This window comes from Papio anubis, chromosome 8 (genome assembly GCF_008728515.1).
Source record: "Papio anubis isolate 15944 chromosome 8, Panubis1.0, whole genome shotgun sequence".
Lineage (NCBI taxonomy): Eukaryota > Metazoa > Chordata > Mammalia > Primates > Cercopithecidae > Papio > Papio anubis.
Window position 1 is genome coordinate 32,587,925 of NC_044983.1, and position 72,089 is coordinate 32,660,013.

At 37.2% G+C, this 72,089-nt stretch overlaps 1 pseudogene; it reads right to left on the reverse strand.

Moving 5' to 3' along the window:
* Positions 1 to 42,456: 42,456 nt before the first annotated feature.
* On the reverse strand, positions 42,457 to 49,717 carry LOC110743928 (annotated as a pseudogene).
* Between the last annotated feature and the right edge of the window lie 22,372 nt (positions 49,718 to 72,089).

A 72,089-nucleotide genomic window follows, 5' to 3' on the forward strand; every position in this document is an offset into this window, starting at 1 on the left:
TATTGAGGACCTCAATCTCCAACTCCTGATTCTTACTTCATCTCTTTGCAGGTCGTCTTGACTCTTACATAATCAAGGTCAAAGTTTCTTGATATGCATTCCTTCAACTTTCTTCTCTGTATCAAAATCTTCTACTATCTTCACAGAATCTTTCTTGTTTTCCCTTGTTCCCTCTCCTCAAAGCTAAATACCTTTCCCTAAGTCTTTATTTCATTATTTCTAGCTAGCTCTCCTGCTGTCCTTAATGCATCAGTTATCCACTCTCTTTAATACTTCCTCCTTCCTCTTTGTCTTCAAAAACTAATAATAAGGGCCGGGCCCGGTGGCTTGTGCCTATAATCCCATCTCTTTTGGAGGCTGAGGCGGGCAGATCACCTGAGGTCAGGAATTCAAGACCAGCCTGGCCAATATGACGAAACCTGGTCTCTACGAAAAATACAAAATTTATCCGAGTGTGATGGTGCGTGCCTATAATCCCAGCTACTCAGGAGGTTGAGGCAGGAGAATCGTTTGAACCCAGGAGGCGGAGGTTGTAGTGAGCCAAGATGGCACCACTGCACTCCAGCCTGGGTGACAGAGTGAGACTCTGTCTCAAAAACAAACAAATAAAAACTAATACGGAAATTCCAGCCTCAAACAACAACAAAACAAAGACAAACAAACAACAGCAGAACATGACACTTAATTCATCACACCATTGAACTACTCAGAAAAGAAAATCTGTGGTTGGGCCATCAAAGCTATTCATCAGGGAACCAAAATTTGGAGGGGACAAAGATTTAAAAATAGAGTTTAAAATAAAATGCAAATAGTAAGTATCTCTTCTCTAGATAAAGTTCTCCACTTCTTCTCTAACTTCCATCTGACCCTAGGATCAGCCCCTTTTCAGTGGCAGCGTCAGGACCAGGTCATTACCAGATGGCCTTTCTGCATGGCTGCTTTTCTTCTACTAATATCCAATGGTATGAAAGCAAGTCTGGTATTTCTGTTTTGCTGAATGTATTAAGAAAGATACTCAGTAAGTGCAGTTCAGGGCAATTTTTCTGTCAGTCCTTTATTGCACTGAAGAGCAGCTGGTTTTTCTTTTAACCACCACTGCCTCTTTAATCCTTTGCAATTGGGTTCCCATGTGTTCTACTAAAACTACCTTCCTAAAAGTCATTCATGATTCCGTACTCACTAAATTAAACTACTTTTAAACCCAAATCCTATGTATCTGACCTCTCCATAATATTTTAAAACTTTTAGCTCACTTGGATTTTTTTTTAGAAAACACTAAACTTTCTTGGTTTTTATTCCTATCACCATCTATTCTTGTTTTGGTTTCTGTTCTCATCTTGTTCTCTCTGCAAGATCTCCCTTAATGATATCATTCCACATTTATTCCTTTAACTGTGATACTCAAATAGAGTTCTGCACTCTTAACTCCCTCCTAAACTGTACATCCACATTTCCAAATGTCCCATGGAAATCCCTGAGTGAAAGTCTTGCCTCTAACTCAACACTATCCTGAAGTAAACCCTTCCATTGTCTTCATCGTATCTGTCCTTTTCTGAGATTCAATTTTCTCCACCCCTCAGAGTTTCTAGCTTTTATATGATCTCACTACACTCACAGATGGTTTCAAATACTTTTGCTTTTTCCTACACAGTCTCAAACCTATTTCCTTATTTCAATACCCACTTCTATTTGATTGGTGCAAAAGTCATTGCTGTTTTTGCCATTAAAAGTAATGGCATTTGCACCAACCTAATACCGCTTTACCTCTTTCTCAGCCCTCCTTGAGTCTTCTGAGCTGTGTGATCAAACACTGGTGCCTAGGCCACCAATCCTTGATCTGTGCTACCTTTTTCACATATTGTGACCAGGTTCAAATGAGATCACTTGGACACAGGAAGGGGAGCGTCACATACTGGGTCCTATTGTGGGGAGGGGGTAGGGGGGAGGAATAGCATTAGGAGATATACCTAATGTAAATGATGAGTTAATGGGTGCAGCACATCAACAAGGCACATGTATACATATGTAACAAACCTGCACGCTGTGCACATGTACCCTAGAACTAATGATTCTCTTGTTCAAAAGCCTTCAACATTTCCAGACAGATTTAGCAGAGCTTTTCCCTATGCTGTTAATTGCAACTTCTGTTCATGTTCATTATGAGAATTTGCCAGAGAAGTACTATAGATATTTCTATATATGTCTCTCCACCATTTTGTTAGCATCTTCATAGCAAAGATCAAGGTTTTTTTTTTTTTTTTTTTTTTTTTTTTCCCTCTGTGTCTTTACTGCCTAAAATAATTTCTAAAGTATAGTAGGTTTTCCAACAAACATTAGCTTTGTGTATTTGTGGACTGAATAGTTCTCCTTTGATCACCAAATTAAGTTAAATGTACACTTGTGATTTGGTTGTGATCTATCATTCCAGGCTCCTTCAAATTCTATAAATTGTCCACATGTTAGAAATCACTGTGTCTTTGATAATTCAGTTTCTTCTATCAGAAGTAGCCTGATTACTTTCTGGTTCCTTTCCCACATTTTCATTTTTCTAAAAGGCCACTGTGGTTTAATGGAAAGAATGGGTTCTGGAGTTCAACTTTGGATTTGAATCTAACCTCTGTGTGTTTTTGTTTGTTTGTTTGTTTGTTTTGTTTTGTTCTTTTGTTTTTCTGTTTTTCCCTATGAGTTCGGTAACAACTCTCCTTATTTAACAGGTAAATTTAAAAAATACTACCATCCTCAAACTGGGCATGTTGGCTCACACCTATAATCTCAGCACTTTGGGAGGCCAAGGCAAGAGGATCCATTAAGGCCAGGAGTTCACGACCAACCTGGGCAACATAGCAAGACTGTGTCTCTACAATTTTTTTTTTAAATTAGCCTGGCATGATGGCACATACATGTAGTCCCATCTCTTGGGGAAGATTGCTTGAGCCCAAGAGTTCGAGGCTGCAGTGAGCTATGGTCATCGCGACTGCACTCCTGCCTGGGTGACAGAACAAGATCAAGTCTCAAAAAAAAAAAAAAACTAATAATACCACCCTATTTATCTTGCAAGGTTAAAGTGAAAATAAATTTGAGATAATGATGTGGAACTATTTCATAAAGCATATTCTAGAATGCAAATATCTGGCCCAACTTTCTAAAGTTTCCGTCTAATGTTTCTGAAGCTTCTTCTTGAATTTCTCTTGTTAACCACTCTCCTTCCTAAACTTTTGTATTGTAAATAAGATGAGAGGCACAAGGTATTATCTTAAAGTACAGGAACTTAGTTGTGTACCATTGTTATTTGTTGCTATATGAGTTCCTTTAGGACCAAGATAAGATAAGGTACTATTCATCTTTGAGCCCACAGCACTTATAAAAATAGTTTGCATAAAAATTTGTGATGATTGGTGATATATGAGGGTAAAATCATTATTGTCAGTGTAGCTCTTACTTTATGATACACTGTCTCCTTCCAAATAGCAGAATAAAAGGGAGAAAAAGACTCTTCTGCTGTTATAAGTTTCACAAGTAAGTGTTAATTATTTTGGAGGAATAATTTAAAAAGTAACAGAACAGTCTTCTACTTCTTATGGAAAAATTGAATGGCTATTCTGTAGTGATTACATACCACTGTTTTGCTGCTATATATATTTTTTCTTTACCAGGAAAGGAGCTCAATTATTTAAGAGTCTAATCCTTAAGTTTTGTTTGTGTTTGAAGAAAATATTTCTTTATTTGAGTTTCTGGAAATTCTGGGATTGTAGAGAATTTCTATCGATTTATATAAAAGTAAGGACTGTTTCTGCTAGGGGTTTAACTTTGACTACTGCCTCTTGGATGTCATCCTGAAAGTTGGCAGGTCATAGCTTCTCACTTATTTGCTAGTCACTCCCAGAATCATGTCATGTGCCTTGTCAACAATCATTTCCATAAAAGAATAGCTTCCACATCTCAGGTAAATGGACAGATATTTATTGTTCTTGTCTTCCTGAGGCCTACTTGAGGTCTTTCCAATACTTCAATTTATCTCTGAAATGAATAACCTTACTACCATGTAATATATAGTCACATGAATATAACTGTGAAATATGCAAATTCAAAGTTGTGCAATTAAAATATGAATGGATTCTGATTTTTATGAACATAGTACAAAGTTATGCAAATGCCTGAATTTAATTTTTTTTCAAGAATCACAGAATCTAAAAGTTGGCAGGCGAAATGAGCTGTGTTGACATTGTTACTGCCACATGGCAGTGCCACTTTAGCTGGTAAACAGAGATATCTCTCATCATTTGACAGGATTCATTTTACAAATGCATACTTCAAATTGAATGGCCTTCAGGATCCCAGTCCTCAAATAAAATGCAACCATTTCACATGTAAATGATAAAACAAATTGTTACCCAGAAGTTCTGCATAACTGGTAATCTGTACTAAGCAAGAAATTTGTATGTGTGGATAAGAAGAGTGGAAGAAAAGTCAGAATCCATGAATAAATGGTAGTGGGAGGGATGAAAGAAGCCAGGATGAGAGCATTCAGAACAGAACAAGCAGAGGATGGACAAGGGAACTCAGAGCATGGGTGAGTGCAGAGGGAGGGAGGTGGGGGCATGGTAGAGCTCTACATGGCCCAAAAGGAACTAAATGAAGCCAAAGAAGAACCGAAAAACTAAGAACAGACTCTGCTCCGAGCTTCAGCTCAGCTTTGTCCCCCTCATCACCTAGCAGCATAACTTTGGAATCAAGATATCCCACTGGCTTTTGTTCATGCTACAGTTGCTATTGCATTAACTGAGGCTCTTCCCTGGCTCTGGTCTTGGCTTCTGTTTCCTCCTTTGTTATGTACCAGCTCTCTTTTGTTTCCACTTGGAAAGACCTGTAGATGTATTAATTCTACAAACACAGTGCTGCTAGCTACCATGAGTGAGTACTTTATACCAGCCATTGCCTCAAGCACTTTATCCAACAGTACAAGACGCCTATCTCCTCCCACAAAGGAATACCATCCTCATAAGTTTCACTTTTTGTACAGCATGGAACATGTACACCCACTTTTGCTATGTGAATACATTTTTTTGTCTGTGAGGGGAGCACCTATTAATTATGACTACTATCAAGCACTTCAAAAAACTTCCACTGTGCTTTTACACTGAATATTGGTGTGGTGTATAGCTCTCGAATTGCTATGTTCTTATAACCTAAGGGCTTGCATGGACATTTAGTATTTAATCTAAAAATATACCATGATTTTATGCAAAAATAGCATCCTGACACTTTGTGTTACTCCTTTTACACGTTAATTTGCACAGCCTGTGAACAACTGGGAAATGGCAAGTGCTGATGTTGCAGCTGCCCCGAGTTCCTGGCAGGTTAAGGAGTTCCATACATTTTATTAGTGTAATAATAGATTTTATGGTTAACTGAAATACGTAATTATAAATGCATATTATCACTGTTAGCAGCTTGATGCTTGGGCTTAGTTTTGAATTGATTGAAAACTGAAGTTTTAAAATTAACTAGGAAGAGAGTTAATGGTCACTTAAGTTTTCCCACATGAGAGAAAGCATTGGACAAAAGTACGCTTGGGTAGTGAATGATAATATATGATACATCCTTTATTAGCGGTTGATGGAGACAAGGCTTATTAACATGAGAGTGATCCCTTAAGGATTTGTCTGCAGTAGAAAAATATACAAACACCAGAAAATCTACAAGATAAAATATGGGTGAAATTAAAATGTGATGGACAAAGAGAGGGAACGAGTCATGTGGTCTGAGTGTTGGGGTTTTATTTTTCTTTTTAGTTGAGGAATTGAGCAAGTGGCCCTGCCACTGCTTTGGGGAATGAGAGGCTAAGTTTGTCCAGCATAGAGACTTTGGAGAATTGTGGATTATTAACTGTATCTGCGTTTGTGTTCTTCACAAGTCACAAGTAAAAAATAGAGTTTGTTTTTAATTACTTTTGGTTGCTGGGTTGTGTGTGTGTGTGTGTGTGTGTGCGTGTGTTTTATGATCCTCCTTGTAGAGACTGGATCACATAATCACATGGGCCTCTGGGAAGTTGTTCAGGTTACATATACAATGTGATCAGAGAACACATATAAGGGGTACAAAAATCAGACTGAAGGCAGAGGGAAGAGAGACAGGAAATTTGAAATGAGAGGAAACATTTTTCTTTTCTTTTCTTTCTTTCTTTCTTTTTTTTTTTTTTTTTTTTTTGAGACAGGGTCTCACTCTGTCACCCAGGCTGGAATGCGGTGACCTGATGGTAGCTCCTTACAGCCTCAAACTGCTGGGCTCAAGCAATCTTTCTGCCTCAGCCTCCTGAGTAGCTGGGGCTATAGGCATGTACCTCCACGCCCGACTAATTTTTAAAATTTCTTAGACAGGGTTTCACTGTGTTGCCCAGGCTGGTCTCAAACTCCTGGTCTCAAGTAATCCTACTGCTTTAGCTTCCAAAAGTGCTGGTATCACAGGTGTGAGCCACTTTGGCAAGGAAATGTTTTTCGAAAGAGCTTACTAAACTGAATTTTAAAGAATGAGCAGTATTTTTCTTTTGATTGCCTCTTCACCAATCTGCCTGAAAGATCATATAACATAGTTTTAAGAGCAAGACCTCTGGCTCCAGGCTGTCTGGGTCCTCTCCTACCTCTGCTGTGTACTACCCATGGGGCAATTTGCTTAATTTCTCTGGTCTTAATTTCCTTCTATGCAACTTGGGAGTAAATGAAATTACCTACCTCATAGTGTTATAAAAATTAATGTATTATCCATGTGCCTGATACATAGCAGTGTGATATAAACATCAGCTATCATTATTATGACATGCAATAAAGCAAGAGTGAACACAATGTATGCAAGGCAGCAGTAAGCAGTTGTGTAAAATTGGAATTCAGATACTAGAGAAAGAGAAAGGGCCACATCATAAAATGCCATGTATTCCAGCTTTGTATTTTATCCTAAACACAATGGGAGCCATTGAAGGATTTTGACTGGGAAAAAATATTGAATTGTGTACACCAAACAAAAATGTGTTGAATTTCTAACTCCTAGTAAGTCAGAATGTGACCTTATTTGGATATAGGGTTGTTGCAGATGTGCTTTGTTTTGATGAGGTCATACTGGAGTAGGGTGAGTCCTACTCCAGCATGATGTGATGTCCTGATAAGAGGACAGCCATGTGAAGATATGGGGGAAAACCCAAGTGAAGATGGAGGGAGATTGAAGTGATGCATCCACAAGCCAAGGAATGCAAAGCATGTCTGTAGTCATCAGAAGTTGGGAAAAAGGCATGGAATGGATTGTTCACCACAGACCTCAGAAGGAACCAATCCTGTTGACATCTTGATTTCAGACTTCTACTCTTCAAAACTGTGAGAGAATAAATTACTGTTATTTTGAGCCATCAAGCTTGTGGTGCTTTGTTAGGGCAGCTCTAGCAACTTAATATGGGGCTGGGAAGTGGGGAAATGGAATTCTGTTAAAAGCTAACTCTGGTTTTTATGAGGAATATGGAGTAGAGGGCAACAAGATTGAAAGGAGGGAAGTCAGTCAGGAGGAAATTAAAGCTTCGTGTGTAGTTGGGACCCTGTCTCTTTGCTTCTAGGTGTTTCCAGTTTCCTGTTTTCCAGTTGGGTTTCATGAATGTGTCAGGTGTAGCTCTCCCGGGGCTGCTGCTCCACTGCTTCTCTTAGTTCCCAGGGTCATGTTACCATCTTCAGCAATAAAATGCTGCTGGATTTTAGTCTCTGCAGCCAGAACTTCCTCAGTACAGAGAAATTCCTCAGTATAGGAAAACTTCTCAGTATAGCAAAACTATTAAAGAAAAACCTCAACCTCGTGACTGGGAGGCTATATAAAAAGAAAAGGGCTCTATTGTGTTAGGATCTGTTAAACTTTAGGAAGCAAATAGCTCAAGCTGGTCTATGAAGTAATTGAAGCAAATTAACAAAATTAAGACATAAAAAAGATCTATTTTTCTGTAGGGCTGTTTTCAAGGAATTGCAGGGATAAGCATTGCTAAGAGTCTAGTCTTGTTTTCCTTAGTGTTGGATACCTATACTGGACACCTGTGTGATCAAGTGAAAAATCCCTGGGTGAATATGTTTAAGAACTGACTTACGCTTCATTTCTTTTTAAATTTAATTTTTAATTTATAATTGATGCATAAGAATGGTACATATTTATGGGGTGTAATCCAATGTCTCAATGCATGTATATGTAGTATAATGATTCAAATTGGGGTAATTACCCTATCCATCAGCTTAAACATTTATCATTTCCTTGTGATGACAACATTCAAATCTTATCTTCTGGTGATCTTGAAACATACACTACCTTGTTGTTTGCTCTAGTTACCCTATTGGGTGAACAGGAAAGGTTGGTAAATGGGTACAAAGTTACAGCTAGACAAGAATAAGAAGTTGTGGACTTATACTTTACTTCTAAATGAGGCTGTGGTACTAGGCAAGAAAAGATGCTGGAGGAGGCTAATCCTGCCAGGAAACCAGGCTGTTGGAGACTGTGATCATTGAACTCAGACTAGGAATGAAGTTACTTGTTGGGTTGGATGAGCAGGCAGTTATTATTTAGAATACTTAAGATTTGGGATTTTTAGTTCCCCTTGTTGTGGACAATGAAAATAATTCCCCAGCCAGAGAGTGCATAAAACTATGCCCCAAACTACAGATTAAATCAAAATTATACAAACTGTGCAATAATAAAGATGGGGGTGTGCTTTTTCTTGTAAATTTCATTGGGTTAGATATCATTAATTTTCAAAGATAGAGTAAAAAGACATAACTTTTTAAAAGTTACTTGCTTAGGAAGAATACCTACTAGCATTTCCAAATACTCTGTTGAGTATAGGTTGGGATACATTGTCTTAAATCATTAGTAATAGTCTTAGAAGGTAATTCTAAGTCATTCCTCTGCCTCTTGAATAAAATAATTTTAGAATTAGAGAAATGTTTAATTATCGAAATTGTCTTTAGAGGAGGCAATTCCTTATAAACCATCTTTATACTTTGAGTTCTTTTTAGATTGTTTTCTGTCACAGAGGACTCCATGAAAAGGCAGCTCTTTCCCTAATGCATGTAATTAACAAAAGCCAAATGACCACCTGCTTCAGGATATCTTCTGCAAAGACCACTAGGCCCTAAACTTCCAAACATTCATTTTATGTTTGTGTGGGGTAAAAGCACCTGAGAGCAATTAATTAAGCAGACACTTAGAATGACACTGTTTGGCAGACACACCTGAATGTATTCTCTGAGCTAGGGAATCAAGGAGTGGCCAACCTGGAGATTCTTTTTTTCTCTGTGAGGAATGTCTGAGCCCCCGGCCTGTCCAGCGGAACGTGGGCTGTACAGGGGATTGAGGCCCTGAGTTTTGGGACAAATGATGGTTGCCAGGTGAAGGTCGTTAAGGTCACTAAGTTGTTAAGTGAAAATGTTATGTAAACTGCATGCTATTTGCAAGCAGTTGCGATTTTCCTGCCCAGCCCACCCTACTGGGCCATATGTAAGGCATATCCCTTGTCCAGACTGCTGCCACTGGACTTCTAGTAAGGCAGATATGTTGTATAGCTTGCCGCCACTGGACCATTTCTTTGTGAAAGGGGGTTCTCCTGTCCAGCCCACCACCACTGGACTCTCTCTCCTGTATAAAAGTCCTTAATAGAAACCCATGTCTCGTTTGCTGGCTGTGGGTCTCTTCTTCCGCCTCTTGTACCTGGTGCCTCAATAGGGAATATTGAGGTTAATAGGGGTTCAGCATAGCAGCTTGTCGTAGGGAATCATCTTTGGAAGTGTCTCTAAAAATGGAGCCAAATCTTGTAAAGATCAGTCATACATCCAAGGAATTAGATTTATCAGAGATGTTTAGGTCTTAGATGGCAGAAAAGGAATCCTAAGGAAAATAATGTAAAGATATAGGACATGGCACACTTCACACTTCCCAAGAACAGTTAGTGAAGCTGCAAAATGTGTTTCTAACATTTCCCCTGGGCTCCTTGTAGGCAATGGGTCTTTGTGGGATAGTGAGGAGTTTCTCTAGAATGGAAAAATAATAGCAGAAGGACATGAGACTGAATAATTTTCCTTGTGAACAATCCTGTCCCAAACAAGATCTATCAGGGCTTTCTAAACCTGTGAGGACAACAACCACCCAAACCAATACTATCAACAGCACTGAATCCACCGCAAGTCTCCAAACTTAGGAAGAGAAAAGGTGATTAAACAAGATTTCATTGTGGATTATATCTTTCTTGAGGCCTGGCTAAATTTGCAGCTTTATATAATTTCCACTCATATTTCACGAAGCTCTCAGGATTTAATATATTTTAATACTAGGATGTTTGACAGGTCTTCTCTGTCATTCCCCTTCATGTTTCCCTTTGTAGTTTCAGCTCCAACAGGTGCAGATTTGCCAAAATGAATGTTAATTGCCTATTTACTGTATCCCAGCTTGTTCAATTTACTCACAGATCATTTTCTATTCAGAGCCCGGCAGCAGTTTGTCTCTCATTTACTTCTCTAATCAGTTCAGGTTCCAAGAAAACTACATTTTAAAAAATCTAGCCTTCCAAAACTTTGCCTTCATCCACAAAAGCCCCCATCATGCTCAGAGGAGAGCTAGTCCTGTTGAGAGGCAGATAGCAAGAAGCCAAGGGAAGAAAAAGATCCCTTGACTACATTTCTCTTAGAGCAAGTCATTAAGAAACAAGAAACTAATGTCATTGCAGATACATCTTTCAATAAGCTTAATTCAACCTTCTTAATTTATCATCCATTCAAGGGTTTTCCTGAAGTTCATCCCTTCTACTTAGCAGCTCAGCAGTACATTTTAGTTTCATCTCACTGATTTCATCACCCTGAATCTTTTATTCCATTTGTTCTGATGGTTAAGCACAGGAAGAAAGACAAGCAGAGAGCAAATACTTATCATGAGAGACTGCTTAAACGGTCTGATCAGTTAAAGCTGAGATGCAAGATAAAAAGTAGTCTTGGAGATATGGGTGTTCCTGGACTGTTTGTTCCCAGATCACCAGACTATTTGCAGCCAATAATTCAGATATGATTTAAGACTTCAATTTTACTTTTCAGTTATAAAATTTCCATATATACATATCTAGATATGTGTGTGTATATATGTATACAAATTTTATATTGTTCAGGAACCAAGCAATTTGTCAACATCTACAGTATTAGTGAACCATTCTAGGAAATGAAAATAGTTTGCCAACATGTGTAGCATTAGTGAACCAACATGGAAAAATAAAAAAAGGATACCATAGTTCTGAAAATTTTTATTTTCAAACACAGAAGTTCTATGTGCAGAGTTGATGCATGTCTAGATTCCAGCATCATGAAACCTCCTTGTGATAGGCACAATCATTATACTCTTCACACATGCAAGTCTCATCAGAGGTAGCTGGTAGGCATGACTAGATTGAGGCTATCACCGTGGAATCTGGTTTTGTTGGAGCAGTGTATCTGGAATAACTTTGGCATAGATCAGGGAAAGCTACAGCTCAAGTGACAGGCCCAAAAGCATTGCTTACATTGTACTATCTAACATGGTATCCATTAGCCACATGTGGCTATTTAGATTTTAATTTTTAGCTTATTAAACTTAAATGAAATAAAACATTTAATTCCTTCATATTTAAAGTGCTCAATAACTGGAAGTGGCTAGTAGTTAGTGGCTACTGTGTTGGGGAGTACACACATAGACTAATTCCTTCATTGCAGAAAGTTTATTGGATAGCACCGGTGGAATGCCATTGTTTTGTAGACATTCAGAGCACTTTGTTCTTAGAATATCCTGGTCTTTACATCCCAGAAGCAATTATATCATAAAAAACAAGTGACTTCATCTACATGGAAACTTCTCTTGTTATGATCTGAAGAAGTGCCATGTCTTCCCACTGAATTGAGGTCTTGGAAAGGGAGAGGGTTTGTTTCTATTATTCCAAGGTATAAAAAAAGCAGGTCACAAACTTTCTGGTGTAAGAATTTCTCCTTATCATCAGGGGCCTTGTTTTTTTATCACATGAAGACCTAAGACAAGCAAATATTGATAAGCCATTTTCTGTTTAAAAGAAATCATCTAGGATTCCTGAGCAAGATGGCCGAATAGGAACAGCTCTGGTCTGCAGCTCCCAGTGAGACAAATGCAGAAGGTAGGTGATTTCTGCATTTCCAACTGAGGTACCCGGATCATCTGGTTAGACAGTGGGTACAGCCCATGGAGGGTAAGCAGAAGCAGGGTGGGGTGACACCTCACCCAGGGAGTGCAAGGGGTCAGAGAACTCCTTCCTCTAGCCAAAGGAAGCCATGGGGGACCATGCCATGTGAGACCGTGCATTCTGGCCCAGATAGTATGCTTTTACCACCATCTTCACAACCAGCAGGCCAGGAGATTCCCTCGGATGCCTACACCACCAGGGCCCTGGGTTTCAAACACAAAACTGAGCAGCTGTTTGGGCAGACACTGAGCTAGCTGCAGGAGTTTTTATTTCGTACCCCAGTGGCACCTGGAACACCAGCGAGACAGAACCATTCACTTCCCTGGAAAGAGGGCTAAAGCCAGGGAGCCAAGTGGTCTAGCTCAGCAGATCTCAACCCCATGGAGCCCAGCAAGCTAAGATCCACTAGCTTGAAATTCTTACTGCCAGCACAGCAGTCTGAAGTCGACCTGGGATGCTCAAGCTTGGTGGGGTAGGGCATCCACCATTACTGAGGTATGAGTAGGTGGTTTTCCCCTCACAGTGTAAACAAAGCTACATGGAAGTCTGGACTGGGTGGAGCCAACCACAGTGCCTCAAAGGCACTGTAGTCAGACCACCTCTCTAGATTCCTCCTCTCTAGGCAGGGCATCTCTGAAAGAAAGGCAGCAGCCCCAGTCAGTCAGGGGCTTATAGAGAAAATTCCCATTTCCCTGGGACAGAGCCCCTGGGGGAAAGGGTGGCTGTGGGTGCAGCTTCAGCAGACTTAAATGTTCCTGCCTGCCAACTCTAAAGAGAACAGTGGATCTCCCAGCACAGCACTCAAGCTCTGCTAAGGGACAGACTGCCTCCTCAAGTGGGTCCCTGACCCCTGTGCCTCCTGATGGGGAGATGTCTCCCAGCAGAGGTCGACAGACACCTCATACAGGAGAGCTCTGGCTGGCATCTGGTGGTGCCCTCTGGGACAAAGCTTCCAGAGAAAGGAGCAGGCAGCGATCTTTGCTGTTCTGCAGCCACCACTGGTGATACCCAGGTAAACAGGGTCTGGTGTGGGCCCCCAGCAAACTCTAGCACACCTGCAGAAAAGGGGCCTGACTGTCAGAAGAAAACTAACAAACAGAAAGCAATAGCACCAACATCAAACAAAAGGATGACCACACAAACATTCCATCCAATGGTCACTAACAGCAAAGACCAAAGGTAGATAAATCCATAAAGGTGAGGAAAAACCAGCACAAAAAGGCTGAAAATTCCAAAAAACAGTATGCCTCTTTTCCGCCGAAGGATCACAACTCTTCACCAGCAACGGAAAAAAAACTGGATGGAGAATGAGTTTGATGAATTGACAGAAGTAGGCTTCAGAAGGTGGGTAATAACAAACTCCTCCAAGCTAAAGGAGCATGTTTTAACCCAGTGCAAAGAAACTAAAAACCTTGATAAAAGGTTAGAGGAGTTGCCAACTAGAATAACCAGTTTAGAGAAGAACATAAATGACCTGATGGAGCTGAAAAACACAGCACCAGAACTTCATGAAGCATACACAAATATCAATAGCCAAATCGATCAAGGGGAAGAAAGGATATCAGAGATTGGAGATCAATTTAATGAAATAAAGCATGAAGCAAGATTAGACAGAAAATAATGAGAAGGAACAAACAAAGCCTCAAAGAAATATGGGACTATGTGTAAAGCCCAAACCTACATTTGATTGGTATATGTGAAAGTGACAGGGAGAATGGAATCAAGTTGGAAAAACACACTTCAGGATATTACCCAGGAAAACTTCTCCAACCTAGCAAGACAGACCAACGTCCAAATTCAGGAAATACAGAGAACACTACAAACATATGCCTTGAGAAGAGCAACCCCAAGACACATAATCATCAGATTCACCAAGATTGAAATGAAGGAAAAACTGTTAAGGGCAGCTAGAGAGAAAGGTTGGGTTACCCACAAAGGGAAGCCCATCAGGTAACAGTGAATCTCTCTGCAGAAACCCTACAAGCCAGAAGAGAGTGGGGGCCAATATTCAGCATTGTTAAAGAAAAGAATTTTCAACACAGAATTTCATATCCAGTCAAACTAAGCTTCATAAGTGAAGGAGAAATAAAATCCTGCAGAAACAAACCAAAATGTAAAGACCATCAATGCTATGAAGAAACTGCATCAATTAATGGGCAAAATAACCAGCTAGCATCATGACAGGATCAAATTCACACATAACAATATTAACCTTAAATGTAAATGGGCTAAATGCCCCAATTAAAAGACACATACTGGCAAATTCGATAAAGAGTCAAGACCCATCAGTGTGTTGTATTCAGGGCACCCATCACACGTGCAAAGAAACACATAGGCTCAAAATAAAGGGATGGAGGAAGATTTACCAAGCAAATAGAAAGAAAAAAAAATAATAAAAAATAAAAAAAAGCAGGGGTTGCAATCCTAGTCTCAGATAAAACAGATTTTAAACTAACAAAGATCAAAAAAGACAAAGAAGGGCATTACATAATGTTAAAGGTCTCAATGCAACAAGAAGAGCTAACTATTCTAAATACATATGCACCCAATAGAGGAGCACCCAGATTCATAAAGCAAGTTCTTAGAGACCTACTAAGAGACTTAGACTCCCACACAGTAATAGTTGGAGACTTTAATACCCCACTGTCAACATTAGACAGATCAACAAGACAGAAAATTAACAAGGATATTCAGGACTTGAACCCAGCTCTGGACCAAGTGGACCTAATAGACATCTACAGAACCCTCCACCCCAAATCAACAGAATATACATTCTTCTCAGCACTTATTCTAAAATTGACCACATAATTGGAAGTAAAACGCTCCTCAGCAAATGCAAAAGAACAGAAATTATAACAAACTGTCTCTCAGACCACAGTGCAATCAAATTTGAACTCAGGACTAAGAACCTCACTCAAAACCACACAACTACATGGAGACTGAACCACCTGCTCCTGAATGACTACTGGGTAAATAATGAAATTAAGGCAGAAATAAAGATGTTCTTTGAAACCAATGAGAACAAAGATGCAATGTAACAGAATCTCTCAGACACAACTAAAGCAGTGCTTAGAGGGAAATTTATAGCACTAAATGCCCACAGGATAAAGTGGGAAAGTTCTAAAATAGACACCCTAACATCACAATTAAAAGAATTAGAGAAACAAGTGCAAACAAATTCAAAAGCTAGCAGAAGACAGGAAATAACTAAGATCAGAGCAGAACTGAAGGAGATAGGGACACGAAAAACCCTTCAAAAAATCAATGAATCCAGGAACTGTTTTTTTGGAAAGATCAACAAAATTGATAGACCACTGGCCAGACTAATAAAGAAGAAAAGAGAGAAGAATCAAATAGACACAATAAATAATGATAAAGGGGAGATCACCACTGATCCCACAGAAATGCAAACTACCATCAGAGAATACTATAAACACCTCTACGCAAATAAACTAGAAAATCTGGAAGAAATGGATAAATTCCTAGACACATACACCCTCCCAAGGCTACACCAGAAATAAGTCGAATCCCTAAATAGACCAAGAACAAGTTCTGAAATATTAATTACTCTTAATAGCCTACCAGCCAAAAAAAGCCAAGGACCAGACGGATTCACAGCCGATTTCTACCAGAGGCACAAAGAGGAACTGGTACCATTCTTCCTGAAACGATTCCAAACGATAGAAAAAGAAGGACTCCTCCCTAACTCATTTTATGATGCCAGCATGATCCTGATATCGAAAAATGGCAGAGACACAACATAAAAAGAAAATTTCAGGATAATGTCCCTGATGAACGTCAGTGTGAAAATCCTCAATAAAATACAGGCAAACCAAATCCAGCATCACATTAAAAGGCGTATCCATCATGATCATGTCAGCTTTATCCCTGGGATGCAAGGCTGGTTCAACATATGCAAATCAATAAATATAATCCATCACATAAACCGAACCAATGATAAAAACCGCATGATTATCTCAATAGATGCAGAAAAGGCCTTCAATAAAATTCAACACACCTTCATGCTAAAAACAGTCAATAAACAAGGTATTGATGGAACATATCTGAAAATAATAACTATTTGTGACAAACCCACAGCCAATATCATAATGAATGGGCAAAAGCTGGAATCATTTCCTTTAAAAACTGGCACAAGACAAGAATGCCCTCTTTCACCACTCCTATTCAACCTAGTATTGAAAGTTCTGGCCAGGGCAATCAGGCAAGGGAAAGAAATAAAGGATATTCAAATAGGAAGAGAGGAAGTCAAATTATCTCTGTTTGCAGATGACACGATTGTTTATTTAGAAAACCCCATCTCTCCCTAAAACTCCTTAAGCTGATAAGCAAATTTAGCAAAGTCTCAGGATACAAAATCAATGTGCAAAAATCACAAGCATTCCTATACACCAATAACAGACAAACAGCCAAATCATGAGTGAACTCCCACTCACAATTGCTACGAAGAGAATAAAATACCTAGGAATACAATTTATAAGGGATGTGAAGGACCTCTTCAAGGAGAACTATAAACCACTGCTCAAGGAAATAAGAGAGGGCACAAACAAATGGAGAAACATTCCATGCTCATGGGTGGGAAGAATCAATATTGTGAAAATGGCCATACTGCCCTAAGTAATTTATAGATTCAAAGCTATCTCCATCAGGCTACCACTGACTTTCTTCACAGAATTAGTAAAAACTACTATAAATTTCATATGAAACAAAAAAGAGCCTGTATAGTCACGAGAATGCTAAGCAAAAAGAACAAAACTGGAGGCATCATGCTACCTGACTTCAAACTATACTACAAGGCTACAGTAACCAAAATAGCATTGAACTGATACCGAGACAGATATATAGACCAGTGGAACAGAACAGAGGCCTCAGAATTAACTCCACACATGTACAACCATCTGATCTTTGACAAACCTGACAGAAAAAAAAGCAATAGGGAAAGCATTCCCTATTTAATAAATGATGTTAGGAAAACTGGCTAGCCATATGCAGAAAACTGAAACTGGATCCCTTCCTTACATCTTATACAAAAATCAACTCAAGAAGGATTACAAATTTAAATGTAAGACCTAAAATTGTAAAAACCCTAAAAGAAAACCTAGGCAAATAGCATTCAGGACATAGGCATGGGCAAATACTTCATGACCAAAACACCAAAAGCAATGGAAACAAAAGCCAAAATAGACAAATGGGATCTAATCAAACTAAACAGCTTCTGCACAGCAAAAGAAACTACCATCAGAGTGAACAAGCAACCTAGAGAATGGGAGAAAATGTTTGCAATCTACCCGTCTGACAAAGGGGTAATATTCAGAATCTACAAGTAATTTAAACAAATTTACAAGAATAAAACAAACAACCCCATCAAAAAGTGGGTGAAGGATATGAACAAACACTTTCAAAAGAAGACATTTATGCAGCCAACAAACATATGAAAAAAAAGCTCATCATCACTGGTCATTAGAGAAATGCAAATCAAAACCACAATGAGATACCATCTCATTAATGGCGATCATTAAAAAGTCAGGAAACAACTGATACTGGAGAGGATGTGGAGAAATAGGAACGCTTTTACACTGTTGGTGGGAGTGTACATTAGTTCAACCATTGTGGAAGACAGTGTGTCAATTCCTCAAGGATTTAAAACCAGAAATACCATTTGACCCAGAAATCCCATTACTGGGTATATACCCAAAGGATTATAAATTATTCTACTATAAAGACACATGCACACCTATGTTTACTGCAGCACTATTCACAATAGCAAAGACTTGGAACCAACCCAAATGCCCACCAGTGTTTAACTGGATAAAGAAAATGTGGCACATATATACGATGGAATACTATGCAGCCATAAAAACGAATGAGTTCATGTCCTTTGCAGGGACATGGATGAAGCTGGAAACCATCATTCTCAGCAAACTAACACAAGAACAGAAAACCAAACACCACATGTTCTCACTCATAAGTGGAAATAGAACAATGAGAACATATGGGCACAGGGAGGAGAACATCACACCCAGGGGCCTGTTAGGGGGTTGGGGACAAGGGGAAGGATAGCATTAGGAGAAATACCTAATGTAGATGATGAGTTGATGGGTACAGCAAACCACAATGGCATACATATACCTGTGTAACAAACCTGCACATTCTGCACATGTATCCCAGAACTTAAAGTATAATAAAATAAATAAATAAATAAAAATTAAAAATTATTATTATTATTATTATTATTATTATTATTATTATTTTTGAGATAGAGTCTCGCTCTGTCGCCCAGGCTAGAGTGCAGTGGCCGGATCTCAGCTCACTGCAAGCTCCGCCTCCCGGGTTTATGCCATTCTCCTGCCTCAGCCTCCCGAGTAGCTGGGACTACAGGCGCCCGCCACCTCGCCCGGCTAGCTAGTTTTTTGTAGTTTTTAGTAGAGATGGGGTTTCACCGTGTTAGCCAGGATGGTCTCGATCTCCTGACCTCGTGATTTGCCCGTCTCGGCCTCCCAAAGAAAAAATATTATCTTACTTTGCAGTTTAGTGAGACACACCACCTGCTGCCATAGTGTGTTTTTAAAAGCTTTATCAAGGTATAATTGATATACTGAAAATGCACACATTTAACATATCCAATTTGATAAGTTTGGACATATACCTGTCACCTCTTCATACCCATTACCTCCAAAAATTTCTTTGTGTACTTTTTTCTTTCCTTTTTTTTATTTTGATAAGAACACTTAAAATTAAATCTATCATTTTAGTAAAGTTGTAAGTACACACTACACTATTGACTATAGATACTAAGCTGTACAGCATATCTCTAGAATTAATTCATCTTGCATAAATTACACCTTATAGCAACTGAACAATGACTCTCTATTTCCTCCTGTCCCCTGCCCCTGGTAACCATCTTCCATTTTCTGCTTCTATGAGCTTAAGTGTTTTATGTACTGCAAATAAGTACAATATTTGTCTTGTGATTAGCTTACCATAATGTCCTCCAGGTTCATCTTTGTTGTTGAAAATGTCAGGATTTCCTTCTCTTCTAAGATTAAATAACATTTTACTGTGTGCATATGCCATGTTTTTCTTTGGGGACACTTCCAAACTCATTTTATGTGGCTAGCATAATCCTGACAGCAAAGCCAGACAAAAATGCTACAAAGAAATAAAACTATAGACCAATACCCTAGATGAACACAAATGCAAACATTCTAAAAATAAATACTAGCAAACTAAATTCAACAGCACAATGATAGGATCTTACACCATGACTAAATTGGATTTGTTCTCAGGCTTTAAGGTTGACTCAACACGTGAAACATCAATATAATACAACACATTAATAGAATGAATAATTAAAACGACATGATCACCTGGATAAATGTAGAAAAAATATTTGACAAAATTCAATACCCTTTTATGATTAAAAACTCTCAACTAACTGTGTATAGAAAAAAATCCTTAACATATTAAGGTTATATATAAAAAGCTCACAGCCAATGTCATCTTTAACAGTGAAAAACAAAGCTTTTCCTCTAAGATCAGGAATAAGACAAGGACCCACTTGGGACACTTCTATTCAACATAGTAATGGAAGCCATACCCAAAATAGTTAGGAAAGTAAAAGAAATAAATGGCATTCAAAGAGGAAAGAATGAAGAAAAAAATGTCTATGTTTGCAGATGATATTATCTTATGTGCAGAAGACCTTAAAGATCTTGTTCCTGATGTAAACTGGCTCTTACACACAAAAAATAACTAAAAATGAATTAAAGACATAGCATAAGACCTCAAACTATAAATTTCTAGAAGAAAACACGAAGGAAATCTCCTTAACATTGATCTTTACAATGAATTATTGGATAAGACCAAAAGCACAGGCAACAAAACCAAAAATAAAGTGGGACTACAGTCAACTAAAAAGCTTCTGCATAGGAAAGAGTTAAAAAACCGAGAAAAATAAAAACAATCAACAAAATGAACAAGTGACCTGCAGAATGGGCAAAATATTTGTAAAGCATATGTTGGATAAGGAGTTAACATGGAAAATATACAAGGAACTCTTACAACTCAATAGTAGAAAACCAAATAACTCAACTAAAAAATGAATGAAGTACTTGAATAGACATTTATCCAAAGAATAAATAAAAGTGACCAATAGGTTTATAAAAATATGCTAAAAATCATTAATCACTGAGGAAATTCAAATTAAAATCACCATTAGATGTCACCTCACATCTGTCAGGATGGCTATGATTTTTTTAAAAAGATAACGAGTGTGGTGAGAATTTAGAAAAAAAATTGGAACACTTATACACTTTTCTTGGGAAAGTAAAAATGTGTAACCACTATAGAAAACAATATGGAAGTTCAGAAAACTGAAAAATAGAGCTACCATTTGATTCAGTAATTAGACTTCTGGGTATTTACCCTCCCAAAATTGAAATCAGGATCTCGAAGACATATTTGCACTTCATTGCAGCATCATTCCAATAACCAAAATACCGAAACAACCCAAATACCATAACGTATTTTACACTTGGGATATACAGATGTAAATATGATCATGTTCAGTGTCTTCTCCTTTTTCTCCTTACCAAGGTTAGAGTAGTCGAGACAGCACTACAAATTCTATGGTGTGTTCTACCACCTTTCTTTATTGTCTTTTAGGAATCCTTTCTAAACTTCTCATTTTAACCAACTATTTGTTATCAATCATTCTGTCTAACAAGTCTTAGGCTTAGTCACTGACAGTCTGCCTCCCAAACAGCAACAAAACCAAGAAGCTGAAGAAAAAGTAAGTTTTTTTTAAAGAGGCTATCATCATTTCAATGAACTAGATCCTTGTTCTTGGTTTCTCACCTCTTCTGAGAGCTTTGGTTCACCTTGCTCTGCTTTGAGTGCTACAGGTACCTTAGGTCAGGCTAAATTGTCATAAAGTTACTTAAACGAAAGATGTGGGGAAACTAGAGGAAAGAAATTCTAAAGATACAGTAATCTCAATATATTTTTAGAAAGGCATAACAAAGTTTGAAAAGAATAGGCAATACATTAACAATTGTTATCTTTGGGTGGAAGAATTATTGATCATGTAATTTTTCTTCTTTACACCATTTTGCATTTTAAACTTTCTTATAGTAAATCATTTGAAACAGGAACTATAAGGCTCTGATTTTGCAGTAAGAATAATTTCCATTTTTTTGTTCTCTTCTAACCTATATCAATATATTGATACAATTTTATATAATTATATTTGTAATCTGCATACATTTGTTTTCTATTTCTCTTAAAGAAATAAATACATTTTAAATGAGAAAACATTTAAAATTGTATGTAAAAAAAAGTCTGTAAAAGTATGTAAAAAATTGTATGTAAAAATAAAATTGTATGTAAAAAAAAAGACATAAACCCAGCTTTTGGGACTTTAAAGTCTAGAGAGGAAACAGATATATAAAACAATAAACACAATGCATCTTTATGAATTTTGACTGGAGGGACAGGGTTTCATGAAATTGTAAAGGGGAACAGAATTGGACAAGACAGAAAAAGTCATCATAAAAGAAAGACATCCAGATTAGCTCAGGATTTCATATAATTACACTGATTAATTTTTAACAGCTTCATTATATTCCAGTCAATTGATATGTCAGATTTTACTTAACCTAATTGTCTAATTATAATAATGTCCTTCTCTTGGTTACATTCCTGCTTTCACTATCTTAGGTAGTGCTGCTATGCTCAACCTTAATTCAAACATCTTACCCCTAGAAAATTAGCTATAAGAAATTGTTTAAACGGAGAAAAAAAAGCAGCAGTATCTACACTAGTTATAAATATTTTCGTGACTATTGATGTATCTTACCAAATTATTATCTCTAATATGATTATGTAAATTTATAATTTCTGCATGCACATTGATCCTTACTTTATGTTTTGGATTCCCCTCATCCCCAACACTGCCCTACTTTAGTCTTTTTTTCTTACTTGCTTTTCCAATCCATCATATGTCCTAGACAGTCTTGGTGGGTAGGTTGACTCAGATCCAGATATTTGAACCAGCATTTCTCATCTGGGCTTCTAAATGAGCCACTCCTAGTAGGCCATGATCTCTTTAGTGACTAGGTAGGCTTTAATTATATTTCAATTTAAAGGAACCTAGTTTATATGTATTAAATACCTTTGTGTAGTAAATGCTATCAGAAAGTTAAGAATCAAATGAATCATTAAAACTATATATGACATGTAAAGCAAACAGCGATATTCATTGTATACATGCACTCTAGAAAATGTATATAAAAATGATGGATAACTCTCAATAAAAATGGACAATGCCCATATAAACATTTTGTTGAAGAAGAAATACAAATGAATAATAAGCATATGAAAGAACATTGCATGAAATTAGAAAAAAAAATGTGGGTTAAAGCAGTGAGATACCATTTTCACCTGTGCAAGAAAAAAAGTTCAAAATGAGTGCTTTGTAGTTTTGGCAACAATGTGGAAAAAAGACACTCCCACACTGTTAGTGGACATGTACAGCTTTTTAGAAGGCAATTTTGTAGTAATTAGGAACATTTAAAATACATACACTATGTCAGACAGGTTAGGTTAAGTTATGCTCTTATATCCAGGAACCTCCAAAAGGCAGTCTTTAACAAACACAAAGGCCTATTTTTTGTCTTGCTACATTCCATATTCATTGTGGGTCAGTTTGTAAATGATGAAGCAGCCTCTATAGGGAACACTTTGTGTCATGGGAAAAGGTAACAAAAACATCCTAACTCCTAAAGTGCCCCTTCACAGGGGCTCACATCCCTTCGGCTGCCATTTTGTTGGCTAAGGTACATCACGTGACCAAGCCTGTGGAACAGAAAAACCTAATCTCTCCTGAGTGACACACTCTGTAAGGAGGGGACAAATGTTCCGAATAACAATACATTACCATGTATACCTTTACCTTTTTACTAAGCAGTTTCTTTCTGCAGTCATACATCTCACTAAACCATGTATACAAATGCTCAATAACATATGTCCTGGGATGTGCACTGGAACTGCTTGTGTCATAGCATAAAAGGGAGTCACACTGATGTTCTAGGCAACTTCTAAAAAGAATAGAGTAGCACCGCATGTACTAATGTACTATCATAGAAGGATGCACAGGTTATACTTAAAAGAAAAGTTATAGAATATACTGGTTTCCTATTGCTACTGTAACAAATTACCAGAAATTTAGTGGCTCTAAAGCAAGATACATTTATTGTCTTACTCTGGGTATCATAAACATAAAATTAAGGTGTCAGTAGGGCTGTATTCCTTCTGGAGGCTTCGGGGATGAATCAGTGTTCTTGCTTGTGTTAGTTTCTGGAGGCTGCCTGCATTCCTTGGTTTGTGATCCATCATTGAATTACTCCAACCTTTTGATTCCATCATTATGTTTGCTACTACTATCTCTGATCTGCTTGCCTTCTTCTTCTAAGGAACATGTGATTACATTGAGGCCACTCTAATCATCTAAAATAATCTCTCCATCTCAAGATCCTTAGTTAAATTACATCTACAAAGATCTTTTTACATGTAACATGTTGACAGGGCCCAGGGATTAGGATGTGAACATCTTTGGGAGTCATTATTCAGTCCATCACAAATAGTACAGAAGTCAATTTCTGTGCACACATGTACATGCACACACAACACATGTATGGATACACGAAAAAATGTTTGGAGAGACATTATCCAAATAACCCACATAGTTATTCATAGGGAACAAGAGTAGAAGCAGGGTAGGAAGTGAGAGAATATGGCACTTTTAGTTTCTGTGCTATCCTGTACTATTTTAATATTTTAAAGACAACTAACACAAACGTGTAGTTAATGTGTGCTAAAATTTGTTTACTGCTTTTGATGTAAATAGAATAATTCAACATTGCTTCGAACTTCATATTTAACATATTTTTACTGAAAACTCTGCTTACATTTTAGTCTTCATAAAAACAATCAGTTATAATTACATGAACCAATTTGATAGTTTGGCTTCCTTTCTCTTCTGAACAACAATGTGCACATTTTAAAATTAGAGCAGGTGTAAGTAACTTAGGTATATTCCTTCTATTTATTTATTTATTTTTTAAATTTTGTGACACATGTTTCTCTTTCAAAGTCCAATGGTATGTATGAATTTCCTCCCTAGAAAAATACACTTCAAACTTAATGTGATTATCACACAATTTGAGATGTTCATGAAGCCCATTAATTTTATTTTAACAACCTCCTGCCATAAAGGTGTTTGCAGAAAAAAAAAAAGTGTCTTTCTTAAAAAATTATTGTTGAAAAAAGACTTATCTATAGACTTACCTATGAGGCTGCCCTATTGGAGCCAAATTCTATTCTAGTGCTTTACCGTACTATATGGTAGCCTCTAACTACATGTCTCTTTGAATTTAAATGTTAATTAATTAATCACATATTCATGGATTGGAAGAACTAATGTTGTTAAAATGTCCACACCATTCTAAGCATTCTACAGATTCAATGCAATCCTTATCAAAATTCCAATGGCAGTTTTTATAGAAATAGCAAAACAGTCACAAAATTCATATAAAATCACAAAAGTAGTGATTTTCATATAAAATCACAAAAGTAGTTAAAGTGTTCCTGAGAAAGAAGAAAAAAGTTGGAGGAACATAACTCCTCATTTCAAATTATAATCCAAACTTAAACTAATCAAAACAGTATCAAACTGGCATAAAAGTAGACATACAGTCAAATAGAACAGAATAGAGAGCTGAGAAATAAACCCATGCATGTAAGATCTAACTTATCTTTGGCCAGAGCACCAAGAATATACAATGGAGAAAAGATAATCCCTTCAATAAATGGTGTTGGCAAAACTGGATACCCACATGCAAAAACAAAAACAAACATGAAATTAGATCCTACTCTTTAATCACACAGGAAAAATCAATGCAAAATGGATTAAAGACATAAGCACAATACCTAAAACTGTAAAAAATCCTAGAAGAAAACATGACTTTTTGATGTTGGTCTTTGCAATGATTTATTGGCTGTGACACCAAAAGTACATGCAATAAAAGCAAAAAATAGACAAGTGGGACTACACTCAACTTAAAAGATTCTGTACAGCAAAAGAAACAATCAAAGGAATAAACAGACAACCTGAAGGATGGGAGAAAATATTTGTAAAACATACATCTGATAAGGGATTGCCATCTAAACATTAGGAACTCTTAAAACTCAGTAATAGAGAACCAAATAACCCAATGGAAAAATGAACAAAGGACTTGAATAGACATTTCTCCAAAGAAGACATACAAATGGCCAACAGGCATATAAAAAAATTCAATATCATTAGTCATCAGAGAAACTCAAATCAAAACCACAATGAGATATCACTTCACATCAGTTAGAATGTGTGTCATTAAAAAGAGATAAGAAGTTGCTATTGTTTGAACGTGTCCCCCAAAGCTCATGTGTTGGAAACTTAATCCCCAAAGCAACAGTGTTGAGAGGTGGAACCTTTAAGAGGTGGTCAAGGTCATGAGGGCCCTGCCCTCATAAATGGGTTAATGCTGTTATCACAGATAGAGGTTAGTTATCTCACGAGAGGCATCCTTATAAAGGATGAGTTTGGCTCCCTCCCCTTTTGCTCTCAGGGCAGTGTTTGCTTGCTTTTTCACCTTCCTGCATGGAATGAAGCAGCAAGAAGGCCTCGATAGATACAGGTCCCTCAACCTTGGACTACCCAGACCCCAGAACTGTAAGAAATAAATCTCTGTTCCTAAATTACCCAGTCTCAGGTATTCTGTTGTAGCAACACAAAATGAACTAAAACACATATGTTGGCAAGAATGTGGAGAAAAAGAAATCCTTCCACTTTGTTTTTGGGAATGTCAAATCATGTAGCCAGTCTCAAAAACAGTATGGAGGTTTCTAAAAAGTAAAAATAGAACTACTATGTGAATGAGCAATTCCATTTATGGGCATATATCCAAAGGAAATGAAATCAGGATCTTTAAGAGATATCCGCACTCCTGTGTTCACTGCGGCATTATTCACAATAGCCAGGATATGGGAACAACCTAAATATCCGTCAGTGAATAAATGGATAAAGAAAATGTGCTACATACATACAATGAAATATTATTCAGCCTTTCAAAAGGAAATTCTGGTATTTATACCAACATGGGTGGACCTGGAGGACATTATGTCGTTGTTGTTGTTGTTTTATTTGAGAAGGAGTCTCACTCTGTCACCCAGGCTGGAGTGCAGTGGCGTGATCTCGGCTCATTGCAAGCTCTGCCTCCCGGGTTCATGCCATTCTCCTGCCTCAGCCTCCTGAGTAGTTGGGACTACAGGCACCCGCCACCACACCTGGCTAATTTTTTGTATGTTTAGTAGAGACGGGGTTTCACCATATTAGCCAGGATGGTCTGGATCTCCTGACCTCGTGATCCGCCCACCTTGGCCTCCCAAAGTGCTGGGATTACAGGCGTGAGCCACCATGCCCGGCATGGAGGACACTATGTTAAGTGAAATAAGCCAGACGCAGGAACACAAATTTGGCATGTTTTCACTCACATGTGGAATCTAACATAGTCAAACTGATAGAAGGAGAGAGTAAAGTGGTGGTTGCCAGGTGCTGGCTGGGAGAAGGGAAAAATGGAGAGGTGATGGGTAAAAGGTACAAAGTTTCAATTACACAAGATAAATAATAACTGGATTTCTATTTCACAGCACACTGACTATAGCTAATACCCTACTGTATACTGAAAATTGCTGAGAGAGTAGATTTTATGTTGTTTTCTTACCAAAAATAAAACCAATAATAATAATAAAGAGGATGGGAGGAAACACTAGGAGATAATATGTTATGGCCTTGATAATGTTTCAAAGGGTATATTTTTTCCCCAAATTCAATGACATGTATACACTACATACGTGCAGCTTTTGTAAGTCAATCATACCTCCTTAAAGTGGTTTTTTAAAAAACTAATGTCAGGAGATCAAGATCCTGGCCAACATAGTGAAACCCCGTCTCTACTAAAAATACAAGAATTAGCTGGGTGTGGTGGTGCATGCCTGTAATCTCAGCTACTCAGGAGGCTGAGGTAGGAGAATCTCTTGAACAAGGAAATTGGAGGTTGCAGTAAGCCGAGATTGAGCCACTGTACTCCAACCCAACGATAGAGCAAGATCTGTCTCACAAAAACAAAAACAAAAACAACAACAAAAAACCCTAAATTAATTAGAGGTAAGCAATTAAAAAATTCAGTTTCTTCATCACATTAAACACTTTTCATATGCTCAACAGCCACGTGCAGCTAAGGGCTACCATATTGGAAAGCACAAACATAGACTATTCCTATCACTGTGGAAAGTTCTATTTGACAGCCCTGTTTCAGAGCATGTACTCCAGGCTTCAAAGTGAATGAAAATGAGATTTAGATTGAGTTATTCTAAATAATCCATTATTTTAAAAGAAGTAATATTTCTTCAGCTGTAGGCACTGTCATATAGGGTATCTTAGTTATTTTCATTAACAATAGTTTGAAGATAATATTATTTTCATCTGTAAAACACTGAGGCACAAGCAATTTGCATTCAAATGGCTAGTGTTGGCATAACCTGTATTTTAAACCCAGGCCTTGACCATGCTTAGTGAGTGCAATTAAATACTGTAAGTTGCCTTTCCTGATCTCAATGCTTCAGGCTCACACACCTCTGGAGAACATAATTTTAAAGCTTTCCACTATCAAAAGTTCCATATTGATATGTTACACATAGAGTAACTTTTTTTTTTGACTAATTTTGTCATCTGTTTATACCTACAGTAATGGAACATCTTGCCAATAGGTTTGCCTAAAGACAGCAATACTCAACAACTTTAAAGCTTATTTCTGTGAAGCAGAGTTTGCTTCAGGAAATGTATTTCTCTCATCCTGCCTAATTGCTTTAGCCTCTGGACCTAGGCATTGTTTGGAATTGGAAGTGATACTACTGAGAATATTTTAGAAGAAAAAAACTGATGCATCAGAAAGCCCGTACCATAGTCATCAAGTGACAGAAAGATAGCTTTTTTTAAAATTTATTTTTTATTATACTTTACATTCTAGGGTACATGTGCACAACGTGCAGCTTTGTTACACAGGTATACATGTGCTGTGTTGGTGTGCTGCACCCATTAACTTGTCATTTATGTTAGGTATATCTCCTAATGCTATCCCTCCCCTCTCCCCCAACCCCACAACACGCCCCGGTGTGTGATGTTCCCCTTCCTGTGTCCAAGTGATCTCATTGTTCAGTTCCCACCTATGAGTGAGAACATGCGGTATTTGGTTTTCTGTTCTTGCGATAGTTTGCTGAGAATGATGGTTTCCAGCTGCATCCATGTCCCTACAAAGGACATGAACTCATCTGTTTTTATGACTGCATAGTAGTTCATGGTATATATGTGCCACATTTTCTTAATCCAGTCTGTCGCTGATGGACATTTGGGTTGGTTCTGTCTTTGCTATTGTGAATAGTGCTGCAATAAACATACGTGTGCATGTGTCTTTATAGCAGCATGATTTATAATCCTTTGGGTATATACCCAGTAATGGGATGGCTGGGTCAAATGGTATTTCTAGTTCTAGATCCTTGAGGAATTGTCACACTGTCTTCCACGATGGTTGAACTAGTTTACAATCCCACCAACAGTGTAAAAGTGTTCCTATTTCTCCACATCCTCTCTAGCACCTGTTGTTTCCTGACTTTTTAATGATCGCCATTCTAACTGGTGTGACATGGTATCTCATTGTGGTTTTGATTTGCATTTCTCTGATAGTTAGTGATGATGAGCATTTTTTCATGTGTCTGTTGACTGCATAAACATCTTCTTTTGAGAAGTGTCTGTTCATATCCTTCGCCCACTTTTTGATGGGGTTGTTTGTTTTTTCTTGTAAATTTGTTTGAGTTCTTTGTAGGTTCTGGATATTAGCCCTTTGTCAGATGAGTAGATTGCAAAAATTTTCTCCCATTCTGTAAGTTGCCTGTTCACTCTGATGGTAGTTTCTTTTGCTGTGCAGAAGCTCTTTAGTTTAATTATATCCCATTTGTCAAGTTTGGCTTTTGTTGCCATTGCTTTTGGTGTTTTAGACATGAAGTCCTTGCCCATTCCTATGTCCTGAATGGTATCGCTTAGGTTTTTTTCTAGGGTTTTTATGGTTTTAGGTCTAACATTTAAGTCTCTAATCCATCTTGCATTAATTTTTGTTAATTAATGGTGTAAGGAAGGGATCCAGTTTCAGCTTTCTACATATGGCTAGCCAGTTTTCATAGCACCATTTATTAAATAGGGAATCCTTTCCCCATTTCTTGTTTTTGTCAGGTTTGTCAAAGATCAGTTGGTTGTAGATGTGTGGTGTTATTTCTGAAGCCTCTGTTCTGTTCCACTGGTCTATATCTCTGTTTTGGTACCAGTACCATGCTGTTTTGGTTACTGTGGCCTTGTAGTATAGTTTGAAGTCAAGTAGCATGATGCCTCCAGCTTTGTTCTTTTGGCTTCAGATTGTCTTGGCAATGTGGGCTCTTTTTTGGTTCCATATGAACTTGAAAGTAGTTTTTTTCAATTCTGTGAAGAAAGTCATGGGTAGCTTAATGGGGATTCCATTGAATCTATAAATTACCTTGGGCAGTATGGCCATTTTCACGATATTGATTCTTCCTATCCATGAGCATGGAATGTTCTTCCATTTGGCTGTGTCCTCTTTTATTTCACTGAGCACTGGTTTGTAGTTCTCCTTGAAGAGGTCCTTCACATCCCTTGTAAGTTGGATTCCTAGGTATTTTATTCTCTTTGAAGCAATTGGGAATGGGAGTTCACTCATGATTTGGCTGTTTGTCTGTTATTGGTGTATAGGAATGCTTGTGATTTTTGCACATTGATTTTGTATCCTGAGACTTTGCTGAAGTTGCTTATCAGCTTAAGGAGATTTTGGACTGAGACGATGGGGTTTTCTAAATATACAGATATTGCCTATGCTTGGAATTCTCTTAAAAGAAGACTTTCAACAGGACCAAGAATAATTTCAACCCATTTTTTTTCTAAAACATCTCTTGATGAATTGGGGTTTGAACTGAAAATAATATTATATAAATAAGAGCCAGATGAGGGTTTAAATCTAGTCATTGCTCAGCCTACACATAGCTTAGGTCTTAATTTGCTCAGAAAAATGGCTGACTTTTTCTAATTTTTATAACAATGCCATTGACTTGTCAAGTGACATTCTCAAGGGTCCTCCTTTACCTAGAAGTCCACACACAGGGGAAAGTTTTTCTAATTTGCTTGAAGGTATTGTGCACTTAAATGCAGTTAAACATTTTTGAATGATACTTTATCACAATTACTAACTTAGGGAACATAAAGTAGGACAGATTGAAACACATCATGGGATTTAAGTGACACACTATGCAGTATTAAAGAAAGAACAATGCTTCCAATGCTGATGCCTAGAACTGATACAAAGGAAAACAAATGCTAGAGAAATGAACTCTGGATAAAGATCAGTTTGTTTGTTTATTCAATAATTTATTTGGAAGGAAGGTGTGATTGGCAGAGCCCTTTAGAGGTTACCTGGGTAGAAGATGGGACTGGGAGAAAGCAAGACCATGCAGATTCTAGCACCTAAATTTTATATCTCAGTTAATTCATTTCTATATGTGGCTTCTAACACTTAAAGAAACTTCTATGGCTAAGTTACATTTATTATATAATTACAATTATATAGTTATATTTGAAAAGAACTATCTTAGAAACTTGATTATAGCTATATTCATTCAGTATTTGCTATGTGACAGGTAGTCACAGGTATCACCAATTTGATCTTCACAACAGCTCATGTGGTCTTATCATCCTCTCTCTATACACGAAACAGTCTTGGAAAGGTTAAGTAACTTGCTTAATATTACCTAGTCAATGACAAGGCTAACATTTTAATGACATCTGACTTTCTTCAAAAGAGTTACTACTAAGAAATTCCATACAGTAGGTTAGCTTGATTGTAATAAAAATATACTGAATTAAGCACCTATTTTTATAAAAATAATAAAATTCTTATTGAAAAACGCAATCACAAGAAATAATTTGATATCAATAAATCTCAATTAATTTGACTATAAGAGCTTTATTGATCCACATTTGTCTAGCTGTGCTTTTTTTTTTTGACAGAGTCTCCCTCTGTTGCCCATACTGGGGTGCAGTGGCATGATCTTGGCTCACTGCAACCTCCACCTCCCAGGTTCAAGTTATTCTCCTGCCTTAGCCTCCTGGCTAACTGGGATTACAGGCACATGCCATTGCACCCAGCTAATTTTCGTATTTTTACTAGAGACAGGATTTCACCATGTTGGCCGTGGTTGGCCATGCTGGTCTCAGACTCCTGACCTCAGGTGATCTGCCCACCTCGGTCTTCCAAAGTGCGGGTATTATAGGCTTGAGCCACTGCACACAGTCTCTAGCTGTGCCTTCTGCCGCATCACATGCAAACCTGACCCTCTGATCCCATTGAAAAACTCAATAATCTTGAAACAAGCATTTCATTTCACAAGGGTGCATTTTTGCAGTATGTTTCCTACAATAATCTCTCTATTGCCTCTCATCTGCAGAACTTTCTTACCTTCACTGACATCTCTATCAAGTCTATTTAGTTTCCTCCTCTTCCATCTCTGTAGCATTTTGAATGAAAATTTTAATTATTTTGCTATATAGATACAAATATAAAAATATGACACAATTATCACTTTATATGTCTGTTAGGGCAAGGATTATATGTGATTCACCATATGTACTCTAACATATGTTGGACCTGCAGTGAAAGTTGCTTTAGTAAATGAATAAATGAATGAATGGCAACTACTGAAAATTTCCACAACTTGAAAGGGTAAGCAGTTAAATATGGTTTAAAAACAGTCTCCCCACATGGCCCATTCTTCTGTTTCCAGATCCAAGAGGACATTTTACCAACAAGTAACACTCCAGGAGATGACTGAAGGCCAGTCCCACTTCTCTCTCTCTGGTCCATTCTTCAGCAGGTTCATTCCTTCATTCTTCAGGCCTTAGCATCAGGAAGGTTTTGGCCTTTGAAACTTGGAATGACTTTCTATTGTTGATTGACATTTATCCCTGCACTGTTCCAATTGGAATATTAGCACAAAGGAAGCACTGGAAGTTGCCAGAGAGATTCTGTACATCTTTCCTTTCCCAATATTATTCACTCCCTTACATTATTTATATTTGCATGATTTTTGTGTCTGTCTTACTATATAATAAGCTTCTTTGGTGATGGGTACAATATCATGACTTAGTCCTTATTTCCTAACATCACCATTCCTTACTGGTACCTTCATGCAGGACTCAGCAAGATGTTTTGTTCACAGTGCAATCCCTGAAGCTATTAACTAAATGACTATCTTTGGTAAATATCCTTACAATATGCAATAGTGCTTACCAGTGCATTGCATTCCCCGTGGTACATCAGGCAGGACTGTGTAAGCAATAATTTTCAGTCTCTATTGTTAGAAGGTTTTCTTCAAGTTAGTAAGGAGGTTTTTTTGTTTTGTTTAGTTTTGTTTCACCAGGCACTTGATTGCATAATGTGCTTTTCACATGGATGACCTCACTTGAGATAAGTGGTCATGGTCATTTGCTTGCACATGGGTGTCATACTCAGTCATGTGATACTGTTACTCTAACTCCAGTTTTTTGGATGAGAAGATCTAGGGTATACTGAAAAGTTTGGTCAGTTATCTATGAGGCAATGTGGTCAGATAATTTCAACCAATAATACTGAATAGTGACTACTTGATTCAATTAGGTCTTTTTTTTCTTTTACAGAATTAGGAACACAAGTAACAGAGACAGAGAAAAATGGTAGAAAGGGTTAAAAGCAGTCTTAGTAACCTTGGAGATGTGGGGAGAAAATTAGAAGACAGAAGCAGAAATAAGAAGGCCCTGAGTCACAAGTCAGGAGAACCTCTGGAATGAAAGTAATGAAAACCAGCATTTGAATGGGCAAGATGAAAAACAGAGTGACTCTCAGTCCTAAGCGTGATGGTTGAGTTTTGGACAGTAATGGCAGACATTCCAGTTCTCCATGAGGTTTGCCCAGATGTTCCCATTATACTCTATTTTCTCCTGTTTCTGTAGTTCATGGATTTGTTTCTCACTAGGTTACCTAAATGCCTTAGGCTTTTTCAGGTTTCTTTGTGAAGTGTTATTCTGTCAATGAGCTTTCAGTTTAACAACAGCAACAACAAAATTAAAGTTAATAATTTTTCGGTTAATTAAGAGCTCGCCTTCTAGTTGAAGACTTTGCATATTAGCTGAATTTGAATTTAAACAGTTCAGTATATTTGGTTAGTGTTTATGAATCAAGTAACTAACACTGAAGATGTGGGTAGAGATCCTCATTTCTAAGTCTTATCTCCTTATATCCTATGTGTCGCCATTTTTCTTAAGGTCAAATAATAAAATTTGTATTTAGGGACCAAAGAATGTCCAAGGGGATTAAAGTCAATTAATACATTCATTGTAAAAAGTGTTAACAGAGTTGGGAAGTTTCAGTATTCAATCTCAAAAAGCGAAATCTATTATGTGACTTCAGTGTGATAGAGGAGGCATGAAATATTTTTTTCAGTCCCAACAAAGAAATAGGTATATTCTTAGATATATGTATAATTTGCTCTTACTTACTCAGCTTACAGCAAAAGTTCTTGACAAAATGGTGATCAAGTAGCAAAACAGTCCATTTAAGGTGTTATGCAGAGTCCATGCCTTATGATTTTTTAAGTGGGAATTACAACCATATGTCTTTGATGGTTTGGATATGTAACTATTTAAGGCAGTGGACTGGATAAAATTACTTTTTGGAGATCCTCTTCTAAGCTATAATTCTGTGATCATTTATGCATTTTGTATAGCAGATGTTAAAATGTGAATACATGCAGTTTGAACAATGAAAACATTTTATCAATTGCCCTGTAGATGTGTGTTTCAATAGCTTTGTGACATGTAGGAAGCACTTTACAGTATTAGGGAAAAAATGATACAGTATCATTAGCAAGTATAGTAATCATAGATGTGCTTAAGAAAGCCCTGTGTCATGGTTGACAATAATCATCTGAATAAATTGCTATTGCTATACATTATCCATTCTGCGCAATTATCCTGCTGGTTTCATTGAGTCTGCAGATAGTTCAAATAATCTGCAACAACAAGCAGGACAAAGGTCACTTGAATGAAGTGCACTACAAGTACAGAAACTTCATAGAAAAAGCCAGAGTTGCCCTGGCTAAGGCATCATAGTATTTCTCCCACACAAAAACTCTTCTCCCAAACCACTTGGGTGTCAACACACTTTGAAAAAGCCATTAACAATGTAAATACTTTATTACCTCTGAGTTTTGGGAAACAAAACAAAACTCCTAGAAGGCTTTTTATTTCCTTCCTCAGTTTTCCAAAGGGGGACATACACAAATAGCCAAGATGGTCTGAAGACATTTGAACCAGTAACTTGAGGTCCCTTGGGAATGTGCACTCACTCTGATTTACTTTCCTTTCAAATGAGAAGCAGGGGAAGATCTATTCCCATGAATGAGTTGTTAGTGACCACACCTGTTGCCTCACCCTCACGGTTCATCTGATAATTCACTCACTCACTCACTCATTCATTCATTTATTCAATGGATCCAGCTTGAGTGTATAATATATGTCAGCCTTGTATCAGATACTGGACAACTCAGAACCAGAGGGAGCTTTGACAAGAGCGAAGATTTTCTTCTATAGAGAATCGTCAAGAGTTATCCTTGTAAGTAATCGTTCATAAATCATCACTAAGGGCAATTGTTTAAAAAGCCAAACTCGAAGTGGTGAAGAACTTAGAGCCTGAAATGAGTGTTTCAAAGGAATGTTTGAAGAAGTTCATGAAGTACCTAGACCAACAGAATATGTTTATTGAGTGGAAGACAAATGATATTCTGAGAAAACTCTGTCTGGGACCCATGGGCAGAAAACAGAAGGCCAACATAATTTCGATTGAAATAGAGATGTCCTCTTTTCTAGAGTCTCACAGCATACTAACCAAGTTTAAATTTTAAGGACATTTTCTGAGTGTTTTTTTTTTTTTTTCCTTTTGTTCCTCTGTGATGTCGTCCCATGGGAGAAATATACATTATTAACAGTACATTTTTGCCACCGGATTCATCTTATGGATCACTGGTGCCCACACCACTAAAAGCCACTTCTTCTATACTTGTACTCAGTTAATAGTTCCCTAGTTTGTAGTTATAGTTCTGTGCCACAGGCACTAACCACCGTCTCTGAATCAGGAGCTGACAGATATGAGAAAGGTATGAACAAAACCTAAAACCTCATCTAGAGGAAAAACAGCTTCCCAGAGTCATTATAACAAAGTAAGAGTCCTCACCAACAATAAATATCATTTATTAAAAACAAAATCTATACAAAGCTTTTTGTTGGACAGTTTTCATACATTATTTCACTGAATGCTTTTCCTCAGCCCACAAGGTAGGAAGTATTTCTCTTCTTTTATAGATGAGGAAACAAGCTTAAATTGAGTAGTTTGTTTTAGACCAACCACACAGCTAGTGAGTGGGTTTAAATGGAGATTTGTCTTACCCCTCAAACCTGAATTCTTACTGACTTATATGATGGTAAACATCTGCTGGTGACTGAGTACTGAGCCAGGAGCACTGGAGTTATAAGTCAGAGGACAGAGAATACAAAATGGCAGCCAGGAGAGGCTCTAGATTCCTTTGGAACTAACTCAAGTCCTGTCCACAGCACTTACGAGCTGTGTCACCCTAAACAAACCTTCTGAACAATGGTTTTCTTCTTGTTTAAATAGGGGTCCACAGTTGTGTATATCTCCCAGGATCCTTGTAAATTTTAAATGAGGTGATGCATATTGCATAAGTTTCCTGTTGGTGCTTTAACAAATTACCACAAGCTTAGTGGTTTAAAACAACACAAATTGATTATCTCACAGTTCGGTAGTTCAGAACTCCAAAACAGACATAGCTGGCTAAAATCAAGATGTCAGCAGAGCTGCATTTCTTCTGGAGGCTGCAGGGAAGAATCTGTTTCCTCGCTTTTCGAGCTTATGGACAATTTCCACATTCCCTCCAATTTCAAAGCCAGCAATGGCCTGTTGAGTCTCTCTCACATCTTATCGCTTTGACATTGACTCTTCTTTTGCCTTCTGCTTTTGCTTTTAAGCACCGTTGAGATTACACTGGGCCCACCCAGATATTCTATAAACGTCTTCCTATTTTAAAGTCAGCCAGTTCCCCTTTAATGCAACCTAATTCCCCTTTGCCATGCAACAAAACATATTCCGATTCTAGTCATTCAAACGTGGACATCCTTCTTCTTTTTGTCCAGGGTTGGAGGCATTATTCTGCCTGGCAAAAATATAAAGTATCTTGTGCTTGTAGAGAACTCAATATATAATTTCTGATGTGATCATTAGTATTATTTTAATATGCAGATAATATAATTTATGAATCCATTATCCTTATGAAATGCTCAAACAGCTCAAACACACACAAATAGTTATGTATATAGTTATACCTATATACATGTACACATATATCATTATAGCTCCAAAATCCTGAATTTTACTCCCTTCAAAGGTAACACTATTAAGAGTTTAGCATGCATCCTAATAGAGTTTTCATTATTTATTCCAAACATATAAATATACATATATATATTAACGTGAAATGGCATAATATGAGGTTGGTGCAAAAGTAATTGCATTTTTTTGCTGTTACTTTTAATGCAAAAACCAAAATTACTTTTGCACCAACCTAATATCATTCATATTATTTAGTAACTTGCACAATAGTCCCCCTCAGTAAGTGTATCTTTACCTTATTCTTTACTCTATGGTGTCTTACAATGGAAATATGCTATAATTTATTAAACCATTACCTTCATGGTTTAAGGTTTATATCATTTTTGGAATTATAAACAATGCTACAATGAGCATCTTTGTGTACCTTTGCAAATGTAATCACTAGAAGAGATTTCTTGAGTAGAATGGATGTGCTAGCTTAAATATATTACATAATCTCTATACAATACACACACACATACATTTCCATTGAATATATAAGTGCAATCAAATTGCACGCCCCTCATCTTCTCTCCTCTGCTCATATCCCCACTCTAACTACCACATTACTTCTCCATGCTAGTAACGTGTTCCATCTCCAGTCTGTTGCTAAGCTTAGGTATATAGATTATAATATAATTCACTGTTACTTTGACTCATAATTCCTTGCTCATCGGCTATATGAAACCACTATCCATTTGTTTATTGGCCACTTAGATTTGCTTTTGGGTAAATTGTTCATACTGCTTACCTATCATTCTTTGAATTGGTTGTCTTCTCATTATCAATATATAAGTGCTTTTAATTATAGAGACTAAACCTATGTCATCTGTGCTACTTAAACATTTTATCAGTCTATTAATCTTCTACTGACCTAGTTTTTGATATATCTTGCATTTTTTTTCTACTTTATGTTGTCCACCCTATCTTTCCTTTCTTACTGAGCTACTAGGTTTCTAGTCTTCATTAAGGAGGTCTCTTATGCAATTAGATTAGTAATATAGCTTTCCAATTGCTCAACATAGTTTAGTTTGTTTATAATATCATAATCCTTTCTGGAACTTATTTTTATACGTGACATAAAATAAAAATCCAAATACATTTTATATGCAATGTACAAGTACCATTTATTAAATAACATACCATTAAGCCTCTAAATTTAAACTATCACCGTTACTGTATATTACATTTTAAAATACACTAAGATCTACTTTTGAATTTTGTTCTGTTCTACTAGTATACTTCTCTATACCACTATGAATACTATAATTCTATTTTAATGGATTTATAGTATGTTCTGATATCTGATAAGATGACTTGCCTTTATTTTTTTTTTCCTTTTTTTGACAATTTACTTAATCTTAGACATTCTTCCGTTTAAAAAGATTATTTTTATTCAATTCAAAACAAACATAATATACTAACAAAATAAAAAACAAATAATATACCAACATCTTATTGGGAGCACAAATGAAATTGCATTCAGTTAATATATTTGTTTTAAGAAAGATACTTATTTTCCCTCTTCCTTAGCCACACAACCCTCAAATTTGAGCTGGGCACATGGCTACTTGGAATAAAGTCTGTATTAACAGCCTTCTTTGCAGATGAGTGAACTCTGTGCTTAATTTCTAGTAATGTTCTCCTTACTCTCTGCAAGCATCTGGCCTAGATAGGATAAAATGGGTGATGAGAAAAAGTAGCTATGACTATTAACTTAGAGCTTGTGACTGGCTCTAGAAATGAGGACCTTTACAGCTATGGTTTATGTTCATTAATTATTTATTTCTTCCCTTTATTCCTAGTAATTTATTTAAAATACAATAGTAGGCTTAGTTCAAATCTATATTACTCTGCTGTTGAGACCCTATGTAAAAGACATTTGTCACCTGGAAAAGGGAGAAAGACACTAATGGGCACACATCGTTGTCTGTGTAAATAAGTTCTCTCTGTCTCTTCATATTCCATTCCATGTTTTTGCTTCCCAACAATTGCCCTGAGAAGCTCACTCACCTGCAAAAAAGGCTATTAATACAGACTTTATTCCAAGTAGCTATGTGCCCAGATCAAATTTGAGGGTCGTGTGGCTAAGAAAGGAGGAAAATACATATCTTTCCTAAAATAAATATATTAATTGAATGCAATTTCATTCATGCTTCCAATGAGATACACCAATGAACGTCTCTCATCTCTATTTTCTTGTTTGGCTCACTCTGTGTAGACACTATCAGGAGATTAGAGGAAAGGAGAAGACATCTGCATTTATGTTGCTCAGAGTTTTTCAATGATGGTTTTATCTTAAGTTAGCTGCAACCCTCTGCTGAAGTACACAGCTCCTGCCAAATAATAGCTTTTTCTGTACAGCTGCTCTCTGAGTTCTAGTATCTACTCCATATCCTTGCCCCTTCAGACCTAGAAGTGGTAATGGCTCCTGCCGTTGCTGTTCCTGGAATACTGCCCTATCCTTTGTTCATTTCTTTAATGTTTTTTTTTTGAGACGGAATCTGGCTCTGTTGCCCAGGCTGGAGTGCAGTGGTGCGATCTCGGCTCACTGCAAGCTCCGCCTCCCAGGTTCACGCCATTCTCCTGCCTCAGCCTCCCGAGTAGCTGGGACTACAGGTGCCCACCACTATGCCCGGCTAATTTTTTTTTTTTTTTTTTTTTTTTTTAGTAGAGACGGGGTTTCACCGTGTTAGCCAGGATGGTCTCGATCTCCTGACCTCAAGATCCGCCTGCCTTGGACTCCCAAAGTGCTGGGATTACAGGAATGAGTCACCACGCCCAGCCAATGTTCATGCATTTTAATAGGCCATTTTATTAAACTCTTCTTAATTATCTAGTTTGAGTGTGCCATTTTTTTATTGCCAGGTTCCTGACAATACACCCAATCTGCTACAGACAGCACCCACCCTGTGCTGATCTTGGTGCCTCCAAATACAGGTCCCTGTAAGTATCTCAGCCTCTCTTAAACGTCTTCCTTTGGTTGGTGTATAGTTTTTTATGGTTGAGTAACAAATTAAAACAATCATTGGAAAACAGTTCTCTGGGTAGCCTTGGAGAAATCCAGCTCTTCTCCCTCTTTCTCACTTGTAGTTCTCAATGTAACTGTGGAATGTACTGGGAATGGAATACCTTGATGTAAGAAGGAACTGGTAGGATCAGCCTAGACTCTGTTCCAGTTCCCCCATAGAAACAGGACATCCTTAAGTGGGTCGGCCCAGCCAGTCTTGTGACCCTGAGGTATAAAGCCCAGGGTGGGCTGGCTGCAAGAGAGGCACATAGAGATGAGAGTCCATCCACCCTAGGCAGCTTTCCAGAGCTTTAGGGGCATGACATTCATTTAGGAGCCTGGCTCAACATGAGTCTTAGGCTTCCATTATCCCTTGCTGCCTATGTATAATTAATAAACCTGCTTCATGTAACCTTGTGTGTGGGTGTTATATCGCACCCGACTCAGACTAGTCAGTAACCTGTGCCCAGTGAATGTGCTTCACAATGATTGCAATTTAACGTCCACCTATTCATTATCTCACAGTTCTGTAGGTCAGGAGTCTGGCCTTGTCATAATTGGCATAACAGTCTTCTGCTCAGCTTCTCACAAGGTCAAAATCAAAGTGTCCTTTGGCTGTCTTCTTGGGAGCTTGGGATCTTCTTCCAGGCTCATTCAGGTTGTTGGTGGAATTAAATGCCTTGTGGTTTTAGTATGGGGTTCCATTTCCTTGCTGGTTGTTGGCTGATCCTAACCCTCTCACGACATAGTAGCTACTTCTTCAAAGCCAGCAGGGGAATTTCTCTCTAGCCCACCAAGAGGGAGTTGTAAAAAAGATAATGTTGTCCCAGGAGGGACCCTCCCATCATATTTACCACACAAAGTGACTGATATAGTTTGGGTATTTGTTTCTGCCCAAACCTCATGTTGAAATTTAATCCCCAATGTTGGAAATGGGACCTGGTGTGAAGTGTTTGGGTCATGGGGGCAGATCCACGACCCCATTGTGATCCATGGGATCACAATGAGTGAGTTCTCACGAGATCTTGTTTAAAGTGTGTGGAACCTTCCCCACTCTCTCTTGCTGCTGCTCTCACCATGTGACATGCCTGCTCCTGATTCACCTTCTATCATGAGCGCTTCTTCAGGAGCTGAGCAGATGCCAGCACCATGCTTGTACAGGCTACAGAATGATGAGCTAATAAAACCTCTTTTCTTTATAAATTACCCAGTCTCAGGTATTTCTTTATGGCAATGCAAGAAGGACTCAATGCTGTTACTTAATTAAGGGAGTGATATACCATTATATATCGAGGGAAGGGACTATACAGAGTATGTGTGCCAGGGATGGGAATCCTGGGGGTCATTTGAGATTCTGCCTACTATAGTGGTGAAGGGGGTTGGGGGTATCTAACTGCTTCAGATATACCTACAACTAACTTTCCTATTTTCTTCATTACTGTACCCTCAACTGTCTAAGATACCTTTGTCTCAATTACTCAGCCTTATTGTAGTTCTGTAGTATCAAATGATCTGTTGATAAGCTTTCCCAATGGTTGGCTTAGATGCAGAATTCTTGGGTCTGATAAGACTTAGTGATTTAGTTTGTCTTGGGATAAATTTTCCAGTCTCCTGCCTGAGAGTGTGGTGAGTTTACACCAGATTGTGTCTCTTCTGTGGTTGACTGAGGAAAGAAAGCTGGAGGCCTAATAATCATCAAATAGGCAGACTTTAACTTAATCATTCTGCCTTCAGAACAGCACTTCACCTTAATGATCTTCTGTCTATAACTTCAAGTCTCTCTGGTTTATTATTTTTTTTCCAGAAAAATGACCCCTTTTCTCCTATGAAGATAGTGCAGGGTGTTGCTTTTCTGCTCCAAGTGGTGTTGGAAGCTGGGCTTTTAACTGTTCTCTTGTTGTCTGTTAATCTAGACTCACCCTTTTGATGTCCCACCTTGTTTTTCCACTTCAGTCTTCCCAGTGCCCAGTTTCTCAGCTATTGGGGGATTCTGTGAACAAAACCTGCTTGTTTATCTTCAGATTTACATGTTTTGGAATGAGCTCTCCTGACAACTCCTTTATTATCCTTGACTAACAACTTTTAATTTTCATCTATTGTGCTTTGAAGTTACATCATTTCCTTGAATATAATGTTTTTGCTTCTGTGTCTACTATGATTATTGCTTGAGGATGAGTCATTTTCAATTAGAAAAGGGGACACATGTGGTTTTATTCTACCACAAATACCAAAGACCAATATTATAATAATAATTACTATATTATTATTATTATTTATTCTTTTTTTTTGAGACAGAGTCTCACTCTATCGCCAGGCTGGAGTGCAGTGGTGCAATCTCAGCTCACTGCAACCTCTGCCTCAGCAGGTTCAAGTGATTCTGCTGCCTCAGCCTCCCTAGTAGCTGGGACTACCTACAGGCCCCTGTCACCATGCCCGGCTAATTTTTGTATTTTTAGTAGAGTCGAGGTTTCACCATGTTGGCCAGGATGGTCTCGATCTCCTGACCTTGTGATCCACCTGCCTCGGTCTGCCAAAGTGCTAGGATTAGAGGCGTGAACCACTGCGCCCGGCCTGATTGTATTTTTTATTTTATTTTTTGACTGATAACAGTAGAATTTACTCAAACGTGCCTTAACATAGGCACTGGGGCTTGTCCACGGTCCTCTTGATAATAAGGCCTGGACATTCTGCCAGTTTTTCTTGAGCAATGACACCAGGAAGTTGACAGCCAGGTGAATGTTATACACAAGTTCATCGTCTGTCATCTTCACGTGACCAACAGCCACAGTCAGACATAACACTTTCATTTGGAACTCTATTGTAAACTTCACCTCGTCCACTTTGGCCACCATGTTTTCCTTGCGTGTGAGTAGGGAAGGGAACTTTCCTGCCTTCTTTAGGCTTGGGCCGAGGATTCGTGGGATCTGCTTGATCAGAGACTCTGAGGCCCAAATTGCATCATACTTCTTGGCCAGCTTCTTGACCAGTTTCTTATTCTTGTTTAGTTTTTTCAGTGCCTCGATATCCATGTGGGGAATATCCACGGCCTTGGCCTCGTCACAGTGCTGTTGCTCCCCCAGGACACACACGGAGAACTTGGGACGGGGAGTGGACTTAAGTGTGACTGTGCCCGAGAAGCGCTTGTCCTTCTGGGGTCATAATTCTTCAAGCTGATCTGCAACTCCACCATATCCAGGAACTTGAGGCGTTTCTGCTGGTTCTGGTGCACAACTTCTCGCACTGCCTTGTACAAGGTGTCGCGAGAGAGACTTTGCTACTCATGGCTTCTCGAGCTGAACTAATCGGAGAAGAGTCTGTTATTATTTTATAATAAAGTTCATATAGCATGGCATCTACTCTGGAAGTCTGGGCTGTTCTTATGGAAAGAGGCTTAAACCCATTGTCTCTGAAGAAATAAGAGTGCTAACAGGATGGCTCTTCATATGAGTGAAACTGAGAATTTGCATGGATTACTTGTGTTGGTTTGTTAGTCTACCTGCCCTCTGCAATGCATAAAATCACTTTGCCAAGTTAATAAAGGCCCTTGGAGTTGCTGGAGTGATGATTAGATGGGTTTCTGCCTGCAGAGAATTCATATCAGCAATAGATCTGCTGGCAGCATTTTTGTTGTTAAACTTTTAGAAAAAAAAATCAAGTAATAAACATAAATATCAGTGGTTTGAATAAGAAATATACAGTATGGTATTTAAGGGAAAGAATTAGCATTAGATAAATTTTCTGTGTTTCCAAAGGTAGAAATATTCTCACCATCCTCCCACTTTAATCAAGCCACCAATTGCCATTTTACCTATTTAATTACAGGCTTCCTTTTGAAAGGTTGGCTGCTGAGGAATTAGTTTCCAGGGTCACTGAACCTGTGTGAGCAGCCTCACCTCTGAATGCCACAGAGGGTGCTCATTCTCAATTCAAAGGCTTGTCTACTTAGATCTCTGCTGCAAGCCCTAGGATGTAGTCAACCTGCAAAACATTGCTCAGAAAGAAAGTTACAAGTGATCGACCAGCCCCTGTGAGGATATTGAATTCAGTTCTTATTTTTAATCATGTTTAAAGATGGGATCTCTTCTTTTCATTTGTTATGATAAAACCCATCTTTCATTCTGAAAGGTAAATCAAAGCAAGAACAAAATAGTGTAATCAGTGCTTCTGACGGTTTATACATGATATGGACATATTTTAGAATTGTAAATATGAATGTGAACTTTTGTATGAGTGTAAACTGATACTGATACCAAGAAAAATTTATCCCTTCCATTGTCAAAGAGAGTAGTGTTAAAGTAGTTTCTCTCTGTCTATCACTGTTCTTTTTTTCTGACATAAGCAGGTTTTAATATGTTTGTTTTAGCCTCTGAAGACTCTGGTAGATATGCATAAACTGATCTGGGTTTCATTCTATTTCACAGATCAATGAACAAAGCTGTCCTCCTGAAAAATTATTGAAAACTCTTCATTACAAATGACAATGAAGGAAACTAGAAGAACCAGATGGAGTTCTAAATCCCAAGTGGGTTTTTTGAGCATCAGAATAGGCTGAGGTAAAATAAATAAATAAATAATAAATAAAGCCAAATCTGTTTGACTTGCAAATTTGTTATGAAATAAATATGGAATGCTTCAATGCTGGCTTAACCAGCCCTTCTTCTCTGAAATAATATTGCGAATTTACTTAGTTTCTTTCCTCCTTGAAGATTCTCAAACATTCTATAAGTTATGAGTAGAGATGTTCCCCAGAGAGACAGAAAAAGAACCTAACAGAAAGGGGCAGTAAACATTTCCAGCCCTTCAATGATGTTAGAAACTATTTGAATTCAGGATAGTGACAATATTCCTTCCTCCAACATATGTATTAGGCAGTTTCCCAGGTTTTATAGTTGAATAGTTCATGTTGGAATAGCGAGTCACCATACAAAAAAAGTGTTTATTTAGAATTTCTTGGTAAAAAGGAAGAGAAAACATTTATTTATACTATTAAAAAAAGGAAACAGTTTTCTAAAACGTGACTACTCATTGACACTATCTAATGTGAAAGAGTTTTGAAAACATTTTGGCACATTTCAATATTTCAATTGGATTGGAGAAGACATCCTTCAAATGGTAAACATATTTATTTCAGAGCCTTCCCCAAGAGGAAGGCTCACTTTGTTGTCTTGTTCTTTGGGAATCTAAGGGAGTGATACATCTTTCTGTCTTGTAATCTCTATTGATCCAAATTCACAAATATTTAGCCTATGGAATTCAGCACTATGTTTTGCTCAAATTGGATTGCAGTGAGCTTTTCTAGAACAAGTTAGATCTTTATCTCCTTCCTTTCCTGGACTTGAAGGTTTTGTAATCACTCAATTGGGTTCTTCTTGCGTGCTGCCCAGAAAAAGCTAATACACCAAGAACAACAGGAATGCTTGCAGCAATGAAAGAGTTTAAAGATCACAGGGCCAGCCAAGTGGAAGGATAGGAGATAATCTTAAATCTGCCTCCCAAGAATGTGGGGACTAGTGTTTTTCAAGGATAGCTTGGCAGTCAGAGGACTAGGGAATAAGGATTGCTGATAAGGTGGGTCTGGGATGAAATCCTAGGGGGTTGACACTTCCTTATTGTGCTGAGTCAGTTACTGGGTGGGGGTTACAACTACAAGATGTTAGTTGGTCTGTATAGAATGCAAGGTCTGAAAAATATTCAAATACTAGTCTTAAAGTATTTACAGTAGTGATGTTATCCATAGGGGCAACTGAGGAAGTTAATCTTGTGACTATTGGCTGTGATACTCCTGAGTAGTAAGTAGTTTTAAAAAAAGTAAGTTATAAAACAATGACTTCTTAGAGTTTATGCCAACAAAAGAAAAAATGGCTGGTTAGAGTTTCACTATGCCTACAGCTTAGCAGAATTCAGGCCCCTACCTACTCCAATTCTAACCTTGCAGCCCTTCTTTTGTTTTACAAAGGTGGTTTCAGCTCCTGAGCAAGGAGAAGGTTAGTGTTTGGAAAGGACCTTTATCATCTTTGTTTTAGGCTTAAACTACAAATGAAATTCCTCCAATAGTTAACTAAGAATGAGCAAAGACGGTTATCTTGCAAGGTTAGAAGTAAGACCGAGTCAGTTATGTTAGATTTCCCCCACTGACACAAGTTTCATAAAAGTGGTTTCAGCATTGCTTTGGGTTCTTAGACCTCTCTTAACCTCCTGCTGGCCTGGGACATTCTACGTATACTTTTAAGCAACTCCATCAACTACTGCATTATGTAAACACATGGAATTAATTTAGTTTTGGTATTCTTTATTTCAAGGATTTATTAACATTTACATTTTGGGAACATAATAATGAGAAAGACATTCCCTGACTTCAGTGTGCTTACACACTACCAGGCAAAAAATTAAGACATGATATTAATAAAATACTTTAAAGAAAATACATATGCAAAAGCAAAGCATAAGTCATAAGTAAAGTCATAAAGAAAATACATAAGTCATAAGCAAAGCAGCATAAGGATTTACAGGGAAACTGTTCTTCTGATCAAGGTAATTAGTAATTAACACTTCAGCTAGACATGTAGGCAATATATTTTAGTTGGATCATTCAGTGGTAACTCTAAGTTTAGATACAATAGGCAAGATGTTCCTGGAACTAGGTAGCTGTGAAGAGCTATTCCCATATCTAAATTTCCTTCCATAAATTCATGAGAGAGTACCACAAAGAGATTGCTACTCAGAGCATCCCATTTTTTTTTTTTTTTTACGTGTTAGGCTTCAATAATCTTAAATAAGCCAATGATTAAGTACAAAGAAATAAGCAACTGAGAAATCCTGTAAGATGGAGCGAGGCTAATGCAAAGCATCATTCTGATTGAGCAAGGTGATGCTGGATACTCCTTATTCTACTCACCCAAGGTTCAATTCCAAGAAAACTCTGTGGGGCAGGCCAGGCAAAGTTGGTGCAGCCTCTGCTTATTCATTCCTGCTGATTCACGACCCCAAACAATGCCCATGTCTTTTCTGAGTAGTCCCAGGGTTTGCTGCAACCCTAGTATAAATATTCCAAGACAGCTCTGATTCTCTAATAAATGTAAGTAAATAGATTCTGATCTATAAGATGTGATTTATGAAACATACAAATCTTTCCTTGCAAAACTATTACTTTCTCATCATTTTCTCCCTATGTCCGAAATTACATACCTTCAGGAATAATATTTTAATTTAAAGATAAATTCATTATAGGTTGACACACATATATTTCAAATAGGTTCCCTATTAAATCTAATCAGTCACTTATACCTCAGTGTAAATTAATTTAATTAGATATTTTACTCAGAGAAAAATTTAATGCAAAGTAAAAGAAAGGAAGAAATAACATTTGTTAGGACTAGGTAATTAAATACATTTTTTTCAAGTAGCCCATAAACCTAGTGGATTCTGCATCATTATTAAAATGGACTCTAGAGTTCAAACTGGATCAAGTTAACCCTGCAAGTAGTAGAAGCAGTATGTATCCAGGTCTGTGTCAATATAAGTTAAATACACTTGAAGATGAGAAAGTAGGAAGAAGAGGAAGAGGGAGAGGGAGACAGGAGGAGTCAGAGGATTCAGAGATCAGTGTTACCAAAATTTTTGCTTACATTCTATATTCATGCAACATACCCTGTTAGAAGAGCACCCTTGAATAAAATGCATAAGTAAAATTTATTTCTGTGCAGTAGTACCTAAGGGAAATGACTATAAGCTGTATTTTGATTGCACATGGTGCAATATGAACATCTGTATCACATGTAGATAGATAAACTTGAGTGATAAAGGCTAAACAAAAAATATAAAATAGCAAGCAACAACAATATTTTTTCTCCTTGCAATCTCGCTCTCTTATTTGTAAATAAAACAAAAAGAATTTTCATAGGTTTTTACTTCGGGGACTATAAAGATGCCAGAGACTTGTTGATTCTATCATTTAGAGTAGCCATAGGTAGGTAGTAGCTTGAGTTTACCATTCAGATGAATGGTAGATATTGTGCAACTGCTCAGAATAAAACTGTTTAGAAACAGTTCTGAAAAGTAAATTGGGGGGAGCATATTTCCAAATGTATTATTGTGCTGGCTTTTGGTCATAGAGTTGAAAGATCTCCAAAATAGAGCAGCATTTCATTGTCCTCTATACATATGTGCTAGTTGAGACCTTGGTAATAATGCTATATTAAGAGCATAAAAACCATTTTTTATGGTTTTTCCCATAAAAAATGTCATAAAAACCCTGGCATTTTCCCGGGTGTTGTATGTATACTTCTGGTGTTGTAGGAGATGATTGTGTTGTGCTGCTGGTGGTGGTGGTGGTGTGTATGTGTGTGCATATGTCTGTGTATATGTAAATATATATATATGCACACACATATCGGAAGAGTTCATTATTGTAATAAATAATAAATAGGCCTTTGTTTAAAAGGAATATTCTATAAGGTAAGGCTAAGTTCATTTAAGTATTGAAAGTTTGTGAGTTGATTAAAAATATTACATTAGTAGTGCAGGTGATATCCAGATGTGACAAAAATTGTGAGAGTAAAACATGAATTAAATTTTGAAGAAAAATAGCATCACACTAGACAACAAGCTATTGGAGGCCAGGGAACTTAGAATCCTTGTCTGCAGTTCTTCGTATAAAGCCTCGCACATAGTTGACGTTCAATAAATTTTGAATGAATTAATACTAAATGAATTTTTAAAAGTTAACTTTGCCTCTACTGTGAGTTTGTGGAAATTGTTTATTCCTTCTGAACTGTCAAACATCAATCTATTGAAAGAAAATGATAATTAGAGTCCCCCAATTTCACAAGGCTATTGTAAAATGCAAATACAATAACATAAATAAAAGTACTTTGTAAACTGCTTAATATCATACAAAATAAAGATAATTTTATATTGTTTCTAATTCACATATCATAGGTTGACAACCTAGGTAAATTACTTACTATGCCATTTCTCTTAGTGTTAGAGACCACAAATGTGTCATGAAAAAATTCAATACTCCAGGGGCATGTTAGACATTTTTATCTAAGTGCTACAAGAAATGTATCCTAGTCCCTGGTATTTTATCCAACCACACAAAGTTTTTTAGCTTTAGAAGTAAAATGAACTTAAATAACTTAGCTACATGCATCATACACACATGAAATACACAATTGGCTATGAGCATTAGAGACTTGCAGTGTTCATAATTGTCATTATGGAAAGTTGCTCATGTACAGCTAGATTGTCTCCATCATGTAACCTTGGTGTGGTAGATTAAAGACAACCACAAATTCTTTGTTACCCTTCTGATTGAGAAGTGGACTCTAATTCCCCTTCTCTTCAACCAGGACTGGCCTTAGTGAATACTTTGACCAACAGAATATGGAGCTAGCTTCTGGGTCCATGCCTTAAGAGACCATCAGCTTCCACTTCTTATGTCTAAAAGTGCTTTCTTGGGAAGTCCTGAGCCATCCACCATGTGACACTATGATGTCCCTAAGACTGCTGTCTGTAGAGGCCATTTATTAACTCTCTGAAAGACAGTTCTGGCTGAGCCCAGCCTGATGGCTATCCTTAACAAAAACCCAGTCATGCGTATCAAGTTGTCTTGGACCTTCCAGATCAGGCTCGGTATTCTGCCAGCTGAATAGTCAGGTACCTCTGTCAACATCATGTAGAACTGAAAAGTTCTCCAGCCCTTCTATTTCATTTTATTTATGTTATTTATTGAGATGGAGTCTCGCTCTGTTGCCCAGACCGGAGTGCAGTGGCATCATCTTGGCTCACTGCAACCTCTGCCTCCTGGGTTCAAGTGATTCTCCTGCCTCAGGATAGTGATTCTCTCCCAAGTAGCTCGGACTACAGGCATGTGCCACGACGCCTGGCTAACTTTTGTATTTTTAGTGAAGACGGGGCTTCTCCATGTTGGCCAGACTGGTCTCAAACTCCTGACCTCAAGTGATCCACCCACCTCAGCTTCCCAAAGTGCTGGGATTGCAAGCATAAGCCACTGTGCCGGGCATCCCTTCTTGATTCCTGACCCATAAAATTGTGAAATAAAATTAAGAAGTTGTTCCATTAAGTATCAGGGGTAATTTGTTATACAATAATAGAAAACAAGAACACTTAGCTCACAGTCCATAAGATTTTCTTCCTCCGTAATAATTCCATATAATGTGTGTGCTATGTATATTTGCAAAAGATCTCTTATTTGCCACTTTTCTATTTCTTATATCCTAAATTCATGCAAATAAGTCAATGGATTGTGGAAATACAGAAGTAGCAAAGTAGTAATTTTAATGAAAACATTACAGCTTCAAAAATAACATTAGAATGAATATTGAAGGAGATTCCAATACAAACACAAGGTTTTTATGTACTAAGGGTTTTATGTACACAGGGTTTTTATGTACATACTTTTTTATGTACTGAGATAAATGAGGCTCTGAGTATGATATGTAATTGGAAAAAAGAGGTAAAATTGAAAGTATGAAAACAAATATTTTAAAATTCAGACGGTGTGTTCACTGTTAAGAAATTTTGTCAAATGGTAGCATAGAATTTACTGAGTTTTTGTGTTATTTTCAAACAAATCAAAGTAACAACTCTAATCCAAATTAGTTTTTCTTTAACAAGTGAAAAACAATGCTTTCAAGTAAAAATTATGGCCCTGAAGCATCATTCAAAATTGTTCTCTTTGTAACTAAAATGAGATTTAACTCGCATTGAAACAGAGAAGCTTGTAATATCACCTGAAAAGTTGTTAGCAAACATCATGCTCTGAACCTTATCCCTAAAATTCCATTTCAAGCGACAATAATGGATATTACATAATAGCAATGTCATAGAGTATAGAAATCCAATTACTGGTTTGTGAATTTCTGCCAGTTGAACAGACAGTTGACCTTATATTTAGATAAGTTAAAGTACAAAACATGAATCAGTATGATGCCTTAAGTGATAATATATAAAAGAGATGCTCAACAACTATGCCCTTTTTATCATTGATAGTATAAGCTATATAGGGGGAAATAGTTTTGGTTTACTGTATCATTATTTTGTAAACCATGATATAGGCTCCTACCATTTCATTATACTGAGCAGAGACTGTATAGGTATGTACCTGCTCTGTGTGGTATGTGCTGTTAGGGAATAAACACTGCTTTACTCACAAAGAAACGTGGTGGTCAGTGAAACACTTCCTGATGTCTATTCAGCATGGACATGAACACTAAGCATTGGGATTAAGATTGAGTTTTAGCTATTAAGAGTTAGTACTTTTATCATGTTTTTTGAAGAAACATTCCACAGTTTTGCTATACTGACCATCTAGGGAATGTTGGTTACATGTAAACTGAACAATTAAGAGATTTCAAATATTTATTATTAATTTTGATAGCTCAATAGTTTTATTTCAGGTGGCTTAGTCAAGTGATGATATATTCAGATTTTAAATTATGAATCACTCACTTTACAGGCAAAAGAAAGTAAGTTTTTAACTTTAAGGCAATATAGGGATTTAATAAGACTGAATTAATTATTGTGGAAATAATTAAGTTTTTTATGTTTTTATTTAGTTACTAAGGAAAAAAAGTATGCCCATGATATAGTAGAAATCTCTCTCTACAGTTTCTTCCCAAATCAAAATATTCAAAATTCTCCTTTTGAAAGCAAATGCTTATGGTTTTTTTATCTGACAGGATCCTGAGATTAGACTTCATGAAAAAAATTACTTCAAATATCAAGGTCTATTTCAAAGCAAATATTCAAAATTAACTGTCAGTGACTCAAAAAGCTTGTATCCATTCCAATATCCTTTAATTATGTTGTGGGTTTCTTTTTTTATTTAGTATACATGGAATAAACACAGAAAACTTAATTGGTATCTGACCAAAATATCACCTATTCATTATTGAGTCAAATATTTTATAGGTTTTTTGGTGAAAGTTGGTGAACAATGTCACCCTTTTAGTGAAGCAAAATAAAAATTTTACTAATTTAAAACTCTGTGTTCTTTTTATGGAAAGTATGTCCCATTCCTTCAGGAAAAGGCAAAATATAGGAAGAAAGAGGAAGTCAGTAGTTAGGGTGAGGAGCTGCGTGGGTGTCTGATGCAGAGGAGCAGTATGAAGACTTCTTAAAGTGTTTGCAATGCTGGGCATTCTATCAGTGGTGGTGGTTACAAGTGTGTAAGAACTCATAGCACTCTATGCCAAAAAGGGTAAACTTTTCTATGTGGTTTTTTCTTTTTTTTTTTTCCTGAGATGGAATCTTGCTGTGTCACCTAGGCTGGAGTGCGGTGGTGCCATCTCAGCTCACTGCAACCTCCGCCTCCCAGGTTCAAGAGATTCTCATGCCTCAACCTCCAGAGTAGCCAGGATTACAGGTGCCCATCACCACACCTGGCTAATTTTTGTATTTTTAGTAGAGACGAGATTTCACCATGTTGGACAGGCTGGTCTTGAACTCCTGACCTCAAGTAATTCACCTGCCTTGGCCGCCTTGGTGGGATTACAGACATGAGCCACTGTGCTCAGCTATTTGTAATTTTTTAAAAATAAAATGAATCTATTTTAAAGTGATACAGAATGAAGTGTTCATATTTGCACTAAACTCTCATTGATTTGTCTGAAATATTGAAATACGATTTTTCTTTTCTCTCTGTCTTTTTTTTTTACAATAGATTTACAGAATGTATGAGTCTTTATCTCCTTATTCAGGCTATCATGAAATCTGTTTGGGTGAAGGAGAAAGGACAAGATGGAGGAAGGTGAACAAGAAGGCATAATCCATGTTGCTTCCGGGTTCTTCCTCACCAACTTCCCCGTGCGCGGGAAGATGCAGATCAACCGAGCATGCGCTAGGTGATGTCAATCCGAAGAGATCGAAACTTACCTGGCCACGCCTACAGAGACGCCCCTATCACGCCCTTATCCCGCCCACTGCCCTCCCCCTTCCAGTACCAATGATTAAAGGTCCGCTGCCGGCAGGAGCGGTGTGACTTCTTCGGCCCCCGCATTTGTGGACCGGAGAACATCACCCGAGAGCGCCGGCGCGACTTCCCTGGCCCCCCACACCTGAGGACCAGAGAACTTTGCCCCAGAGTGTGTGCATATTTGCAATAAAAGACTGCCACTTTCTTATGTACTTTGGCCTCATGTTTAATTACTTAGCTCTCCTAAATTAAGTTACATTAAATTAAATTAAATTAAAACAAAATCCTAGAGTTTAGGTGGAAGGGAATGAGGAAAGATACTAGAAGCAATGAAAACAGAAGTAGAGCCATGAAACCCGTGGAAGAGTTGGAAGGCATGCCTGCTCTGCTGAACTAAATATAGTGAAGTTCTTCTCAGCACTGATGCCCAGGTGCAAGTAAGCACATCTGGATTTGATGGCAACATGCTCACAGAAAGACACCAAGAAACAGCGGACAAAATATTCTGTCTCTACATGAAAGTTGCCTAGTATTTATTCCTGGAATTGCATTTTCTTTAGTATTCACTACTTAAATGTATTACCTTCCTTAGATAAAAACCAGGAGACTAATGATTAAAGTCCCTTTTGTCTTTCCTTCCTTCCTCAATATTCTTCTCATAAAAGAATATTTACTTAAAAAGTGCTTCAGGTACTAAAGCAATTGGTCAGACCTTCAAATTACTTCCCTCACAATTGAATTTAAAGCATCTGTTGCAAGCAACGTAACAATCACCATAGTAAGAAAGGAGCTGAGGAGAGACAGGAGATTAAGAATCATAAGGTCTCCATGCTAAACCCAGTTCTGTCATTTATGGGATGATCTTTGGTGACAATGATTATGATGATGATCATGACACTGATTTCTTAATCCCAAATTCAAGAACACTGAGATTGGGTTTGAAGATACTGGACCTGAAAATAATAGACTCTGCTCAGTTCAATGCACAGGATTATTAAACACCAAGAAAGTCATGGGTTCTGGAAATGGATACTGGTGATGACTACATAACACTGCGAATGTATTTAGTGCCCCTGAATCGGACACTTATCCACGGTTAAAATGGTAAGTTTTATGTATATTTTGCCACAGTAGAAAAAAGACATGAAAATGGCATAGGCAAAGAATATACCTAATACAAGCCTGTTTCTCAAGTGACCCCTTTTTAATCTTTATGATTAAAAAGATCCTGGGTGGAACCCTGGAATCCGGGTGGAACCATGATAACAGTCAGCAACTTCAGGAATCTGCCACACCTGAGAATCCCTCCAGGAAAGCATCTTGAGTTTTATCTTCCCCTGTGCAGAAGAGCCACCTGAATGCCCAAACACAATTTCTTTTTTTTTGTTGTTTTTTTTTTTGTTTTTTTAATTTATTTATTATTATTATACTTTAAGTTGTAGGGTACATGTGCATAACGTGCAGGTTTGTTACATATGTACACTTGTGCCATGTTGGTGTGCTGCACCCATCAACTCGTCATTTACATCAGGTATAACTCCCAATGCAATCCCTCCCCCCCCCCCCCTCCCCCTGATAGGCCCCGGTGTGTGATGTTCCCCTTCCTGAGTCCAAGTGATCTCATTGTTCAGTTCCCACCTATGAGTGAGAACATGCGGTGCCAAACACAATTTCTAGCAAGTAAGACAATAAGTTTGCCATGAGGTCAGCCACATTACCCAGGCCTAATGTCCTGATAACAGGGCTGGAAAATTCCTGCTGCACCAAAGTTGTTCAATCTCCTTTTCCTCATCTTTGCTGCTCATTGAGAAACCTATTTTGCTTGTGTCTATGCGGCAAAACCTGGGAATTTTCACTGATGTTCATGTCAGCTTGTCCACAGTCAGGCATGATACACACACACACAAATAAAACCATTACAGTGGTATGAGCTCCTTCTCCTGTCTAAAATTTTCTATGTGAAGGGAGCTTCATTATTACAACACTCTTGGTTCTTCATGCACTTTTTTTCAAGAGTAGTAGCTTAATCAGATTATTGTGTTTGGAAAAACAGATGAGGCATAAGTAGCCCAGCTTTTTGCTAATTCATTATTCTTGGAAGCAGCTTTGCTCACATAGATTATGCATTATCTTTTGCTCCTTCATATTGTCTACTTTATAGGGACCTGCCTCTAGGTGGGGAGATGTCTGAGAGCCTGAGACTGGATAATTCTGTCTAGTTTCAGGGAGCATTGTTGGCTCTGTGTGTGTGTGTGTGTGTGTGTGTGTATAGAACATTCTTCAATATTGGCTTTTCCCGTAAATAAAGCCAGGATTTTATCCTTCCCCCAGCCCCGCTATTCTCACTCCATTTGTTTTATTTCCAAGTTAGTTCAGAACTTAGGCAGACAAGAGAGATGCTATTTACTGAGCCTATCAAAACACCCCAACATCTGCTGCATGAATTAATGAGTTTGAAAAAGAGACAATGAATAAAATGTGGAAGGCCAGAACATAGGAGAAGTAATTGAGGCTTCTTACATGCCTTGAGTGGGAAGGTGAACTTTGGAGATGCTTCATTAAAACAAATTGGGTATTCAGTTCATAACGTGCGGGCCTTGCTCTTCTTGAACAAAGGCCTCAGCAACGGCGCAGGCCTCGGAAGGCTGATTGTCTTAGCAAAGGTTTGGGCCATACAAAACAGTGAGCAAGTTTCAGCAAGGGGGTTGGGCTTCAGCAAAGATTTCAGAGTCCAGACCTCAGCCAAAATGCTGCTGGCTTCAGGCCTTAAGAGCATTATCCAAACACAAGCTAGCCCTGACTGTATCAGCAAAGGCTGGGCCATTTGCACGTGCAGGCCACCTGGGGGCTATAGCAAGGTTGTGTGGGAAGTGGGGTCTCTGCTCATCTCTGCTGCTCACAGAGGCCTTATAAGCAGGCTCAGGTTTTCAATTAGACAGAAAAAAGAGTTTTACTGGCCTTTTTAACTTTGGAGAAAAAGCAATGTTTGATGCTTTTAAACTGCAAAGCAGCTGACGTTTACAGAACACTGGTGAGGTTCTTGCTTTACATTGTAACTGCCAACTGGAGTGTTTATAAGTGAAATAACAAGGTGTTTTGTTTTGTTTTCAAATAAACAGCAACAGTATCAGCATAAGGGCAGGAATTGATCCAACTAGATTTTTATAAAGTTTATACTTGTAGATGCAAGGAAATTGATGAATGGAAGTTAACTATATGTTTCTCTCTGCTTTTGTGAATTTTAATGCCAGGTCTAGGCACATGGTCCTAGACACTATGTCCCAAGTTGCTTTCTGCATTTTAGAGCTGGTGAAAATATTGTGGGCAGTTCACGTGGATTAAAATGGCTTGTTCACGTGGTCTCGAGAATGATCCCTATAAGTTAAGTACATAGAATTGAAACTAACAGCATGGCTATTCACTAGCAATATTTAAATCTGTTACCAAACAGTGTCCACCCTCAATATGTCACTGGATTGACAAAGCTCTGGTGGTCAAAGGAGGAATTAAAATTGGAATATGCTGGATGAATAAAGGAAGACACTTAAAATATAATATCTCTGATGGACCTTGTTGGTCAATAAAATTTGACATAATTTGGGAATATCAAATAAAATAGAGATCAAATTTTCAGGTTTGGGTCTGGTGTTAATTTAATAATTGATTTTTTGAACTACTTAGGAGCTTAAGGGAAAAATCTACCCTGCATATCAACAGCCCCAGGAGAACACTTAAAAGATTTGTACTTACTTTACGTTGGAGGGTAGTTTTATGAAACTGGGAGCACTTGTCTCCTAATAAAACACTGATCTTCTCAAAAAAGACAAAGAAAGACAGTACATAATGGTTCTGTACAGCAAAAGAAACTATCAACAGAGTAAACAGACAGGCTACAAAACAGGAGAAAAATTATTTGCAAACTATGCATCTGACAAAGGTCTAATATCCAGAGTCTTTAAGGAACTTAAGCAAATTAACAAACCAAAAATAAACATCTCCATTTAAAAGTGGGCAAAGAACATGAACAGACACTTGTCAAAAGAAGATATACACGTGACCAAGAAGCAAATAAAAATAAGCTCAACATCACTAAGCATTCGAAAAATACAAATTGAAGCCACAGGGAGACACCATCTCACACAAGTTAGATTGGCTATTAATAACATGTAAAAAAATAACAGATGCTGGTGAGGCTGAGGGAAAAAGGGAATGCTTATACACTGCTGGTGGGAGTGTAAATTAGTCCAGTCATTGTGGAAAGTAGTTTGATGAATTTCTCAACTTAAAAGAGAACTACCATTTGACCCAGCAATTCCAGTATTGGGTATATACCTTTAAGTCGTTCTACCATAAAGGCACATGCATGCATATGTTCATCACTGTTCACAATAGCAAAGACACAGAATCAACCTAAATGCCCATCAACAGTAAATTGGATACAGAAAATGTGGTACATATACACCATAGAATACCATGCAGACATAAAGAAAACCAAGATAATGTCCTCTGCAGCAACATGGATGAAGCTGGAGGCCATTATCCTAAGTGAACAAACGCAGGAACAGAAAACTAAATATTGCATATTCTCACTTGTGAGTGGGAGCTAAACACTAGGCACACATGGACATAAAGAAGGGATCAGCAAACATCAGGGCATAGTTGAGGGTGGAGGATGGGAGGAGGGTGAGGATCAAAAAACTCCTTATCAGGTACTACACTTATTACCTCGATGACAAAATAATCTGCATACTAAACCTTCATGACTTGCAACTTACTTACAAGAAACCTGCACATCTGCCCTAAATTTAAGATAAATGTTAACAAAACAGCAACAAAACACTGATCTTGGTAGAGAGGAACAGCCACGACTTGAGTGAGCCATGAGGTTAATGGTTAAGATTAATGTGTTAAAAGAACAAATAGTGAATTGTTTGGGGAAGAATCTTACTTTTTTTTTATTTTTTATTTTTCTCCAAGATGGAGTCTCACTCTGTTGCCCAGGCTGGAGCGCAGTGGAGCCATCTAGGCTCACGGTAACCTCTGCCTCCTGGGTTCAAGTGATTCTCCTGCCTCAGCCTCCCAAGTAGGTGGGATTACATGTGCCAACCACCACGCTCAGCTGATTTTTGTATTTTTAGTAGAGATGGTGTTTCACCATGTTGGTCAGGCTGGTCTCGATCTCCTGATCTCAGGCGATCCACCCACCTCGGCCTCCTAAAGTGCAGGGATTACAGGTGTGAGCCACCGTGCCCAGCCAAGAATCTTCTTTCCCAGGACTGAAGTGTCCTTTCATGTGGAAGGCTCTCCATTACCATAACTCTCCGCACCTCTCTTCCTTCACTCATTCTTTTCAACAGAGGAGAGACATCATCCCTTTAATTAGTTGGAAAAAGAACCTGGACACAAGAGGCTATGAAAACATTAGGCTGTTTTCTTCTGTCAGACACATGATAGGGTTACATTTCTCCACCCAAATGAAGTCAGACCAGTTATTCCTTCCTCTTACCATAAGGATCAGCAGCCTGAACTATTAAGCAGGATGGTGTTGATATTGAAGAGAGTTCCCAACCAACCCTTGATAGACACGTAGTATGAGTCTCTGTGAGTGGAAAGACTTATTACCCAGATTGTTACGTGCCTATTTTCACCAATGCAGAAATTAGCTCCTAGAAATGGAGTGATGTCTTAACAAAAAATCTAAACTATGTGGTATTGCCTTAAGGACTGGGGAACAGAGAATCAGGGAAATATTAAAGCCTGGAAATATTGTGAACCATGTTTTTCATTGACATGATATTTGATAGAAGGCATCACCTGTAATAACTAGACAGGCAGATAATATATCCAATGAACTTATTGGTCTTAGTGAAGAGTTTAGAAAAAAAGAACATATTACCATAAATTGGTGCTGTTTGCTCCATTTGAAAAGGTTCTATAATCACAGAAAAGGCTTATGAATTTGCAAAAAGGGAATGAAAATTGGGAAGAAACTTGAAGGTTTATAAGGCTTATTACAAAGGCAAAATATAAAACTGAGACATTCTTTGAGTGACGAAAACTTAAAAGTTGATATAACTCAGCATTGCTGGTGAGGATAAAATCAGGGATTTTACTTATCACAACAGTTATTAAAACCTGAAAAAAATGGGTTAATATCATGCCTAGCAATTCCCCTGAGTTTGACAATCTGACTCAGGGAATTAAAGCTAAAAGTATAGTTCTCACCACAAAGTTTCACAAGCTCAAAGTATTTAGTAAGTCCAGAGAATGAGGCATGCCTCTAAAAGAAAGGTGGTCCTGGTTATTGGTATCTGGATCCTACTAGAATCAAATAGAAGTCATTCTTCTGAGTTGTACTGTCAGGGAAGATATGAAACAATACTAAAAACATTCTTTGAGACCTAAAAAAATTACTCTTGAAGTGCTAACCTTCCTGAGCAGGAAGCAAGCTAAAAAACTGCTCTACCTCCCAAGAGGATATGTCCTCTAATATCCTCATCAGATGTGGTCAAGAAAGTTAATAAACAAAGAGGACTTTTCTGAAAGTCCGAACCAGTTGCCATAGAAATTATTTGACTATGGAGCCTTTTCCAGGAATGAGAAGTGAGGACTAATCAAGGAATGGTTACCTTTGCCAGAGATAGGGCCCATCCAACATCTGCTCAGTGGGATTTAGAATTGCTATGAACTGGTAACTACATGATATCTCCTCTCCTCCAACCCACCCCTTTTCAAATGAGAATGCTGAGGTTGTCCTATTTGCCTTCCACCATTTTATACTCTATATGTGATTGTAGTGGTTGTGGCAGGATGAGGATTTAAAAACAAAATCACTTGTTTTTGTATTTCATAGGTGTTCAGAACAAGAAGAGTTTTATCTGGTCCTGATATCAACATTTTCCCCATTACCTCTTGATGCGTTGACTACAAGTTCACCCAAAGATCCTAGACCTTGACTTGATGCTTTGACTTGATGGAACTTGGGGTAGCCTTCCCTGAAAAAGTGGCGAGTCTACTTTGTGTAAGGAGGAGAGTGAAGCAAATATTTAGTGGCAAGAAGGGAGAACTATTGGGGATGTTCACAAATATGCTGCTTGTCCTTCATTCTCTGCACAGAATAGAATCAAACCTCCCCGCCTACTTCAGTTTGTTTGAACATAAGGCTTGGTTTTGTCAATACAATGTGAGAAGAACTGGTGTGTGTCACTTCTGGCTGTGTGTGTTTCACCAAGCTTCCTTTACCATTGCCACAGCCACCTGCAGGGTTCCAGATATTGGGTACTCCATCAGCTTAAGTCCTAAAGTGAGATGCATATGGACCACATCCCTAAAACTGATGAACTGTAGAAATGTTGTGTGAGCCAGGAATAAACCAATCCTGCCTGATACTATAGCCCTGGTTTACTGCTGCTCTTGGATATCATAAGTCTTACAGGTCCAATGATGCCTGGAAGATGTAATCAGAAAGCCCCATTGTCTAAAGATGTAAGTTAAATTTTCCAGCCTGGCCTCTATAAATAACAAGATCTTATCAGTGAATTATTTGTCTTATTCTTTATTGTATGGAAATTCAAGTATAGAATAGAAGGACTGATCTGGAATACAACAAATGCAAAATTTTTCAGCAACAATTGTTGGGCACTATTCTTACAAATCTTCACAACTACTTTAATAGGGAAGTTTTGGTTATTATTCTCATATCCTTACAGATATTGTCACTATTAACAGTTTTTAAAGAAGAAGAAACTAAGATACAGGGAAGTTAATTGTTGAACAAATTAGCTTCATTTCTTTTAGTTTATGATTTATTAAAAAATAAGATGCCCAGAAAAGTGAATGAAACATTATTCTTTTTTATTTGTACAATCAAGTGGGACTTTTTGGTTGTGTCTGCATTATGCTTTGAGGAAAAAAGGAATTAGGCTTTTTAAGAATAAGAAATCATTGGCTCCTAAATAAATAATTTACTAAAATAGAATTCCAGGCAAGTAAAGGAATCTGAAAATTTATTTTAAAATGTACTCATTAATAGCCTGTCATACCAGAAAATTGTAAAACTCTGTAGCACTTCATATTGTCTATTATGGGTAATAGTACACTGTGAAAATTTGATTTCACATTGATTGAATCATTAGACAAGTTAACTTTAAACATTCTTTGAAAAGTCATATCAATAGGAACAGATGGATAAGTAGATATGCTGGTTGCATAATAAAATATTTTTAGAAGTATGTAGGAATCTTTGGGGGTAAGAGGTGCTGAAATTTTAAACACCATGGATACCTACATGGACTTCTCTAGGGGTCAACACAATTCTGGTATAATTCTGCCTGCCCTTGCACTGTCAAAAGTGTCACAATATAAACAATTGATTAGTGGTTACCCTAACTACATGCTATCTTTTGATCTGCGTGCATGAATCTCATACCTGCTGTGAACTGAACATTTGTGCCCTACTCTCATTTATGTGTTGAAATCCTAACTCCCAATGTGATGATATTTGGACATGAGGCCTTTGGAAAATAATTATGGTTAAATTAGATCATGAGGTTGGAGCCACCATGATGAGATTAGTGCCATTCTATGAAGATGAAGGGAGCAGAGTGCTCTCTTTCCACCATGTGAGGATATAATAAGAACACCACCTTTTTCAAACCAGAAATAATTATCCCGCCAGACACTGGATCTGCTGGCCTCTTAGCATTAGATTTCCCAGCCTTCCAGAATTGTGAGAATAAATTTCTGTTATTTAAGCCACCCAGTCTATGGTGTTCTTTTATAGCAGAATGAACTGATAAAGACAGGCGATATCTCCTTTGTATTAAAAATAATGTACTGTGGAAATATAAGAGAATAATTACCAGCTAAGAGAGAGGGAACTGCAGCTCATGGTCAATTTTCTATCAAGATAAAATAATTTAAATGCACAATATAGGTGTGCTTCTTTGATATGGTTTGACTCTGTGTACCCCACTCAAATTTCATGTTGAATTGTAATCCCAAGTTTTGTGGGAGGGACCTTGTTGGAAGTAATTGGATCATGGGGGTAAATTTTCCCTTTGCCATTCTCGTGATAGTGAATGGGTTTCCATGAGATCTGTGTGTACCACTTTAAAAGTGTGTACCACTTCCCCCTTCACTCTCTCTCCTGCTGGCATATAAAGATGTGCTTGCTTCCTCTTTGCCCTTTGGCCATGATTATAAGTTTCCTGAGGCCTCCCAGCCATGCTTCCTGTACAGCCTGTGGAACTGTGAGCCAATTAAACCTGTTTTCTTTGTAAATTACCCAGTCTCAGGTAGTTCTTTATAGCAGTAGAGAAAGGACTAATACATTCTTGTAGCAAAAAGATAGAAAGTGTTAGAACAGGCCCTTATGTAGTTTTCAAGGCTGATATAATAATGCATTTGGTCAACTAAGTGAATGTTGGTAGAGGATTAGTGTGTTGTTGGGTGGGGTAAGAAGTTCTTGATCTCTGTTAACCTCTATATTTTCGGTGAGAAAAAAGCAGACTCATTTACCTTATCTCCAAAAGCAATCTTCAATCTAGTTTGGATACATAGTTGATTATGACTTTTATGAGCACTTAAGCTCTCAAAGCAATCATATATTATCACATTTTCATATAGAAAAGCTATACCCATAAGTCTGTTCTCCAAATATGTCCACTTTTAACCTTATTTGTAACCTTATTTCCCAGTATAAATTTACCTTGAATTGGTCTGAAGCCAGAATTTCTGAAAGAGTCAGACAGCTAATAAAGTTAGAGCTTCAGCTGCACTTACTTCTCAGGATATAAACCCATTAAGTTATGCTAGATGGAGGGAAAGTCTTCAATGTAAAAGAGTTATGCAAAGAGATGCAATTACGTAGGTGGATGGAAGCTCGCTATATTGTAAGAGTTCCCAATGTTGGAAATTTCCATTGTTTATACAATTTTGTCCTAATTTCTACATAATATACCTTTGAATATCTTTTTCATTGTTAATCAGAATAATGTGCTTTGATCTTGACCCCTTTTCAATCAACATCTGCTTAATGAATCAGACATGAAGATAGACCCAATAGTTTTTGTAATAGACTATTTTATATTTGATACATTCTCATTAGCATTCATGTAAATCTTTTAAAGATCAAGAGGTCTAATACATATTTCAAGTGGTATATATCAGTAATTTAATCTTTCAAGAATGAAGATATAAATATTAAGGGATCCCAGTATTTAAAAGCATATTCAAGTAAAAAAGCCCTGATAATTCAGAAGCAACTCAGCTAGGTATATTTACTATTCTATTTCAGGTTGTTTCCAATATTTAAGGCCCTTTAGATTAGTGATCTGAGGTTAGGTAAGGAAATATGTCTCTAGTTAAGCCATTGCTGATCTTTCATATTTATATGGTGACTTAATATTTCCAAATAACTTTTATATACATTAAACCATTTAATCCTTGATATAGTCATCTGAGTCAGGATTGTTATCTTCACTTTTCATATGAGAATGTTCTAGCTGAAAATCATAGTCCAAAATTACATAGCCATAAAATGACAGATCTGAGACTCAAAATAAAAGATTTTGCTTCCAAGTTCTGTGCTCTTTTCAGAAAAGCATTTTTCTGGGTTAGTTGCAATATGTGTTTATAAAATTCAATATTTATGTCTGTTTAATTTCAAGTAGAGGCCTGATGCTGCTTCTGTACTCATGGAAGAGGCTGGAATATTAACTGCATATTAACCATGCATTAACTTAAAAGTAATCCACTCATATAGTTTGTATAGGTTGCTAGAATACATTGAAATTCATGTACTTCCTTGAAGAAATTCATGCTAAGATTAGAAAAAGTAATTATTGATCTTATGTAGCCATTCAGGTGAATGCCTCTGTTTTTCATGACTGTAGGTCATAAAATGGGCTCAATTATATTCAAGCCCCATGGTACAAACAACCAGTGAAGTCCTCAACTCTTCAGGTTATCTTGTTCATGGCTGGCACTCTAAACTCTTTGCCTTGACCTATCAAAAATAAGACTTTTGGAAGTGTTTCTCTTCGTGATTTGACTCTTTCCTGTACTGTCCTCATTACGATTGGTGTTGTTTTATAGTATTGCACTCTGGCTTTCTCAACTCTCACTCATTTTAAAGTATTCCATGACATTGCTTCTATATGCTCTGGGTAAAAATTCTTGCTGTCTGTTCCAGCATTTCTCTGAGTTTTACTCCAGGTCTAAGAAATGAGACAGAAAAATGGGAAATACCAAACTTGGGAGCTTCTACTTACACAAATAAAGAAATATTGGTCACAGCGACCTATTTTAATGATCACTTAAAAGTGAGAGCAGATTTCAGAAGCCTAATTCACCTCATATTAAATACAATATTCATCTCTGGCCATCTGAAAGAGCAGTAGCTATCCAGCTGCTGCATTCCATTTTAGAAATGGCTGTCATTGCAGCAGTGGATAGATTAACACTTTCTTTATATATATCACTTTAAGATTGAAATTAAAAATGCTCTGTGTAAATGTAAGTTCTTAACAACCATTTGCAGGATTAAGGACTTCTCCAATATAGGTTGATGTCAGACACATTAATAGTTCTGAAGAAGCCATTACAGTTTACGGTGTCAGTGATCTGATGAGAGAATATAATAGGAACATCATCTCTGTGACCCAGCAAAATATCATTTATACCTTTGATGAGATGAAATAAAAGGCATTAAACTTATGGGATATCTTAAGGTACAAAGAATGGTAAGAGAATGTTAGGTGACCTTGTGAATCAATTCTGTCACTGTTTCCAGGAAGAGTAATGAAAAATAAAATGGCAAAATATTAACTCATTTATGAAGTCTTTTGAAATATCTGGCAAGCTTCATGGACAATTAAAATAAAATAATTATAAATCATAATATGGTAGAAACCAACCACAGCATTAATAACCACACAGAATTTCTTCAAGTCCCTGAGCTAACTATCCAGTCATAATTTCTTTTTATTTTGAATTACACTATAAGAAACAGTCCCTTACTCCACCAATTCCTAGTCTCATAAGATTAGATATACAGCCATTTTGTATAATATAAGTTTGAAGTTTATTTTGTATATGAGTTTTACATATGTTTATTAAACATCCTTTATATACTTATATTTGCATACATCTATCAATATATACTTATTTTGCATACATCTATCAACCTAGCAAACAGAATCCATGAAGGCAGGGTGACGGAGAACTAGTCATTGTACCCCCGACTCAATTGTGTTTATTTGCTCTCCTTACCTTCCTCCAGCTTTTTTTTTGCTTCTATAAACGTTTTGTTGATTTCACTTTTGAGAATCATTTTTAAATTTCTCTTGATCTGTTTGAATTGTATCTCAGTAAATACCAGAGGAGTGTCAGAATCAATATACGTAAGCAGCAGCACTCATAGGAAAATTAGATCTCAGTGTAAGTGAGAAACAATTTGGAAGAAAATACAAGAAAATAAATTAAGAGGGAAAAACCCCTCCCATGGCTACACGTTGTTTCCTAGTGTATTTGTATTTATTTCAACAGAAGCAAATATGCTTTCTAAATGGGGCAGGATCAGATGCACCCTTAATAGGAATCAGGGATGAGAATATAATATCCGTCCAATGGCAATGTGCTGCCTAGTTGTGTTCTTGTCATAATTCTAACAGTTTTGCCCCTTGATATTTAAAAAATTTATGTTTTTGTAAAAGGGTTATGAAGGCTTTCTTGTATATAAACTCATTAGAATCTCAAAATATATCTGTAAGGTGGGAAGACATTATTATCTATATCTTTCAAATAAGAATATTAGAACAAAGAGACCCTATGTAACTATATTACCATTTTCCATGGTCACATAGTTCATAAGGGGCAGAGGAGAGATTTGAAACTTAGTTGTTGCTTTTTTATTTTTTCTGGCAGTTGAATTTGTCATTACTCTCTTACACTGTCTCCAAACACAGTGCATGATTAAGAGCTGGCTAAGATTCTGATGTTAGTTGGGAATGTTGTCCCTTACTGAGGACATCTGAACCAGCCATCTGGCCTTTTCCTAAGACTAAGTGCTACAGAAGCTAACACTGATCAATAATAACATAGAAATAGAGAGCTCTAATTATTTTATGGGGAAGGTAAAATGTAAGGAGGCTATTTCCTTGGAAAAAGTTTGGAGGCCATTACGTGATCATATTCCACAATTTCCATACCCTTACAAGTTTATATCAATCCAAATAGTCTCCAAAGCTGCTAGGGGAGGCAAATATTAGCTATGTTCTCAGTGTCATGTTTTTTATTAGAGATGCTGATAGAGTTGGAGTGGGAATCTCGATTGCAGGGAAAATAATTGCCATTTTGATACATTAGTGCTATCGAATAATCATTCATCAGAACACACACACTGCCACAGTTTGCCTGTGTTTGCGCATATACCCACACGCATGTGGGTGGTAAGATACAGTTCCACTAGGCTCCTCTCCACACTCCTCCCAGCAACTCTAGGTGAACACTCAATGAAGTTTCCATGTACACAAGCAGAGCTGACTAATGATTTATCGTATCACCTTTATATAGGCAAAGAAGAGACTGGGAAATGGGTGAAGATGAAACCCTGTCAGAACAAAAGAGATGATCCTGCCAACTGATATAAACCAAAACAAATTCTAAATCAATGTGGCTCTTCAGCCTCATCTTATACATACCTCCTTAATTAAGAGAAAGGTGGGGTAGTTATGTAACTACTTTTTTGTTATCCATACCCTCTGTAGTTATTATCAGAACAAGAGGAAGGTCTATATTCCTCTCTTTCTGTCTCTTTTTCTCTGTGTCTCTTTCTCTCCTTACACTTTTTTATGTTAATTTTAATTTTTTTAAATTAAATTTAAATTTAAACTAAATTTAAAATTAAATTTAGATTTACAGGAAAGTTGCAGAGATAGTTCATAGAGTTTCTATTTCTGTCACCTAGTTTCTCCTATTGGTAACATCTTACCTTAATATGGTACATTTGTCAAAAAACAAAATTAGCCAGGCGTGGTGGCAGGCATCTGTAGTCCCAGCTACTTGGGAGGCTGAGGAAGGAGAATGGTGTGAACACGGAAGGCGGAGCTTACAGTAAGCCGAGATCACGCCACTGCCCTTCAGCCTGGGCAACAGAGCAAGAATCCATCTTCCTCTCTCTCTCTCTCTCTCTCTCTAAATACACACACACACACACACACACACCCCAACATCAGTACACAACCATTAATTAAACTTCAAACTTTATTCTGGTTTTACTAGTTTTTCTCTAATACCATGTTTCTGTTCTAGAATACAATCCAGGATGCCACATTACATTTAGACATCATATCTTCTTAGTTTTGTGACTTTTCTTGTTTTCGATGACCTTGAGAGTCTTGAGGAGTAATGATAGGGTATTTTGTAGAATGTCCATAAATTGGGGTTTATTGGATGTTTTTCTCATGGTTAGACAAAGGTTATGACTTCTTGGAAGGAAACCACAGAGGTGAAATGCCATTCTGACTACAGTATATTAAGGCTACATGTTATCAATGTGACTTCTCACTGATAGTTAACCTTCATCATCAGACGAAGGTAGTGATTTTCAAGGTTTCTCCAATGTAAGGTACTTTTCCTCTTTTTTCATATTCTACTGTTTGGAAGCAAGTCACTAAGCGCAGTCCACAATCAAGTTTGCTAGACAAGTGAGTTAAGCTCTACTTCTTGGTAGTTATTCACATAAATTATTCAAAGTTTCTTCAGTTTGAAAATTTTTTAAAACTTTCTTATGGAGCAAGTATACTGGTGAAAAATCTCGGTTTTCATTGATCTGAAAATGTCTCCTTTGACTTCATATTTGGAGGATATCTTTGCTGAATATAGAAACGTAAGTTAACAGGGTTTTTTCTATTTGCTTACAATATTTTAAGTATATTATTCAATTTTTTTCTGGCTTGTATTGTTTCTGATAAGAAATTAGCAGTTATTCTTGTCATTATTCCTCTATAGGTAATGGCCCTTTCAAGGTTTTCTCTTTATATTTGTATTTTATAAATGTAACTATGATCTGCATACATAGTTTTCTTTTTATTTCTTTAGATCAATTTCCCTTGAGCTTCTTGGATTGAATGCATTAATAATTACAGTCAGATTTGGAAAATTCTGGTCACTATTTTTTCTGATGCTTATTTTTACTTTTTTTTCTCCTCTCTCTAGTTCTGGGAATTGAATTACAAATATTATATACCACTTTGGTGACCAGCAATTTGTTTTGTGTTGCTCTCAGTGGTGGTGGTGGTATGTGTGCTTCATTTTCATGTATTTTAATTTATATAGCTTTGTTTGACCCATCTTTAAGATTATTGATATTTTAAAATTCAGTGTTAAAGTTTTTATGTCTCTGTTGTGATTACTTATTTATTCACTCATTATGTCCATATTTCTATTTGAGGCATTGGATATGTTTCTAAGAGCTCTTTTAAAGTCTTGATCTGCTAATTTCAACATCTGCATCATCTCTATGTCTGTTTGTATCAGTTGTTTTTTAAACTTCCTCTTGATTACAGGTCACACTTTATTGCCTCTTGTATCTAGTAGTACTTTTTAAAATTTTGGAATGGACATGGAGAATATTACATTCTGAAGAGCAGATTGTCAACTTTGCCTTGTTCCTGTTAAGACTTGGTTTTAGGTTTTGTTGGAGTAGGTCTAGAGTAGCTTTACTCTTCATGTGAGACCCTTTAGGAACTCAATGAAAATCTCAATACATTTAGAGAGGATTTTACACTTTGGCTGGTCAGAACTTCAATACCCTCCAGTATTGTATGATGTCCAAAATGTTCATTTGGCTCACAAATCCTCAACAGCTTTTCTCTGTAGGCTTTGTCTCATATTTTCCTGCATATATGCAGCTTTGCATTTGGCAAAAAGTGGAGGGAAGTCTCTAGATTTCTGGACCTCTTCGTGTAGGTAGCTAGCTCCTCTCTGGTGTCTTGCCCTACAAATAACCATCTCCTCAGAAATCCTGGACTTCGTATTCTAACTAATGAGATTGCTACTTTCTACTTGCAGTCCACTTCCTTGTGCTGCAGTTTCAATATTGACTTCAGCCAGAAAGTCCTGGTGAATTTGCTGTTTGTATTGTATGCTTCTTTTATCTCAAATATAATATGCCTGTACCGTTTGTTTTTCACTATGTAAAAAGAATTGCCTCATATATTTTGTCTAGTTTTATGGTTTCTCATGGTAAAATTATAATATCTGTTATTTTGTAAAGATTAAAAGTGGAAGTCACTTACTTTGACATTTTTTAGTCATTTTATAAATTTGGTCAATGTCTTTAAATATTTCAGACTCACTGTTTTCCCACATATTACTTTAGATCCATGTCTTTCTTCCCAATGCCCACCATTGATTCATAAAAATATAAGGCTGCACAGATTCTATATTACCAAAAAAAAAAAAAAAATAGGGAAACCTGGACACTATCAGAATATTTTAAATGAGTGACTATAGCAATTAGTTCAGGTTTTCTTCTGTCATTTGAATCTTATCAAGGATCAGAGATAATCAACATATAAATATAAGGCCATTCAAAGATATTGAGCATTTTTTTTGGGAAAAATGTCAGATCTCTGGTTAAGACACAGGAAGAAGCAAAAGAGACAATTAGAACCTGGTGCTTTTTGGCACAACTTATTCCAGTTTTATTTGAACTTTGGATGTTCATGTGATTGATATCAGGCTTCCAAAATATTAGCTTTAAAAGATTCATGATTATGATGCTTTAACTTTAAACTTGGTCTTCAATTAACCCTTAAGGATGAATAGATTGGTGCTTTGCTTTTTGTTTTGTTTTGTTTTTCTGTTCTCTTATAACCATGACATGGATGTTCCCGGTACCTTTGTTGCAGACATAGATATTTGGTACAAGCACATGAGACCAAAATAAGAGAGCTAGCATAAAACTCTTTCATTCTAAGTAGTTGTAAGAACATACAAAGTTATGATCTTCCTAAAAATCAGGTATTTTGTCCAGTAATGTGTATATATTAAGAAATAACTGTTTTGTTTTCTTAAAAGATAATGTATATGAAAGCACTTTTAAATTGTAAAGTGCTATTTAGAACACAAAATTATACTTAAATTGGGTGTGGTGGCTCGCGCCTATAATCCCATCACTTTGGGAGGCTGAGATGGGCAGATTACCTGAGGTCAGGGGTTCAAGAGCAGCCTGGTCAAAGTGGTGAAACCCCGTCTCTACTACAAATAGAAAAATTAGCCAGACGTGATGGTGCAGGCCTGTAATCCCAGCTACTGGGGAGGCTGAGATAGAAGAATTGCTGGAATCTGGGAGGCAGAGGTTGCAACCTGGGGGGTGGAGTGAGCCAAGATCATGCCGCTGCACTCCAACCTGCGTGACAGAGTGAGAATCTATTTAAAAAAAAAAAAAAGAAAGAAAAGAGAAAATAAGGGTGCTTTTGTGGTACAACTTAAGGAACATCAAAAAGCATCAATACATATCCCTCGTTAGATATTAATAATGCCTAGAAGTCACATTATTTGAGTCTTTCCTCTTATTTAAGATATTGACTTCCAAGATCATCAACAGGAATGCATGAGAAATTAGTTTATGTGACTAGCATTGTTCACTAAACAGTGGACTAAAGAGAAGGGAAAATAGAGAATTTGTTTTTGTTTTTGTTTTGTTTTTGTTTTTTTTTAGGAGAAGGGATTGGGAAGTTCTGACACATGGTGTACTATTGGCATGAAAAAACCTAGAATGGAGAAGTGGTCTGAGAAGTAAGGAAAAGCATAAAGCAGAATGGGACACTGAAAAGAAGAAAGAAAGAATCGTGAAGCAAAAGCTGCTCATTGTACTTTGGTTTAAAACCTACCTCTCCTAGAAGTTTTTGATAGGACTCAGCTCATCAATCTTTGCAATAGCCCCAAAGTGGAAGTTAATAGTTGTGCAAAAGAAAACACATTAGAGAATATTAAAGGTAATTTAATTTTAGTTCAAAGATTAATATATCAAATTTTCTTTTAGTTTTGTGGCCAAGGATATAAAATAACTCTCCAACACAGAGCTTGTTAGTATTTGATTTAGGTCGAGACTTAAAGGCCCCTTGTTTTTGGCCCTTTGTTCTCTCTTCATCTTTTTCTCACTTTTTCTTTTTCTAGTTACGGGCATTATAAGTGAAGACTGACTTGCCTACAGTCACAGCACAAACCAAAGAGGCAACATTAAATTTCTGTCGAGAATTCGAAATGCATGCTCATATGCTCAGGTGTTTCCAAACCTCTCTAAGCATGCTGTAGTAAAGTTTGCATAGAAATATAGATATATGTTTCGATCTTCAGATTGATCTATTCTTATAGTATATATCATTGTTTTCCATAATCCTGTGCAGGCATCGCTATTACCCAAGAGGTTGAAAAGATTGATGCATAACCTGGAGCTCTTTCCATTAGAAGGATAAATACATGTTGCAAAATTGTCTTCTGGATTTAGTAATTGCCAAAGCCTGTGATTCTCGAAGTTGCATGGGCACAGTACATATAATTTAGCATACTCTACATCTAAACTATGTAAAATAAGTAATCATATATGTTAATGAGAAAAATGAGAAATGGAGCCAGGTATTAACAACTCAGATTCATTTTCTTTATGTCTAAGGTAAGACTATCTGGGAATTAATCCCAATTTATTTATAGTTTAATTTATAAACATAGAATAATGAGATTCTAAAAGTGCAACTCCTTATTTTTATAAATGAGAAAAATATAGATGCCAAAGGTTAAATGACTCACTTAAGGCCACACCAGAGAGTTTGTGGCAAAGCTACAATGCAATCTGAGTTCAAAGACTCAGTCCAGTGGTCAGGGATCCTACGAGGATTTTTATTGTTCCAGTGGTAAAAACCTAAGTCAGGGAACTATCTTGAAGAAATTAGTTTTTAATATTTCAAAAACAATGAAACATAATATTACATGATATGGTGTTCAAAATGTGTGTCTTTTATTGGATACCACATTCATGATCAGACATACAAACTCAGACACATACAACATTCACTCAGAAACCTATTCTGAAAAAAAATTGGGTAAAATTTTCTGAATTGCTGCTATCTTGGCCCTGGTATCATCAAATATTTTTAATCTCTTTTCTGAGCACAACTCAGATATTCAACAGCT